The sequence below is a fragment of the Sus scrofa genome, unplaced genomic scaffold, assembly GCF_000003025.6.
Source record: "Sus scrofa isolate TJ Tabasco breed Duroc unplaced genomic scaffold, Sscrofa11.1 Contig2031, whole genome shotgun sequence".
Taxonomy (NCBI): domain Eukaryota; kingdom Metazoa; phylum Chordata; class Mammalia; order Artiodactyla; family Suidae; genus Sus; species Sus scrofa.
The window spans coordinates 28,217-99,685 of NW_018085005.1; the positions used below are offsets into that span (position 1 = coordinate 28,217).

At 51.1% G+C, this 71,469-nt stretch overlaps 1 protein-coding gene and 1 pseudogene across 2 annotated transcripts in view; both read left to right on the forward strand.

The window, feature by feature from the left end:
* Nucleotides 1-7,820: 7,820 nt before the first annotated feature.
* LOC110255234 lies at nt 7,821-37,839 on the forward strand (annotated as a pseudogene). The gene is made up of 14 exons (XR_002341147.1): nt 7,821-7,971; nt 12,441-12,648; nt 18,087-18,231; nt 20,791-20,924; nt 23,188-23,339; nt 24,814-24,915; nt 26,718-26,935; nt 29,049-29,085; nt 30,155-30,295; nt 30,953-31,033; nt 31,723-31,870; nt 35,730-35,861; nt 37,097-37,169; nt 37,451-37,839. The product of XR_002341147.1 is annotated as a liver carboxylesterase-like (transcript).
* A 22,497-nt stretch (nt 37,840-60,336) lies between these two features.
* Nucleotides 60,337-71,469, forward strand: part of LOC100736962 (liver carboxylesterase) — a gene marked incomplete at its 3' end in the record, with an annotated part of 27,209 nt that continues 16,076 nt past the window's right edge. Inside the window, 3 exon segments of the mRNA NM_001315766.1 lie at nt 60,337-60,393; nt 63,402-63,609; nt 69,021-69,165. Coding sequence (NP_001302695.1) covers nt 60,342-60,393; nt 63,402-63,609; nt 69,021-69,165 — 405 coding nt within the window.

Here is a 71,469-nt window from a genome sequence, read left to right on the forward strand (position 1 = left end):
TTTCATCCCTTAGGATGCAGGTCATGAGACACATGTACATTTGCGAAGCTGGCATCCAAAGTATCTGTACAGGCTGATGTGACATTGAGATTTATACTATGCGGTATATATCTGCACCGGGAAGAGGAACGGGGAGTGGAAGGTCATCCTGGAAAGAGACAGGGTCAGGTCCGGGAGGGTCTGCAAGCCAAGGAGTCAGGCTTGACTGAGGCTGGAAGTGAGCACGGCGAACTGTTCTGGAGCAAGAGAGAGACACAACCCGCCCGAGGAGGCTCCTGCTGGAGGCTCTGAGCAGGGTCCCCCAGAGGGAGAGAGGCTGCGGGCAGAGGCTGCGGGATCCCCTCCCGTGGAGCACACAGGTCTTTCTCCCTGAGTGCAAGCGCGTCCCCCGGCAGCTTCCACCCCAGGCCTGTCCCGCCTGCTCTGGGACCCCGTCCCGCACCCCCAGGGGGCAGGCGGCCTGAGGACCGTGTTCATGCCCAGCCCTCGACGCTTCTCTTGGCCGTCCTCAGTAGCCTCGGTTGGGTTAAGCAGCCTAACGGGAGGCCAGCTCTAGCCTCTCAGCCTCCCAGCTGCTCCCCTGTGCATACAGACAGAAGGTCAACGTCTCCCTCAAAAGATCTGGTCTCACAGAAGAATATGCGACGACGAGCTGCAAGAGAGATGAAGTGGACAGAAGCCCCACTGGCCAGGGTGAAGAAGTGGCGTGCTGGGCTGAGAGGCAAAGGCCAGATGGTGACAGCAGCAGTGGCCACTTATGCTCTGGGTGATGTTCATATCTTGAGCGTTTATGATGTGCCACGTGCTTGTGCCAGTTCCTTGGACGAATCTCTACAAAAGCCTTGCTAGGTAGGTGTCAGTATGCCCATGTGATAGATGAGGAAGCTGAGCAAATGGAGGCAGCCAGTATAAACCTTCTGAAGGTGGAAATGATATGGCCGTGCCAGGATGTAACCGGGTAAGGGACGAATCCACTCCTCCTTGGGAGGAGTTCTTAGCCTGCTCTTACCCTCGGTTCCTGGCCTCAGCACCAGGAAGAAGATAAAACCCAGATGGAGCCTGGGCTGTCAGGGCTTGGCCGTCAGAGCAGTGTCTCTGGATTCAGGGGCTGGAGATAATATCCGGAGTGGGATTTACCAGTTGACCTTGGGCAAAAACATTTCCCTCTAGAGTCAATTTCCCCATCCAGAAAGTGGCAGGGATGCATTCTGAGTTTCCTGCTGCATCCTGTATTGACCACATCTTTTCTATCCTGTGTTCTGGTGCCCTGACACCTGGGGCCTTGCTGACTCTGGAAGGACTGCCCTTCTCAGCATGAGGCAGTCCTGGAGCTGCCTTCCCAGCGGGCCAGAGCCTGTACCCCATCTGGCTTCTTTATGGGGCTCTCACACACCTGCCCACTGTCATCCTGCCCTTATCACTCCAGGGCCAAGTACCTGAAAACCGTGGGTGGTTTCTAAGCCACAGAGCTTGTTAAAATTGGCTAGTGTGTGCAGCCCCCAAGCAACCAAGGTAAAGTTTCTTGTCCCCAGTTCCTCCCTCCTCCCTCTGCCTCCCAACCCACCTGGTGCTTCACCTCGTGGCCCACCATCTGGTACTGGGCTCCCTCCTCTGGTGAAATGTGAGCAACAAACTATCTCCTAAGTAGGAGTTTCCTCCTGACTTATGGGCCTTAGCACACCTCAATTTGTCTAGATTTTAAAACAACCTCTTTATTTATGCATTCCTTCTTTGCACCCTCTCTCATCCCGGACACTCTTCAGAAGCAACAATGCATTTCAGCCTCACAAGAGCCCCATGAGGTAGAGAGAGCTGTCACCTCCATTAGAGAAGCACAACAGAGGCACAGAAAAGGAAAGCTTCTTGCCTAAGGACACACAGCCAGTGAGTGCTGAGCTGGGATGGGAACCCACGTCCTCTGGCCCCAGAGGACTTCTTCACAGTCTGGGAGGTCAAGCTCCACAGCTTGGCCTCCTCCATGCTAATAATCAAGAGGAAGATACTAGGTGCAGTGAGGCAGGAGGTTGGCTGATTTCCTGCCTGCACAGGGCCCCTGCAGGTGTGTCTCTGGGCACTTACCCTCCCCTGTGTCTCCTGCCACCAGATTGGCTGGGCTCAAAGCTCCAAGTCCAGAGGGCATGAGCTGCTGGGAAACTTTTGCCCTGTATGCTTCTCTGGCACCTCCTCCCCACAAGGATTTCCAAATGTCCCCTGGTGATTTGCATTTCAGGAGGACTCACCCCAAGCTGTGGGAGAGGGGAGAGAGGTCATGACCTGAGCAAAGAGTCCCATCTTGGAAGGTGAGCAGCACCCCCATACCCGCTGGTCTCAGTGGGTCTGGTCTGGAGGGGCTGTGTGAATCCCACCCACCCCCAGCTCTGCCTTCCTCCAGCTCCAGCCCCTCCTGCCCAGTGGCCCAGTCAGGAGGCAGCAGCCAAAAAGCTCTCCCGAGCTTCCAAAGTTCTCTGGGCTTCAGCTGGGAACTCTCAGTCACACCCCACCCCCTCGGAGTCTGCCACTTTATATTAACAGCCCAGAGATAACGACCAATAACAGATAGCCATAGACTCCTGGACAATTTGTTTTATAAGGTTTCTCCTTTCAAGGACACTAATCTCAGGGCGTTGGGAGCTTCCCAAAGGCAGCCACAAGCAGACAGATGCCTTTGGGCACAAGGAGGCTTTAGTCTGGGGTCCTCAGAACAACCTGAAAACTCTCAGAGGCACCCGCAGCCACACAGCTTCCAAGCTGGGGAATTTAGGGCAAATCTCTTCATTTCTCCAGGCTTCTGTTTCATAGAGTTCCATGCTCTTATCTTGGAAGCATATTAAATCCAACCAGCCTCTCTTCTGATGCTTAAACTACCTTTACATATTCCTGCCAGGAATATGACTTGGCCTCCTGTTGCTCACCCCCCAGAGGTCAGGGAGCTCACTGCCCATCCAGGCTGGGATCTTTGGATGGAATGTCCTCATAGTAAAGGAACTTATCTGTGCAGAGTCTCCTGCTGTAATTATTCACGCCTTCGTCCATCCTCCATTCTTCCTTTGATGTTTTTTCATTATTCCATTTACACATTCATCCTCCAAACATTGACCAGATGCCTGGCGCAATGCTAGGTGTTGTGGACACAAAGATGAGTTCAAGACATGTTCCCTCTCCTGGAGGAGCTCACGTGTAATAGGTGAGACAGATGCGGGGAGAGGTGATAGGGCGATTGCAGCGCCACGAGAAAGCACCAATGGGGAGGGACACAGGGGGCTCTGGGAACCCCTGGGAGGGTGTCCTTTACCTGCTGGGGCCGCAAGGAAGACAGATGCTCAAAGCCTGTTTCAGAGAATCTTTAAGTGTCCAACTATAGGGAATTCTTCAAACACACTCTGGTACTGATTCTTAGCTGACAAAGGCAGACTATGCATTCATGCAAAGTAGTGATTTACAGTTCCATGAATGTGCACGGGAGGACAGTCACAATCTATTGTGACAAGGAAAAAAATACGTTATAAAATATTTATGACTGCTGTAGGACACGGATTGGCAGTTCCTCCAAAATTAAACACAGAGTTACCGTATTTCCCAGCAATTTCACTCCTAGGTATATACCCAAGATTATCGAAAACATATCCTTTCAAAAACCTGTGCAAAAATAGCAGCGTTATTCATAATTGCCCAAAGGGGAAGAACCCAACTGTTCCCCCAACTGACGAATGGCCAAATAAAAATCAGATCTTTTCATGCAATGGAATAGAATTCAGCCGTAAAAAGGAATGAGGCACCGACAGATGCTGCATGTGAATGCACTTTGAAAATACTATGCTAACGAAAGAATCCAGAAAGGGAAGCATATATATTGTGTGATATGGATGAAATTCCAGATGAAGCAAATCCACAGAGAGGGAAAGTAGGTTAGTGGTTGCCACAGCTGGCGGAGGGGGGAATATTGAATGACTGCTAAAGGGTAAGAGGAGTCTCTTTGACGTGATAAAGACGTTCTGGGATTAGATGGTAGCGATGGCTGCACAACTCTGCGACTATACCGAAAACCACTGAATTGTACACTTTAAAAAGGTGACACTTATGGCACGTGGACTATCTTCCTGCAGAGAAATACTTTTAAAAATCTGGTCATGTATAATATCCCATTGCAGTGAAAATACATATCTTTCTTTGGGTAGGAAAAATTCAAAGGTTATACGTCTGATTTGTATTGCAACGGCCCTTTCCTGGCTACGGTAGTGTGGGTGCTTTTATCACGTTAGTATTTTCCACTTACATCCATGGACACGTTCACTTAACGAGTATTTCCTGAGAGTTCACCATGTGGGAACCGCTGCGCTGAGGGTTTTGCATGCAGGATCTCGTTGGTTCTCAAGATAAACCTGTGACTTGAAACCATTGTCTCCCAGTGCTCAGCCAGGACAAGGAAGTGGCCCACAGCCACATATCAAGTAAGAGGAAGAGCCAAGGACTGAACAAAAGCAGCACAATGTTGCAGCCCTTACGGTAGACACCGCGGGGACCTGGGGTCATGAGCTTCGTTCTTGCTGATGGAGAGGACACAGATGTGAGGGGTGTCTCCAGGGCAGCGGAGTGAAGAGGCAGCTGTGCCTTCTCCATGCTTGCACTGTTTTCCCTCCGTCATTGGTCAAAGCTGACTTGTGCAGGACAGACCCATATGGACATCAATGAAAACTGGGCGACCAACAGCCATCAAGCACGTGACAACCTTGGAAAAACTCATGGGGTCTTGGCCAAAGTCATACGTTACAGCTGAAAGGAAGCTGCCGGAGACCCAAGCCCTGAAACAGACGTTCTTTTGCACCCATTCTCGCCACTGTGGCAGCCCGGCGCAGGGGGAGGGTTTGTGACAGCAGGACAGTCTGTCCCAGACGTGACTGCTGCCATGAAGACGGCCCAGGGCTGGGGTTCCTCCCACTTTCAGGAAAGAAACATGGGTCATAAGGAGCATCCCAGAGAGCTCCCTGCTGGTGCGAAAGGTTAAGGATCTGGTGTTGTCACTGCTATGTCTCAGGTTGCTGCTGTGACGTGGCTTGGCTCCCTGGCCCAAGAAATTCTGCATGCTATAAGGGCAGCCTGGATAAATAAACGAAAGAGCACCCTGACAAAGAACACCCCTATCTCCATCCACGTGGAACAATCGAGGCTGTCTCCTTAAGCGGACAGCAAGGCTCTTTCTAATCACTCGGCACTCATACACACGAGAGCCCTCCCTGACACATGCCCATAGCTCTTAAGGCGTAGCCATCCTGCCTTTTGCCTTGACCAGTGGCCTGTAGCAACTTGGGACACAGACCTGGCTCCTGGACAATGAAGACTGTAAGACCCTCCTAGCGAAATGCAAAAGGAAGGATGAATCATTCTCCCAGCCCTATTGGTCTATCCCACGCCCTCTTGTGACACCGACACCCAATATGCTGCAGAGGCAGCTACGCCCAGACCTGGAGGTTTTCCGGCTGCACTGCGCATGCCTACTTCTGGATCATGATGACTCTGCAGAAGCGCTGGATGTGGCACCAGGCCAGACCTCAGTGTGCTTATCCTCTGTCCTCTCCCTGGGTCACACTAGCTGTAAGTGATACGGCTCTTGTTTCAGTGGCAGTTGATAGAGATTTGGGCTCTTGGGAAATTGCCGAAGAGGGTTTCCCATGTGGCACTAGATAGTCTGAAGAGGAAAATCCTGGACTGGCCTCAATGCCTTAGTAGCCGGGCAAGTCTTAGGAGAGACCCCCCCCCTGCCCTCCAGCGGTTCACTCAACGGTGAAGCACAGGTGAAGCACATAGTAGATAGAGCAAGCTCTGGACAAATATGAGCCCATGTTCTACTGGGCCCTTCTGACTTTGTCCGTTCACCATGGGACTTAGCCAGGCAGAGCCTTCATGGTGCAGAGGACACTGCACTAGAAGAGCAGCGACCCTACACGGTGACCTCAAGGGTCCTTTTTGGAAAGCGAGTGGTGGGGCGGGCTATGGATGAAGTGATCTCTCATCCACTATCCACCTTGGATCAACATTCTCTGAACCCAGGATTCTACGACATTTTTCAGTGCAGCCTAGAAATGTGCAGGGTTTCTGGAACCTGCTGTCCTCCTGCTACTGTTACATTTTGAGTCACATCAGCACACCATCTGGACTATACGGGCAGTTTTCTTAAATGGGTCAGTTCTTTTTTTTGATGCAACTGTCAAAAAGAAAAGTCTACGCATTTCCCTAAAGGGAACATTATAAAATGCCTTGAAGTAAATGTGATAAAAGTAAAAAATCAACTGAGGGAATTTTGGTTTCTTTCAGTAGTGTAATGGTTTCACAGTTTATCCGTGTTTGTCATACATCAGTACTTCATTTTTTATAACTGAATAATATTCCATTTGTATGGGGATCACATTTTATTTCTCCATTCTTTAATTGATGGACATTTGAGTTGTTTCCATACAGGTCATTACAAACAATAATCCCATTGGTGGACAAGTTTTTTAAATGGACTTATTTTCTTTTTTTCGTTCTTCCTTCCTTCCTTTCTTTCTTTTTCTTGGGTGTGCCCACGGCATGCAGGAGGTTCCTGGCCAGGAATCGAACTGATGCCACAACAGTGACAACGCTGGATCTTCAATCCACTAGGCCACTAGGGAACCTCCTGAATGCACATATTTTCAATTTTCTTGGATCCATATCTAGGAATGAAATGGCTGGGACTTATGGTAAGCCTCTGTTTAATTTTTGAGGAACGGCCAAACTGTGTCTCAAAGCAGCCACAACTCTGTTAAGACCTGATTTTCTTTCTTCACAATAGATCATGGCTATATTTCCTTGTCAGTAAACACAGGTGTGCATCGCTAGTTTGAATGAAAGCATAGTATTTCCTCAGCCAGCAGTACGAGAGTATCCTCGTGTTGTTCACTTAAAGATTCTCTGAAACAGGCTTTGAGCATCTGTCTTCCTTGCGGCCCCAGCAGGTAAAGGACACCCTCCCAGGGGTTCCCAGAGCCCCCTGTGTCCCTCCCCATTGGTGCTTTCTCGTGGCGCTGCAATCGCCCTATCACCTCTCCCCGCATCTGTCTCACCTATTACACGTGAGCTCCTCCAGGAGAGGGAACATGTCTTGAACTCATCTTTGTGTCCACAACACCTAGCATTGCGCCAGGCATCTGGTCAATGTTTGGAGGATGAATGTGTAAATGGAATAATGAAAAAACATCAAAGGAAGAATGGAGGATGGACGAAGGCGTGAATAATTACAGCAGGAGACTCTGCACAGATAAGTTCCTTTACTATGAGGACATTCCATCCAAAGATCCCAGCCTGGATGGGCAGTGAGCTCCCTGACCTCTGGGGGGTGAGCAACAGGAGGCCAAGTCATATTCCTGGCAGGAATATGTAAAGGTAGTTTAAGCATCAGAAGAGAGGCTGGTTGGATTTAATATGCTTCCAAGATAAGAGCATGGAACTCTATGAAACAGAAGCCTGGAGAAATGAAGAGATTTGCCCTAAATTCCCCAGCTTGGAAGCTGTGTGGCTGCGGGTGCCTCTGAGAGTTTTCAGGTTGTTCTGAGGACCCCAGACTAAAGCCTCCTCGTGCCCAAAGGCATCTGTCTGCTTGTGGCTGCCTCTGGGAAGCGCACAGCACCTTGAGGTGAGAGTCCAGGAGGGGAGAAACCCTTCTGAGACAAGTTGTTTGAAGAGTGTGGCTCTCTGTAATTGGAGAGTTTATTCAGGTTCTCTTTTTAAAATTGGGTAAACTCTGGGAGGGCGTGCCTTACAGGCCACCCACAGGAAAGGGAGGAGAAATTTTCTGTTGTCTCCCATTACACTGGGAGGGACAGGGGCGGGGCTGGAGGAAGGTGGGGTGGGGCCTATTGAGGAGCACAGAGACCTGCAGGCATAGGAGCTGCCCTCCTTCCAAGATGTGGCTTCTCCCGCTGGTCCTGACCTCCCTCGCCTCTTCTGCAACTTGGGGTAAGTCCTCCTGAAATGCAGGTAGTGGGGGACCTTTGGAAATCCTTGTCAGGGACGAGCTGGCAGAGATCCGTACAGGGCAAAGGTGTGACAGGTCTGAGGCTGTGCAGGCTCCGGGGACTGGGACAGTCTAGCCCAGCCAATCCACCGCAGCAGGGGACACAGTGGACAGTAAACCCCTTAGACTCAGCTGCACACGCCCAAGGGGGACACCGAGCTAACCTCCTCGATCCCAGTGGAGACTCTGGAACCTCTTGGATTTTCCTCCTGATTATGAACATGGCTGTGGCCAAAGCAAGGAGCGTAGCTTACCGGAATATTAATACGGACTCTGAAGACATCCCCGTGTGTGGGTTCACATCCCAGCTGGGCATTTACTAGCACTGTGTCCTCAGGCAAGGGACTTCCTTTTTCAGTGCCTCGGTTTTTCCCTCTAAAAAATGGGGTGACAGCAAAGTTTACCTCATCGGCCTGTTGTGAGGCTGAAAGGGGCTGTTTCTAAAGAGTGTTTGGAATGGAGAATGCAAAAAACGGCAGAAAGGAGTTGTTTTAAAAGACAGCGTATTAATAGAAAATTTGGGGTATTCTAGGGGGCAAAGGTCAGGAGATCATTTCAACTGCTACTGAAAAGATGCTATGACATGCATTTGCCCAGAGGAGGAGGTACAGCCCCACCACGGTGGGCCGGGAGGTGAAGCACCCGGTGGGTCACTAGGTGGAAGGAGGAAGGCGAAACTGGGGGGGGCGGTAGGAACTTTTATCTTGGCAGATGGCAGGGAAGGAAGAGGTGAGGTGGGATAAGCAGGTTCTGGGTTGGCAGAGTAGCCAATGTCAACAGTTTCTGGGGCACCGGGACTGACCACAGTGTCCGGTAGTTGACCCTGGAGTGATAAGGGCAGGATGACAGTGGGCAGGTGTGTGAGAGCCCCATAAAGAAGCCGGATGGGGTACAAGCTCTGGCCCACTGGGAAGGCAGCTCCAGGACTGCCTCATGCTGAGAAGGGCAGTCCTTCCAGAGTCAGCAAGGCCCCAGGTGTCAGAGCACCAGAACACAGGATAGAAAGACAGGCTAGGAGTTCCCTGGTGGCCCTGCAGGTCAAATATCTGGTGTTGTCACTGCTGTGCCTTGGGTCACTTTTATGGCGCAGGTTCGAACCCGTCTGAGGCCAAGGTGGTTAGGCCTTCACCCCAAAAAACCAACATAGCTAATACAGCGATGCAGGAGGAAGCTCAAAATGCATCAGTGCCATCTTATAGATGGAGAGAGTGACTCTAGAGGGAAATGTTTTTGCCCAAGGTCAACTGGTAAATCCCACTCCGGATATTATCTCCAGCCCCTGAATCCAGAGACACTGCTCTGACGGCCAAGCCCTGACAGCCCAGGCTCCATCTGGGTTTTATCTTCTTCCTGGTGCTGAGGCCAGGAACCGAGGGTAAGAGCAGGCTAAGAACTCCTCCCAAGGAGGAGTGGATTCGTCCCTTACCCGGTTACATCCTGGCACGGCCATATCATTTCCACCTTCAGAAGGTTTATACTGGCTGCCTCCATTTGCTCAGCTTCCTCATCTATCACATGGGCATACTGACACCTACCTAGCAAAGCTTTTGTAGAGATTCGTCCAAGGAACTGGCACAAGCACGTGGCACATCATAAACGCTCAAGATATGAACATTACCCAGAGCATAAGTGGCCACTGCTGCTGTCACCATCTGGCCTTTGCCTCTCAGAAGGGCAGTCCTTCCAGAGTCAGCAAGGCCCCAGGTGTCAGAGCACCAGAACACAGGATAGAAAGACAGGCTAGGAGTTCCCTGGTGGCCCTGCAGGTCAAATATCTGGTGTTGTCACTGCTGTGCCTTGGGTCACTTTTATGGCGCAGGTTCGAACCCGTCTGAGGCCAAGGTGGTTAGGCCTTCACCCCAAAAAACCAACATAGCTAATACAGCGATGCAGGAGGAAGCTCAAAATGCATCAGTGCCATCTTATAGATGGAGAGAGTGACTCTAGAGGGAAATGTTTTTGCCCAAGGTCAACTGGTAAATCCCACTCCGGATATTATCTCCAGCCCCTGAATCCAGAGACACTGCTCTGACGGCCAAGCCCTGACAGCCCAGGCTCCATCTGGGTTTTATCTTCTTCCTGGTGCTGAGGCCAGGAACCGAGGGTAAGAGCAGGCTAAGAACTCCTCCCAAGGAGGAGTGGATTCGTCCCTTACCCGGTTACATCCTGGCACGGCCATATCATTTCCACCTTCAGAAGGTTTATACTGGCTGCCTCCATTTGCTCAGTTTCCTCATCTATCACATGGGCATACTGACACCTACCTAGCAAAGCTTTTGTAGAGATTCGTCCAAGGAACTGGCACAAGCACGTGGCACATCATAAACGCTCAAGATATGAACATTACCCAGAGCATAAGTGGCCACTGCTGCTGTCACCATCTGGCCTTTGCCTCTCAGAAGGGCAGTCCTTCCAGAGTCAGCAAGGCCCCAGGTGTCAGAGCACCAGAACACAGGATAGAAAGACAGGCTAGGAGTTCCCTGGTGGCCCTGCAGGTCAAATATCTGGTGTTGTCACTGCTGTGCCTTGGGTCACTTTTATGGCGCAGGTTCGAACCCGTCTGAGGCCAAGGTGGTTAGGCCTTCACCCCAAAAAACCAACATAGCTAATACAGCGATGCAGGAGGAAGCTCAAAATGCATCAGTGCCATCTTATAGATGGAGAGAGTGACTCTAGAGGGAAATGTTTTTGCCCAAGGTCAACTGGTAAATCCCACTCCGGATATTATCTCCAGCCCCTGAATCCAGAGACACTGCTCTGACGGCCAAGCCCTGACAGCCCAGGCTCCATCTGGGTTTTATCTTCTTCCTGGTGCTGAGGCCAGGAACCGAGGGTAAGAGCAGGCTAAGAACTCCTCCCAAGGAGGAGTGGATTCGTCCCTTACCCGGTTACATCCTGGCACGGCCATATCATTTCCACCTTCAGAAGGTTTATACTGGCTGCCTCCATTTGCTCAGTTTCCTCATCTATCAAATGGGCATACTGACACCTACCTAGCAAAGCTTTTGTAGAGATTCGTCCAAGGAACTGGCACAAGCACGTGGCACATCATAAACGCTCAAGATATGAACATTACCCAGAGCATAAGTGGCCACTGCTGCTGTCACCATCTGGCCTTTGCCTCTCAGCCCAGCACCCCACTTCTTCACCCTGGCCAGTGGGGCTTCTGTCCACTTCATCTCTCTTGCAGCTCGTCGTCGCATATTCTTCTGTGAGACCAGATCTTTTGAGGGAGACGTTGACCTTCTGTCTGTATGCACAGGGGAGCAGCTGGGAGGCTGAGAGGCTAGAGCTGGCCTCCCGTTAGGCTGCTTAACCCAACCGAGGCTACTGAGGACGGCCAAGAGAAGCGTCGAGGGCTGGGCATGAACATGGTCCTCAGGCCGCTTGCCCCCTGGGGGTGCGGGACGGGGTCCCAGAGCAGGCGGGACAGGCCTGGGGTGGAAGCTGCCGGGGGACGCGCTTGCGCTCAGGGAGAAAGACCTGTGTGCTCCACGGGAGGGGATCCCGCAGCCTCTGCCCTCAGCCTCTCCCTCTGGGGGACCCTGCTCAGAGCCTCCAGCAGGAGCCTCCTCGGGCGGGTTGTGTCTCTCTCTTGCTCCAGAACAGTTCGCCGTGCTCACTTCCAGCCTCAGTCAAGCCTGACTCCTTGGCTTGCAGACCCTCCCGGACCTGACCCTGTCTCTTTCCAGGATGACCTTCCACTCCCCGTTCCTCTTCCTGCTCCCGCTGGGCACTCTCTTCCTCCCCAGGCAGGCCTTGCCCTTTGCTGGCCCTGAGCCTCGCCTCTGCCCGTTCGCATCGCTGTTTGTACCTTTCCAACCCCTTTCCCACCCCGCCACCCCCGCCTTGCCACCCCTTGCCCTCCTGCAAGCCCAGCTCCAAGTCACTGCCTCCACGAGGCCACCAATCCGGGGACCTCCCTCCCTCTTCCCTCTCCTCTGGGGACTTACTTGGTTCCTGTGCCAGGACACCGACCGCTGTCTTCCCAGCTGTAGGGTCGGGCGTGTATGGGGCTCGTTCTCCCCATGAGGTCCGACTTCTGAGAAGAGCGGCCGCCTCTTGTTCCTCCTCTCACCCAGCGCCCAGCTCAGCGCCGCCGGGGTCCGATGGATGATTGTTGCCGGAGGCTCCTGGGTGTGGAAACTGAGCGCCTTCTTCCTTCCCAGCAGGAATCCTTCCTGCATTTCTTTTGCACCTGATGCTGGGATAGCTCCAGTTCCGCTCCCTCCTTCACCCAGCCCTGTGAGGAAGGAAGGACAGTCAGGGTCCCTCTCTTTTCTGGACGAAGACACTGAGGCTTGGAGCGTTGAGCCGACTCGTCCGGGACACACCGACAGCGGCAGGACCCACCTAGCATCCAGCTCAAACCTTCACCACTGACAGGTCCTCATTTCCTCCCAATGTCCAGCAGGGCAGCCAGCCTCGCCGCCTGTTGTGGACACTGCCCAGGGCCGAGTCCTGGGGAAGTACGTCAGCTTAGAAGGCCTGGCACAGCCGGTGGCCGTCTTCCTGGGAGTCCCTTTTGCCAAGCCCCCTCTCGGATCCTTGAGGTTTGCTCCGCCGCAGCCTGCAGAACCATGGAGCTTCGTGAAGAACACCACCTCCTACCCTCCCATGTAAGCCAGGGGCATCTCTCAGCGGGGATGGTGGCCTCAAAGGGATGCAGGAAGGAGCCAAGGCAGTCCTCTGACTGACTCCTACCTTGGTCTGGAAACCTCATAAGATTGTAGATCTTTACAAACATTCCAGAACTCTCACAGCGTTCTGGAGCCCCTCATTCAACTAGTACTTATTGAGCAACTTTGCCAGCCATGGTCTATTTTCCTGGCATCTACTCGTGAACAGAACAAACCTCCCAGCCTCTCTGAGCTGCACTGTAGCAGGGGCAGAGGGTTACTACACAATACGCAGGCTAACAAATCGATTGTGTCATGTGTTAGAAGACGGTAAGTCCTGTGGACGAAAACAGAAAGGAGAGCAGGCGAGGGGACTCAGAGGTAATGCTCTAGCAATCTAGAACAGTCACCCAGCCAGGTATGTTACAGGCAAACCCAGGGATGTATTGGGAGCAGCAAAGACTTGCAGTTTGGACGTGCAACTGGAGGGGGCACCACATGCAAGTTTGGTAAGACAAAGGAAAGTAAACCCTTCTGTAGAAAAGGAGAATTTGGGCGGGACCATTATACAGAAAAATCCTTTGGAGGAAACTGGGAGTTTGTCATTTCGTGGATGTTAATTGGCTGTGTTATGACAGTCCCGCATTGGCTGAGCCGTTGCCAGGCACGGAGGAATCTTTCCTGTAGTAAATAAACTGGGTCACTTCCAGCCAGAGGTGCAAAGTTCCTCTTCCTAGTCAGAGCCATGCTTAGGTGGAGTGGAATGTTCCTTGAGCGCCCCCTCCTGACCTCGGGATTCCATTTTTCAGTGATGGTTCCCCTGTATTCATTTTCACAATTCGCTGTATTCTCCTTGAACTTCGCCACAGTGGGGAGCGAGGTGGGCCAGGAGGCGGGCATGAGTGGGTAGGGCTTTGGGGTGTTGATTGGGCAAGTTCCCAAATCCCAGATGTGTCCACACCCCAGTCACAAGCAGAGTCGTGGTTGATGTGTTCCAGCTACCTGGCCAAGTTGGGCCAAGAGAACTCCCCGCTGTGCCCCAGGGCACCTGGGACAGCTGCCAAGCACTGATTCAGACCATATTTATCTCGGCACAAGTCTTCTGAAAATTTTCAGGGTCCTGCCTCTTGCTGCGCTTTTTTCCTTTCTCCTTACTCCCTTTCTTCCTTCCTCCCTTTCTGTTAAAATAACATTCACTGTTTATATTTCCTGGTTGCAAGCAAGAAGTTTCTTTCTTTTTTTTTTTTTTTGGTTTTTTGCCATTTCTGGGGCTGCTCCTGTGGCATATGGAGTTTGCCAGGCTATGGGTCCATTCGGAGCGGTAGCCACCAGCCTACGCCAGGACCACAGCAACTTGGGATCCGAGCCGCGTTTGCAACCTACACCACAGTTCACGGCAACGCCAGATCCCTAACCCACTGAGCAAGGGCAGGGACCGAACCCACAACCTCATGGTTCCTAGTCGGATTCGTTAACCACTGTGCCACGACAGGAACTCCAAGTTTCATTTTTTAATGCAAGTATATGTTTTATTTCCTGACTGCAAAAGCAATAAAAATACGTATTACCTACAAGTGAGGAGGTACCGGTAAGTAAAGCAGAGAAGGTGAAAATCATACACAATTCCACCACCTAGGGAGACCTGCCGTTCATTTTTTTGATTCTATGGTTCCAGTCGTTTATCTGTGGCAGATTTTCCCCCTCAAAATGGGATCACATAACTTTCTGACTCCAGGTCTCACGTGTGTGCTCTCTTCCACACCAGACAGCAGTTCTCCCGCTATGTGGGCGTGCGACATTTCAACTGATTGTGACCCTCTGTCCCCAGAGTCGGCGCCAGAGTCCACAGGTTCAGGGCACAGTCCCCCAATACTTCCCTCTGCCTTCGATGCCAGCTCCACGTCCAGGTTGTTACCCAGGCCTCTGACGGAGTGGTTTTGAATCAGAGGTGCCCGGGCCCCCCTCCTTGGGTTCTATTAATTTGCTAGAGCAGCTCCCAGCACTCGGAAAACTGGTTTACTCGCTAGAGGAGCCGCTTAGCAGGACGCATAGTAAAGGTACAGAGCACTAGCCAGCGGGAGACCCACAAGATGAGGCCCGTGACAAAGCGGCTGCCAGCCTCCTGGCGCTTGGGGCCCGGCACGGTCGCCCTGAGAAGAGTTTGGGGTCACCAGCCAGGCAGCTCTCCGAACCCTGTCCTTTTGGGGTTTCTGGAGGCTTTGTGACACGGGCAGGATGACTGAAACCACTGGCCATTGGGCACGAGTTCCCCCTCCAGCCCATCTCCCTTTTCCCGACCTTTTCCAGCGGTCAGGGGGCTGTGACGGCAAGTTCCAACCCTGGAATCACACGGTGGTTCTGGCACCCAACTTGCATCCTTAGGTGAGGTCCCCAATCACCTTGTTAACCTTTGGTGCTCTCATCGCTCAGGAAATCCCAAGGGTTTTAGAGCTCTTCAGCAGAAGCTGGACAAAGTTCAAACATACCGTTCTTTCTTTCTTTCTTTTTCTGTTTTTGGCTGTGCCCTCAGCATTGGGAGGTTTCCGGGCCAGGGATCAAACCCATACCACAGGAGTACCGAGAAGCACAGCAGTGGCCAAACCGGATTGATTCTTAACTGACTGAGCCACCGAGGAACTCCTATAGGTCTTCTGACATCACAATAGCCTATCACACTCTACAGACACTTTGCATGCCTGTTTTGCTCACTGAAGTACATCATGAGATCACTCTATGTCATTAAATATCACTACCTGACACTAACAGTCGCAGTACTTTATTCACGGCGTCTTAATTTATTTACCCAATTCCTTATCGACTGTTCCAGATTTTGCAATAATATATAATTAGTACTGTGAGGAACATTCTGTACCTAAATCGTCATGCAAATTCATGAATATTTTTGGAGAAGTTCCAAGAAATTACATTTCTTTTTTTTTTGCTTTTTTTTTTTGCTTTTCCTAGGGCCGCTCCTATGGCACATGGAGGTTCCCAGGCTAGGGGTCGAATCGGAGCTGCAACCACAGGCCTGCGCCAGAGCCACAGCAATGCTGGATCCGAGCTGCGTCTGTGACCTACACCACAGCTCACGGCAAATCCGGATCCTTAACCCAATAAGCAAGACCAGGGATCCACCCGCAACCTCATGGTTCCTAGTTGGATTCGTTAACCTCTGAGCCACGACAGGACCTCCAAGAAATTACATTTCTGAGTAAGAGTATGTTAACAGTTTGCTTCCAGGAGTTCCCGTCCTGGCTCAGCAGTTAACGAACCTGACTAGTATCCATGAGGATGAGGGTTCGATCCACAGCCCACTCAGTGGGTTAAGGATCCGGCGTTGCCGTGAACTGTGGTGTAAGTCGCAAACGTGGCTCAGATCTGGAGTTGCTGTGGCTGTGATGTAGGCCGGCAGCTACAGCTCCGAGTCAGTCCCTAGCCTGGGTACCTCCAGATGCCACAAGTGTGGCCCTGAACACAAAAGAAAAAAAATAAAAATAAATACAAAGTTCCTTCCAGAAATAGTCCAACTACACTCCATTAGCTGAATTTTTGGTATGCTTGGATTTACTAAAACTTTTTTGGCTACTGAATAGGCAAAATTATGATAATAATTATCATCATCATTAAATATATAATTATGCTTTCCATTCTGCATTTATCTGAACACTAGAGACGTTGAATCTTTTTTGTAGAATAATAAGACACTTATCTCTAGAATGTTTTTTTCTTTTGTTGCTTTTGGGGCCACACCTGGAGCACATGGCGGTTCCCAGGCTAGGGGGTCAAATTGGAGCTGTAGCTGCCTGCCTAGGCCACAGCCACAGCAATGCCAGATCCAAGCCCCGTCTGTGACACACCGCAGCTCACAGCACTACTGGATCCTTAACCCACTGAGCGAGGCCAGGGATCAAACTGGCATCCTCATGGATACTAGTCTGGCTCATCACCCTGAGCCACAACGGGAACTCCTGAGTCTTTAATTTTTGATTTTCTTCCTTTATAAATAATATGCCCAGCATTGACCTAGGGAAAGTTCCCCCCTGGGTGGAAATCAAGAGGCTCTCTTTGGGGTTCTGACTCTGCTACTTGACAGCTGTGTCATCCAAGCACCTTAGTGCCTCAGCTACCACATCTACATACTGGGACCAGTGATGCCTGCTTTCTGGGGACACTGAGATCAGAAATGTGGCTTGTAATGTTCTGGGAAACATAAGCACAGACAGTGTGCAGGACAGAGTGTGGTTCCTCCTGGCTGTGTGACCTTGGGCAGATTCCCTAATCTCTCTGCGCCTCAGCTTTCTCAACTGCAAAATGGGGATAATAATAGAACCTATATCATGGGGCTATCTGAAGATTAAATCAGTTAATATTTAAGGAGAATTTAGGAGTTCCCGTCGTGGCGCAGTGGTTAACGAATCCGACTAGGAACCATGAGGTTACGGGTTCGATCCCTGGCCTCGCTCAGTGGGTTAAGGATCGGGCATTGCCGTGAGCCGTGGTGGGGGTCGCAGACGCGGCTCAGATCTGGCGTTGCAGTGGCTGTGGCATAGGCTGGTGGCTACAGCTCTGATTAGACCCCTAGCCTGGGAACCTCCATATGCCGCGGGTGCGGCCCTAGAAAAGGCAGAAAGACCAAAAAAAAAAGAGAGAGAGAGAGAGAGAGTATTTAAAACAACCACTGGGATGCTGGGAGGGCTCAATAAGCAGCATTGATGATACCCTCTCCTGCCTCTTTAAGATCTGCTCTAGGGATATCGGGCTTGCCTGTGACGGGCTGATGATAGAATCTTCGCACGTTAGCGAGGCAAGTCCCTTACAGAAACCACTCCGTCCCCTTACACCTGGCAGACTGGGACCCAGAGCAGGCAAGGAAGTCACCCAAGGAAACCCAGCAAGTGAGTGGCTGGGGCAGGGCTAGAAGGCGGTTCTCCTAAGGCGGCCCCACAGTTATTTCATCCCTGCGCTGCTGCGTGCCCTAAACACCTGCCATTTAAGTGATAGCTCCCGGTTTCTGGAACTCTCCTGTGGACAAGAACACGCTTCCCTGTTGGCAGAATCCCGGTGGACCTAGAGCGGGCATCATGCAGCGCCCAGCAGAGAGCTGGTCTGGCCCCAGGGCAGGCAGGAAATGGTCCTTTCCAGGCCCAGCAGCATCCAGGCATCCTCCTTCCTTGCCCCAGGGCAGCCCGAGGCTCTGGGAAGGGAAGAGGGTCAGGGGTCACCACACAGGTGCCTGGGAGACCTTGGCGAGCCTGAGAAGCCTCCACTGGAAACCCCAGGTGGTCTCCGACCTAATCCAAGGTCTGAAGTTTGGTAAGTACAACTCACACTACTGGCTGAATCCTGTCAGTCCCAGGACCAACCTGACTGCAGGAGACAACACCTTGCTGAGCTCTGATTGAACCTCAGCACTTCTTCCATCTCCTTGCCCCTCCCAGGTGCTGCCAAGAGCCAATTGGGGGACAGATGCTCTCAGATCTATTTACCAACAGAAAGGAGAGGCTCATTCCGGAGTTTTCTGAAGACTGTCTCTACCTAAATATTTACACCCCTGCTGACCTGACAAAGAGGGGCAGACTGCCGGTAAGCAGTGGAACCGCGGGTCCAGGCTGGTGTAGACTGGCAGGGATGAGGGCAGTCCTGGGAGGGGGCATCTCGGGCCATGGCTGGTCCAGGGGCCTCGGGGATTCCTTTACCACCACAGCCTAACCGGACGTCAGGGGACACAAGGTTCCTCACCCCAGTTCCTCCCAGTGACCGACATAGGGCCTCTGGGGAGTCTGCTGTCCATCTGTAATGCACATTGTAATTTTTCCAACTTCTCTCATGCTAATAGATGGACAAGGAGGATGACTCATAATTGCTAGATTAGGAACCAGATTCCCAGAGAGGCTAACACACAATTTCCAAAAATGCTGGAGCAGGAAGGCACCTTGGAGACGAGCCAACTGCCCAAGCCCTCCTTCACAGATGGGGAAACTGAGGCCCAGAGGGGCGAAGGTGAGGTCACAGAGGCGGCTTGGCGGGACTAGAGCACGGTCTCCTGATGGTCACACTCCTGCTCTTTGACCCACACTAGCAAGTGGGGCCTGTGTGTGGCTTTTCCTCAGCACACAAAGACCCTCTCTGACAACTTCCAGTGTCCCACTGTCACAGGTTGGGGGACAGGGCCTGAAGCAACAAAGAGGCCCTTTCTTTTGCCTTTGACAACTGTCAAGAGTCTACTGTAGCTAATTTCCCTTCCTCATTATCTTTGGCCCAGGCTGAGGACCCCGTGAGTCAGGATTTCCCGAATAGACAGAAGCCCAGAGATGAGGCAGGTGTCCCGGCTCCGGCTAGCTGGGGGGACAGCTCAGCTGGAAAAGGAGGGGTCAGTGGGCTGGAGGCAGGAGGGTGAGAGCACCCATCCATCTCTAGGAACACGCTTCGCCTGGTGCCCAAGCGTGGGGGGTCTGTGAACTGGTGACTACACCCTGGCCCTGCACATGCTTGGCTCAAAGGGATGGGAACAGCAGTTAATGCATTCATTCATCCATTCATCCATTCATCCCTCTGTGAGCTCCTCAGTGCCCCCTACACGGAGCTAGAACTGGGCCTTAGGAGAAAGGAGGAACACGAGAGCTCGACCTCACAGCCTCTGCCTCCCGGGATCTTCCCATCTGGGCCCCCAGAGCTGGACACGCTTCCTCAGCAAACCACTGCTGACCCGGTTTGGCTCAGGCTGGACTCAGAGGTGACCGCACCCTCGGCCCCTCCCCCGGGGGCAGGCAGGGATTGAAGAGTAAGAGGTACGGGCTCCGGAAACCTGGAGGCAGGAGAACCTCCACTTGTAGACACAAGGGGCCCAGGGTCTGGCTTTAAATCCTGGTTCTGCCTTTACTACCAGGGAGCCCAGGCTCTGTTTCCCCCAAACCGCGATAACCCCACCCGGGGTTCAGTGATGAGTATCAAGATTTATGTCAGTGTCTGGCCCAGCACCCGAGGCAAGTCTTCCTGAGGCATTAGTTAGAGACGAAGGAAGGAAATCCCTCCTGTCCCAGCAGCCAGCCTACTGCCCGTGGCCATGGGCTGCTGTGTGCTGGGCGGCTCACATGTGGGCTCTGGAGCCAGACTGCCAGGGTTCAAGTCCTGGTCCCCCATCTATCAGCAGTGTGGCCTTGGGGTGGTTTATCGTTTAATGCTTAGAATAATACTTGGCACATAGTGTATTTTTCAAGCTACTTTTTAGAATCGGTTATTACAATATCATTATTATTTGCCACTCTCACTTCCTTGCTATATGTACTCTTTAAATTCAAGAGCCATGCAGTATGAATTGTGCCTCCGGTCTCAACCTCAATTCCTACCACATTCCCTGCCATCTAGTAGTTTTCAGATCATATTCATCGGAATGATTGAGGACTTTCTTTTTGCATTTTTATTTTATTTTTTTTTAGTGCCACACCTGTGGCATATGGAGGTCCCCAGGCTAGGGGGCTAATCAGAGCTACAGCTGCAGGCCTAGGCCACAGACACAGCAATGCCAGATCTGAGCCCACTGCACCTACGCCACAGCTCATGGCAACACCGGATTCTTAACCCACGGAGCAATGTCAGGGATCAAACCCGCAACTTCATGGTTCCTAGTCGGATTCATTTCTGCTGCACCACGACGGGAAATTCCTGATTGAGGACTTTTTGGAGGAGGCGGCTCTTAGGCTTCCTAGTGACGATGAGTGGGATTTAGGGAGCAGAAGAGGCAGCAGGAAGCTTGTTCAGAAGGGGTCCCACCCAGTGCATGTGCTTCTTAACACGGTATTTCACACACGAGAGAAGCTGATCTCACCCCACCAAGGAAACTAAGGTCAAGCTGAAATACAAGGGCCACTGCAGGCAGAACGTGCTGAGCTGCCTGAGGGTCCAGGAGTGAGGATGATGGGACTGCTGGGGAGAAGATGACACTCTCAGCCTTGGCTGCTCCCATGATGATGTTCTCAGCATGAAGAGCGCTGAGAGGAGGTGGCACTGGAGCTGGAGAGACAGGCAGGAGCAGTCCCTGAGAAGGAGGGTGGCCTGGGCCACGGCTGAGAGAATGGTTCAGTGACCACCCAGGGAGCCAGCTCTGCTTCCTATCACCAGTATGGTTGCTTCCTCCCCGTCCAGGTGATGGTGTGGATCCACGGAGGAGGTCTGGTGGTGGGCGGGGCTTCCACCTATGATGGACTGGCCCTCGCTGCGCATGAAAACGTGGTGGTGGTGGCCATCCAGTACCGCCTGGGCATCTGGGGATTCTTCAGGTAAGACCAGGGACTCTCCTCACGGCACACTGCCCTCCCCAGTGTGAGGGTGCTGGACTCAGCTCTGGTCATGCAAGCCCTCCAGGGGACCTCGGTTCCCTGGTCAGGCATCCAAGTCCCCTCACACTGGGCGCCACCTACCTTCTCATTCCTCAGCCACCCTGGTCCACTTACTTCTGAGCTTTTGCTTGTACAATGCCTAATCAACCTGACAAACTCCTATTATCCCTGCAAAGCCCAAGCCAAATGTCCCCTGATCTGAAGTCCTCGTCTTTTTCACTGCTGCTGCCCCAGCAGAGGCGTACTTCTAGGATGACGGTGAACCCTCACCACCCCTGCGAGGGGCTTACACATCTTCCCTCAGGGGGAAGGAGGGGAGGAGTGGACTCAAGGTGGGAGCCCCGTGAGTTCTTGTGGGTGAAGGAACAGATGGCAGGAACCGGGAGCTTGGGGAGCATCAGGCCCCAGGGGACACCACTCCTGGGGGGAATGTCGGGCTCACTCTCTCCATTTCCTTCTTGGAATTTGGCACACGCATCAGTGAAGCCTTGCGTCTCCTCCACGAGTCTCCTGGTGACGGGAGCCTGGTTTCCTGCAGGCACAGTTTCTGAGCCTTTTCTGAGTGCACTGGCGCGGGACCTCTAACCCTGAGATGGCCAATGGTGGCCTGGGGGAGGGGACCTCACCTCTCTGGAAAGTCCTCTGGGCTGGAGCAGGGGTGTCCAGGCGAGTCGGTCCAGCATGTCCACCTTCCCTGAGACTCGCATTCCCCCCAAGGCTGTGCACCTGCTCCCAGTTCCAGTATAACTGCGCACACTCCCCTGGCCTCTCCCCCAGCCTCTCTGCCACGTCAGTCAGGGTCTCACTCTGATCCGACACAGGGCCGCTCTGGTCCAGGTCACCAGGGACCCACAGCTCCTGCCCTCCCCCGCACCTGGCAGCATCCACGCATGGACCCTCAGTCTTTGGGAAAAGCTCCCTTCTCTGGGCTCCAGCCACCTCCTGCCTCATGGCTGCTCCTTCTCAGCCCCTCCCTGACCCTCCTCCTCCCCGTCTCAGGCTCTGTGTGTGTCTCCCAAGCCGGTCCCCTGGGTCCCTGAGTCACCACAGGGGGCACTTCCAAGATGCCTGGTTTTAGCTCCGTTTCTCCTCTGAAAGCCACGTGTCCATCACTAACTACCTCCTGCCGCCTCCACGGGACGTCCAACGGACACTCACCTTCCAGGGACAGACGTCACCCTTGACTCCCACCGCCCTGCCTGCCCCCCAAACACCCCCACTTGCCCCACAGGGGCTCCTGCTCAGCTGCTGGCAGCTCCACCCTTCTGGCGACTCAGCCTGAAAGCCCTGTATTTGCCCAGACTCTTCTCTTGTCCTCCCACCCCGCATCCCATCCCCAGCACGTGCTTTTGGCTCCACCTTTACAGCATATGCAGAATCCAGCCACTTCTCACCTCCTGCCTTGTACTCACCCTATTCACAGCCCCCTGGGTCTCTGCCCTGGTCTGTTAGAAGAACACCTACCTTTATAACCCTGCTATTTTAAACCCTGTCCGAGCCACAGCGTAGCCAGGGTCGTCACTGAAGACACCAACCGAAGCGAGCCACCATCCCCTGCAATGTCTTCCAACCTCGCTTACAATGACACTGACATCCTTACCAAGGCCTTCAGGGCCCTCCGTAGCTGCATGTCCTAACCTCACCCTTTTGCTCCCTGGGCCCAGGGCCTTTCCACTTGCTGTATCTTCTGCCTGGAATTCCCTTCTTAGAATATTTACAAAGCGCACATGCTTATTCACTCAAGTCTATACTCAGATATCACGGCCTCAAGGAGGCTGTCCTGGTCATGTGATCTGACATAGGACCCCACTGCCCTACTCCTGCTCTGTCCCCTCACCGGGTCTTACTTTTCCTGGATACACCTGCACCCCTGACATTGTACTCTAATTTCCTCTGTGCGTTTGTTTAGGATCTGAAGTGTGAGCTGGGTGTAGTCGGCGGTTTTGCCTGCTGTGCTCCACGTGTGCTTCTGCTCTTAGAACAGTGTTTGCCTCATAGCGGACGCTCAGTGACTGGAAGCAGGATGGATGTGCACAGCCCACAGCACACAGGCCACAGGATGGGGGGCAGGCCAAGACCCCAGGGTCAGGGCTGGGGAAGCCTGGTCTTTCCCAGTAGCCTCAGCCAGCCCCCCAGCCCCAGCTGTGGTCCTGAGAGCCCTGGCTGACCTCTCTGCTGTCACCCCCACCCTGTTCTCTTACAGCACAGGGGACGAACACAGCCGGGGCAACTGGGGTCACTTGGACCAGGTGGCCGCACTGCACTGGGTCCAGGAGAACATCGCCAACTTTGGAGGCGACCCAGGCTCTGTGACCATCTTTGGAGGTCAGCAGGAGGGGAAGTGTCTCTGTTCTGGTAAGTGTTCCCGGCCCTGATGTGGCTGCTGATGGGACCCCTTGCAGACCAGTCAGTGTAGTCATGCAACTTTTATTTATGGGCCTGACACTGGGCAGCACCAGATGATGGGAAGTTAATGTTCAACCAGGAAGCTCAGAGCTCAGCTTAGTGTCCTGGGGCCATAAGGAACACCAGTCACAGCTGTAGCAGTGACGTTATTTCTGTCCCATGCTGGCTGAGGTCTACCTCACCTTCCTAATCATTTTACCCTTAGGACTCACCTGCCTTCGCTTGGGAGGGGCGGTGGCTATAAATTCTAAATATAAGGAAAATCCATGAACATCTGTCAGAGTGTCATTGTTTTCTTGTTGCCAGACTTACATGTCCGTGGGTCGGGAGCACTGAGACCAGGTCAGGGGCCTCCTCTGAGATGGGGTGATGGCGTGCCCATGACTGAGAGGGATGGGGCCGTCTCTGGGAGTGAGGGATGGAGCTGGGCTGTAGGAACTGGGGGAGAGAGGACGGGTCAGAAGATGGATGGGGGATGGGACAGAGCGTGTGGGACACAGACAGCACCTGGGACCCGATTTGGGGCTGGCACTTGGGAGACCTGGAGGCAACCAAAGCTGGAAAACAGGATTAGAAGGTGCTGGGCGCTATAAACTAATCCTCCAGCTGCCTCACAGTTGAGCAGAGGCTCAGGGCTGTTACTGCGCTTTGAAAACATATGTCCGTTTCACAGTTAAACATAAAGAGTAAACTGCTCTAATATTTCATAGAGTGGACAAAAGTCCAGAGAACCCCAAAGAACAAAGGCCATTTACAATCCCATTATCCATGGATAGTCTCTGGGAGCACTGTAATCTGTGCTTTTCTAGTGTTTATTCTCCTGACTTCCCCAGATCACCTGTCTGTCTGTCTAGCTCTCCATTTATCTATTTACCTACCTAGCTATTTATTAATCTATTTGGAATTTTTAAGCAAAAACTTTCCTTAGCATTACAATACAACATAAACTTTTCCCCAACCATGAAGCAATCTTTCATATTAGTTTTGGGGGCAGGCGAAAACCATTGTAAGAATAAACAGAGCTCATTTACCCAAAGTCATAATATTGGAACCTTGAGTTACTTCCAGTTAGAAACACCACGAACATTCTTAACGATTGCTGAGTTTCTCCATGTTCTTTTTGCCTAGGAGGAATTCTGAGTAAAGGAATTGGGAATCAGAACCTTAACGTGTTGTGGGTTTAAAGTGTTCCCAGAAATTGCTCAGCTGTCTTTCAGACACTGCTGATCGTTATAAGCAGTGTACATGCCCACACGCCTGCTGTTCTGCCCCTCACTCTGCCCCTGGATGCCTCCAGCTGAGGGTTTCTAGCAGAACCTGGGCCCCAGGACCTCCAGGGGAGCAGCCCAGGGCAGATCCGTGGATGGGGTGGCTCTTGAAGACCCCTGAGCACTGACTCCCTTTCTCCCGACTCGGCTCCCAGGTGTTGTCTCCCTTGGCAAGAACCTCTTCCACCGGGCCATCTCTGAGAGTGCGTGGCCTTACTGCTGGCCTGGTCAGGAAGGACATGAAGGCTGCAGCTAAGGTAGGCCTCTCATGGCACTGTCCTCACACCCTTTGCCCTGCTCTCCTGCAGTTGTCAGGGGCCTCTCTCGCCCCGGGGTCCAGCTGACCTCCTCGAAGGGCCACACAAGTGGGGAACGGCAAGGCCACAGCTCCCCCAGCCTCCCACTTGAACTGCTGAGCAAACTGGGGCAGAGAACAGAAGCTCTTGCCAAGGTCAGAGAGTGATCAGGGCAGAGCTGGACTCAAGCAGGGGACTCCGGACTGCCGGCCCCACGCAGTCTCCACTGAGCACACTTCCCAAACTGCGCCCCGTCGGGGCTGGGCCAGACAGCGGACAGTGGGCCATCCTCCTGTCCTGTCTCTCTGGGCCTGGATCTGGTGCCAAGCCACTGGCACCATGTGGCCTGGAGTGGATTCTCCCGGGGCCATGTGACTGGGGCGGGGTCCTGGTATTCCTTCATTCCTTCACTCAACAAATAGTTTGGACATAGCCTGACAGCTAGCAACCTCATGAAGCTTCTGTCTAAGGGAGGAGACAGATTCATGATGACATAATCACATGGATTATAAAATGTCACCAATGACTAGAGCAATAGAGGAGAGGTTCGCGCTGTCACCACAATAGCCAAAAGGAGCACTGAGTCCAGTGTGTAGGGATGGCTATCAGGAAAGGCTTCCCGAAAGAAGGGATCCATGAGTTGGGATGCGAAGATGAGCGGTAACTTACATGGTGAGGAAAGAATATGCAGGCAGAGGGCACAGCCTGTGCAAACGTCCTGAGGCAGGAGCAAGTATGTCAAGCGACAGAGAGTGAGGATGGCTGGCCGTGGCCAGAGCAGAAAGAGCAGATGGAACGGGGCCTGAGCTGAGGATGGGGCCACTGGCAGGGGCCGTGCCGCCTAGGCCCCTGGTGAGGACGTGGCCTCTATTTGGAGAGTGTTATGAAGCCAAGGAAGGGAGAGCTCTGCTGAGGAGGGCCCTGGAGTCAGGATGAGGAGCATCTTGGTGGGGCTGAGAGAGCTGGTTGGGGGAGGGGCGGGGGCAGCAGCCAGACTTAAAGGGACTGGCCCGTAGCAGGGGAGGAGACAAAGACCCCAAGAATTTTTTTAAAAATTGCTGAGAATGTTTCCTATTCTCAGTTGTAAAGCACAGAAGCCCATTTTACCAAGTTGAGTCAAGAACGTGGAATCTATTGAAAGGAAACAAAGGCGGCAGAAACGGGGCTGGATTTCCCTATCCAACAGGACCAGAAATTGGCAGAAGAAAGAAGCTAACATGCTTATTCTTGCTTTTGCTTCCCCCCTTCTCGTCCTCCCTCTGTGCTCTTGAATTTATTTGGTTCACCAAATAGGTACTGAGCACTGATTGTAAGTCAGACACTGGATCGGGCTCTGGCAGCCCCCACACACTCTCCTGGTGCCGCCATCCTGCAGCCTGACTTCTCTCATCTGCACCTTCCCCTCTGGCTGCACTTTGCAAGTGTCTGGCCTGAGGCCAAATGGCTGCTAATCAGATGAGCGGAGACTTGAAATGAGACAGTGGGATTCTGGACTCCATGCTCTTAAACCCCGCTCATTGCGGCCTCTCTGCGGCTGTGGTGTTCAACTTTGAGACAATTATGCCCACTTTACAAGAGATAAGGTGACAGAGGCTGAGGAGTATAATTGTCATGACTGGGACCCAGGACCCATGCCTAAGGTCTGCAGTATTTCTGCCACCATGTGCCGCCTTTAGAAATTGAGGCTGGGATAGAACATGTCACTATTGGTGGAGGAAAGGGACATGGCTCTTGAATCCTGCTGTCGCCTATGATCTCTGCAGCAAATTGCTGTCCTTGCTGGGTGTAAAACCACCACCTCGGCTGTCTTTGTTCACTGCCTGCGCCAGAAGTCAGAGGACGAGCTCTTGGACTTAACGCTGAAGATGGTAGGTACACCTGCTCTCGTGGCCACACAAGTGCCCTACCCTGTGAACATGGCCCCAGACTTCAATTCAGCTGACCCCTTGCCCTGGAAAAACCATCTGAAACAGGGTTTCGCGTCTTAGGAACAGTGTCTGCCTCTGGCTCTCAAAGGGGAATTTCCTTTTTTCTTATGTGTTATGGAATATCTCAAACTTGAGCAAAGACAAAAGAAAAAAACAACAACAACATAACCAACAACTGTGTAAAAGCCATCACATCTATCAAAACTTACTTTTTCCAATCTTGTATTTTAAGAGATGAAACACTACATATTTTCAGAGTTAGTTCCCGTCCTGAATTTGGGAATGGCCTTCTTTAGAACCAAGACTTTGAGAAAAGCTGTCCTAATCTGTCTCATTTAATTCAGAAACCACCACAATTAGAACCCAAGTGGCTCAATTTCACGATTTCTGAGCACCTGCCTCAGTTGAGAGTCTAACATAACCCTTCATCCACTCATCCCTCCACCCACCCATTCATCCATCTACTCATCCACCCATCCATTCATCCTCTTCTTACACAACTCTCCATCCAGCAGTGAATCCAACTGTCCATATCTTTTCTTAAGTCTAATATCAATTCATCTATAACTTTCACGCATCTATATCAACCATCCATACATCCGGACTTCATCATCCATCCCTCTAAAATCAGTGATCCATCCATCACCTAATCTGACAGCTATCATCCACTTATCCATCCAATTTGCCCATATTCCATGTACGGACTAATTCCATCCATCGGTCACAGCGTGGATGGTAGGGACATAGTTGATACAGTTCCTGCTCACAAGGAACGCTTCAAGGAGGAACACAGCCACAAACCCAGTGGACTAAGTGTGGTGGGAATACAGAGAGAGAAGCACTCATTACACTGAGCAGGGATGCTTCACAGAGAAGGTGACGTCCAGAACTGATGGAGGCTATGGTCACGGGTCATCACAGGAAGCTGCTGCAAGACCGATGCCCAGAGAATACAGCATCAGGCAGAGCCAGCGGCAACTACTGGAGTAGCCTGGCTGCTGGACTCACTGTCCAGACCCTGGACTCCTGAGGATACTCCTGGACTCCCAGGGGCCAGCCACTACCCCTGGACGCTGCTCTGTTTCCATGGGTTAAGTCCCATGTAGCCCTGGATCCTGGTCTCTCAGGCTCAGATAAGGTGACCGATGTGCTCAGAGACAAAAACACAAGGTGTTCTGATGCCTGGGAAGAGGCACATGTATTTAGGCAACTCTCCATGTGGTGCAAGACATCCAGCTCCTAAAGGGACAGGTGGTGACTTTGGGAAAACTGAGAGAGCCTAAGAGCCCTTTGTTATCATTCTGAGAGTTTCTGAGATCATGTGATGCTGTGATGATCCGCTCTCCCCAGCACACACACACACACACACACACACACACAGACACACAGACACACTCCTAGATGGCAGGGCTACAATCTGTAATAGAGGGACCCTTACTGGTGACATCCTGCATGCTGGTCAGACGTGTTAGCTACAGTGTCACAACAAATCCAGTACACTCTTGGTGAACTCACAACGAAGAGAAACGTGAGGTAGAGTGGATTTCAGTGGCTTTGTATTAGTCAGGATTTTCTAATGCCAGATGAGAAAATGCACCTCAAAGTGTGGTAACAGAATCTTTAGGGAACTTACCGAAAAGTCCAGGAGTTCGGGGCTTCAGGCTTGTCCGGATCCAGATGCACCTGTGATATTATTAAGAAACTCTGTCCCTCGGATTTTTAACTTTTTGTGTTGGCTTCATTCTCAGGCAGGTTTGCTCCCTGAGGAGATTAAGGAAACAACAGCTCTTTAGACTTACATTCCATCTCAGTAACTTTCTCAATAACTCCAGCCAAAGTTTCGGGTAAACTCTATTGAACTGACAGGTATATGTGTGCATCGCTGAAATGATCCCTGTGGTCAGGGAGGTGGTGCACCCAGGTCACATATAGATGCCTGGATTCTTGGGGTGGAGGGGCTAAAAGGGGGACCCCTAAAGGAAATTAGGGTGTTGTTTTGTGGGGGAACAAGAAGGAATTCGGGTGGAGACACTCAGGCACAAACAACTGTCCTTCCTAGAGCTCCCCTCCCCCACCCCACACCTCACCCAGTGCTCATGCCCAGGGGAGCCAGTGTCCTGCTTTCCCGGGAGATTTCTCACCCTCCTTCTGCCTTTGTCTTCACAGAAATTTTCCTCTTGATTTGCATGGAGACCCCAGAGAGGTAAGGACTTTTGGTTTCTTAATTACACGTTTTAAGCCTTGATACCTTAATCTTCAGCTAATAAAAAGGAAAGAATGAAGGACTTCTTCATAGAATCATGGTACCTCCTTGCATTTACTTGTTGGAGTCAGAGAGGGACAGTGGCTTGTCTGGGTCACACAGCCAGGAGACCAGACACAGGACCAGAACCAGTCCTCTGACTGACTCCCAGTCCAGCACTCTCAGTTAGGAATCCTGTGTCCCTGTGTCCCCCACCCCCTCATCTTGTTTCCATCGCCAAACATGCCCCATTGGGAGAAGGCTGGACTAGAAACTCCCACTGTGGAGGGTGGGGGTGGGGACCACTGGATGAAGGGCTCTGTCCCAAGGAGCCCGGATCTTCTCCTGGGAGGGTGCAGGGTGACCGGGTGTGCAAGCTGCACTGTTGGCAGGGTCCCAAGGAAAGGAGCCACGAGTCTCAGGGCTGAGGACACCACCCTCTTCCCAGCCTCGTGGGAAGCTCCAGCAGCAGCCTCCCCAGGGCCGGGCAAACATTGCCCTTGTCAGCTGGTGTTTTGTGGTAACTCCATATTACACAAAACTAACTGTCCATACAAAACACATATTACATAAAGTATCTTCAAAGAGAAAAATAACAACACAAGGTGGGAAAATGAGTTCATATGCCCTCAGGAACCTGCCTCTGGGTTCCCCCTGGAGCTGTGGCTTTTGTATTCTCCAAATCCCAGAGTCGCAGTAACGTTGCAGAAGTGACAAGTAAGTACCACAGATAATGAGAACTGACTGTAGATGGAGAGATACACATATACTTCTAATCTTACACTCGTCATACTGTCTATTTTTATACCAACCGGAGTGGAGATCTGCCCCCATCACCTGACCCCTGCTGGCCCCTGGTCAGAGCTCTGCCCTCTGGGGTCCACAGACTTGGCCCTTTGTTATAGGACCCCGACTGTGTGGCCACGGATCATGGGCACACAGGTCTGTGATGCTGGCTGTGAGCTCAGACAGGTGGAGAGGGGGCCGTGGGTGAGACCTCAAGAGGGGACCACACTGCCCTCTTCCCCAGAGCCATCCCTTCCTGCCCACTGTGGTGGATGGAGTGCTGCTGCCCAAGATGCCTGAAGAGATTCTGGCTGAAAAGGATTTCAACACTGTCCCCTACATCGTGGGAATCAACAAGCAAGAGTTTGGCTGGCTTCTGCCAACGGTGAGAAAGCGCAGGCTTCTTACACTCGACAGAGGCCCCACCTGTCACATGACCTCTCCCGTCTCTGCTCACAGGACCCTCCTTCTACTGACCCCTCTCTGGGACCAGGGCAGCTGTGCCCTTCACGCAAGCTGACATTTCCATGGACACCTTCTCCACAGTGGCCCAGCTGTCACCTGGGTGGAGTGGCCCTGGAGACCCTTGTCCCCAAACACTGTCTGATTGTCTTCCCATCCAGGAACCCTGAAATGTCAGTGCCGGGAAGGCTGGTAGAGATAATCAGGGGGCAGATGAGTCCCCGAGGCCTGGAAAGGGGAAGGGGCTCGGGAGTTAAGGAGACCGAGGCCCGGGACCCTCAGCCCCTCCCCCTGGGCTTGGTGCTTTCCTAGTTTCTCCATAAAACCTCACACAACCTCCCATCATCTCACTGAGGTGTGAGTATCTCAAAGGACTGGGACGCTTAACAATGACACCCTCTTCTTTGCATGCTTTGATCTCTAGAAAGAAAGCCCACTTGACTTCTTGATTTTGCCAAAGATCCATGCCAGTCAAGATAACAAAGGGACCTTCAGCCTGCATTGGTTTGGTCCCCTGGTCACTTTGGTTCTTCCTGCCAGTTCCTGATGATTCACCATTGCTCACCCTTTGTTTTAACAGATGATGGGCTTCCCCCTCTCTGAAGGCAAGCTGGACCAGAAGACGGCCACGTCACTCCTGTGGAAGTCCTACCCCATCGCTGTAAGAGTCTAGGAATCTGGGAATTGGCTGAGCCCCAACGAGGGGCAGGAGATTTTCCCACTTTCAGAGTAACTGTTGGAAGAATGTGGACTGGGATCAGAGGGTTCTGCCTGATTCTTTTTCCTTTCCCCATCACTCCTCCTGTGTAGACAGAGGGGGGCAGTTTGCACAGGTCTCAGGAGGTTCACCATTAACATGAGGAGGGTCACTCACCAGGGGTGGTGAATCAAACTCCAGAAATGCCAAAACTAAAGCCACTAAGTCAACAAATAGGTTTAGTAAGAGTTTATTGTACATATAAAAATAGTTTGTGACCCAAGAGCTTCCAACTTCAAAGACTGATATGAAGCTGGGGGTCTGAAGTGGCAGGATGGCTTATAAAGTGGAAACGAGAACGTTGTTAAACTTTCCAGTGATCGCTTCTTAGAGTAGAGGTTTCCAGATGGCAAGGATTGGTTAAAAAAGAGATTATCTCATACCATTTTAGGGAGTTGACTTTATTTTGTGATTGTTAGAGGCATTTGCAAAAAATTACCTAAGCTGAGCTTTGCTCATGTGCATGAAACAAGCTTGAGTTTGTTTTGTTCACATGGCTGATATGGTTTTGTCTACACAGGTCGTTCTTCAGTCTGGTCTCCGCGTTGTATTTCATTTTAACAGTGGTCACTTTCCCTCTCGATTTATTTCAGAACATCCCTGAGGAACTGACTCCAGTGGCCACTGACAAGTATTTGGGGGGGACAGACGACCCCGTCAAAAAGAAAGACCTGTTCCTGGACTTGATGGGGGATGTGGTGTTTGGTGTCCCATCTGTGACGGTGGCCCGTCAACACAGAGGTGAGTCCCAGACACTGGACAGGAGAGGGACACGGCCTTGCCAGCTTCCCTGACTGTCCTGCCCAGCCCTCAGCATAAACACCTAGGTGGAAACTGCTGAGGTCATGCATCTGAGGCTGACCGAATTTGCCCTGGGTTGCGGGGGGGCGGGGCAAGGCACTCACCTATTTTGGTTTCCATCAGAAAAAGACTCCCAGAAGAGGATCCAAAGGCAAGGGGTTTATTTGAGAGGTGATCCTAGAAAACACCATTAGAAGAGTAGATTAGTGATGTAAAGGAGAGGAAGCCAACCCACACTGCACTGTCAAGCTGGCATCACTGCTGACACCTGGGGCTGGGGGGCTCTGGGAACCAGCAGAAGACAGGTCTCAGGGTTATCCCGAGGGAGAGGTGGGAGAGCTGGGCTAGTTCTCCTCCTCCTTGGACAAGTCACTGGTTGAAGGCAGTCCCCAAGGTGTTGCTAAGTGTCTGGGCAGAGCGGTCTCTGGTGGCCAAAGGCCTCAGACAAAGAGCTACAGATGCTGGAGGCAAGTCAGGCTGGCCTGCTCTGAAGAGGGGCTGTGGTCAGGCCCCAACAGCATCTGCCCCAGGCTCCTCACCTGAATTACCGTGATCTGCGGGGCCACCGGGAAGATACGGGAAGTTTTGTCTTGGAAGGTGTCCGAGGTCAGGGCTAGCTGCAAACTAGTCTGCTAATCAACGGACCTGGGGTGGAGTGTGGCCAAGGATAGGATCCGAAGTACTGTCTGGGACCAAAAAGGCTGAATTGAGTGAGCAGGGATTGTGTGGCGCCCATGGTCTGGAGAATGCTGGTGTCTGCAGCCGGCCTCCTTCCATCCCAGTGTGAGCTGGGTCTCCCAGCACCTTCCAACCTCACCCAGGGCTGTGGGGGTGGGAGGTCAGGGGCGGATGAGTCACCTGGAGAGGAGGTGTCCCTTTGGGGGGCCTTGCTGAGGTCCTCACAGGACCCTTCCTTTTCTAGGAGCCCTCCTTCACCTGGTCTGCAAGCCAGGAAACGGATCTCTGCTCCAGAACTCTCTCTCTAAACATACCGAAAGAGTTGTACAATTCAGATCCTTGGAAGCATAATTAAAACCTATCTACAGCTGACCTAGTATGTGCCCAAGCGTTCAGCACAGTCACGTACAGGTGCTGGTTACCACGTCCTGCTCCCAAGCTCCTCAGGAAGCTCTTCTGCCAGGGGCTGCCTGGGGTCAAATCTGTTCTTTCATAAACTTGATCTTGCTTCTTCCTACATGTCTGATTTGTGGTTCCCTCTTCTGCATTGCCTGCGGTTCCCACCATCCTGGGCTTGGGTTTTACTCATCTGCTCTCTCATGACACTGCGTTCAGAAACTAGATCTCACTCATAATTCCTCCTTTAGACGTACCTGCTCTAAATTTTGTCTTCTAATAGGCTTTCCAGGTCTTATGCGTAACGTAAAAATTAATTCCATGTTATGTTCTTGTTCAGAGAACACCATACAATGGGCATTTCCTTAAAAATCCGTAAAAATCATTGAACATATTTCTTATTTCATGGAATGAGCGATTAAAATGTATTTGGCATTCCTGCCCTCTTGAACATTTAATGTCGCTGCTCAAAGGTCGATGCTACGGAGAACATGCTGCTCAGCCTTATGTGCATAAACCTTTACCCACGTCTCTAAATATTTTCTCAAGACTGGTTTTCAGAAGTGAAAGTATTAGGCTACACTGTGGCAGTATTTTGAAATACTTCAAACATGTGCTGAAATTGCTTTCCAATGTTCTAAGAACGTGGATTTCTTAATTCGCTCAAGTGGGATATTAAGACTACAAAATAATAATAGTGGGAAAATTAAAAAAAAAAACAAAATAAAAATAGTGAGGCCAGTTTCTTCAGCACTTTCTCACCAAAAAAAAAAAAAAAAAAAAAGAGAGAGAGAGAGAGAGAATATCATACTATTTTAATTTGCATATTTTTGGTTACTAGCTCTCTCCTTCCCTCTGCTTCTGTTGTTGTTCCTAATTATTATCAAAATCTGTGACCTACATTCCTTCGAAAAAGTGTGATTGTAGGAGTTTAGAAATATCAGTGGTTTGGGAGTGCCCGTCGTGGCGCAGAGGAAACGAATCTGACTAGCACCCTGGAGGACGCAGGTTAGATCCCTGCCCTCTCTCGGTGGGTTAAGGATCCAGCACTGCCGTGCACTGTGGTGTAGGTTGCTGACGCGGCTCAGATCCTGTGTTGCCGTGGCGGTGGTGTAGGTCAGTGTCTACAGCTCCCATTTGCCCCCTAACCCGGTAGCCTCCATATGCTGAGGGTGCGGCCCTAAAGAGACACGCACACAAAACAATCAGTGGTGTAAGTCAGACAGAATACAGAGGAGGAGGAGGAGCAAAAGGAAGAGGAGCATGCTGCCAAAAATAAGTTCCCTCTGACACAGAAGGTCTGTCCTCTACCGTTGGGATCTGAGTTCCTTTCTAACACTGTGCGTGGCACGGGCAAAGTTCATCCACCACCACCACCCCCTTTCAGAGAGTCCTGCTTGACCTTGAAGCTGCTGTGGAACACGTAGATTATCTAGTCACAGAAGGACTGGTTCTTTCAAACAACATTTATCTTGAAAAACCAACAGGCAGTGAGGGAGGCAATTAAATAAGCTCTTCTCCATCCTCTTGTTGGGAAGGTGTACATTGTTAGAATATTAGTGAGCGGATATTTAATGATACGGAGAACTCGTGAGAGTCATACGAAGTAACTTACACAATATTTTCGTTCATTTTCCGTTTTCCGGCATTTTCCAAATTTGATAGGATGCCCAAGGCGGGGGGGACGTTGTAACATTTCCCCACCGGTCTGACTTGGGGCCTGCCCCTGCCCCTGTCAGTCACTCGCCGTGGGCATCGTGACCCATGCACAGTGTGGAGCTCCCCAGGCGGGTGGCCCACAAGGTAGGCCCGCAGGAGCAGGATGGGCACCTGTGCTGCAGCATCAGCAGTGACATCCTCTGGGGGCTTGGACATGGGGTGGTGAGAGCCAGGGCAGGGGAGAGGGGGAGAGAGCACCATCCCCCTTCTCGGCTCCTCTCCCATGTGTCACGGCCTTAACACTCCCTGGGCCAAGCGGAAGGAAAGACAGGACAGATGACAGAGAAAAAGGCAATGCTGAATTACGGTTTCCTGAGACACAAGAGACAGAGTGGCCCTTTCTGCACAGGTTTGTCTTTAAGTGTTGCACTTTCAGACCAGCAGCTTGCATTCAATCGAATTTGTTCCCCTTGTTAGAATAGGTGTGAACAACCATGGAAACGCTCCAAAACGGGGCAGAACAGAAGGTATCTTTGGGTGGCAGATATTCTCCGAGGGACCAAACGCTAGCCTGACATCAGTGCAATACAGTGAAGGGTGTGTGTATGTAGAAGTCCCTGTGTGTGAATCCATCGGAAGGAGCTTAAGTAAATTGACCCGGAGTCGCTATGATGACGGTTGTTTCGAACGGATCTACCCAAGGTTTCCACATGCATTCATCCATTCGATCCTCACTCACTTGTTTTTTCGCCAAATAAATAACCTGGCTCAAATCCAGGTGCAGCCTCCCAACCTACATGCCCTTAAGCAAGGCACAGAACTTTCCCAAAACTCTGCTTCTCTATTGGGCTGGTGGCCAGGGACTTGCTGCAGGGACACGCAGGGACACACAGGGTCCAGCTCACAGCTGCTACGCACAATGGGCAGCTGCTCTTAATACTGCTGTTGTTCACTCAGGACCAGGAACTCCCCCAATTTCCTGGCTGCTCACGGCCCCTGGGAGACCCTGACACCATCCAGGTGTGTGTCTGCTGACATGCACTGTGCGTGAATCCATGTCTTTCAGATGCAGGAGCCCCCACCTACATGTATGAGTTTCAGTATCGCCCAAGCTTCTCATCGGACAAGAAACCCAAGACGGTGATCGGGGACCACGGGGATGAGATCTTCTCCGTCTTTGGTTTTCCACTGTTAAAAGGTGATGGCCCTTTGGTGACCACAACCTTGGAGTTAGGAGATCTGGGTTCAAGTCTTGGTCTCGTGGCCTTGGGCAAGTTCCTCCTTCTTTCCAGGTCTTAGTTTCCTGAATCCATCTTAAAGGCATTGAACGACAAAGGCGCCCAACCTTTCTCTTGGTCTCATGTGCGTGATGGAGGAGGTGTATCCTTGTGCCCTCCCTCATTCATGGCCACTCCAAGAATCCAGCCTCAATAAGATAGGTAGGGGGCCACCTGCAGGGGGCGCTCAAGGGCTAGAAAGGCAGGACTCACTGCCCACTCACAAGAGCAAATCGGAATGTGAGTGAGAATAAGGTTAGAACTGCAGTTAACCCGGAATCAGGGCTAATGCGGGCCTGTGTATCCAATCATCCATCTAAAAATCACATCTTTTAAAATTAATAAATATTTAGCACTGTAATATTTTAAAGAATTCCCTTAACAAATGTTCTCAATGCCTTGACTCAGTAGTTACAGACAACTTGTGTGTGACACACCACTGGGATGTTCATGACACCCAGTGGCTCTGGGCATGTCCTGGTTGGGTGACCCTTTGGGGACCTTGCAGCTTGATTATTATTATTATTATTTTTGTCTTTTTTCTCTTTTTGTCATTCCTAGGGCCGCTCTCGCGACATGTGGAGGTTCCCAGGTAGGGGTCTAATCGGAGCTGTAGCTGCCGGCCTGCACCAGAGAGAGCCACAGCAACGTGGGATCCGAGCCGCATCTGCAACCTACACCACAGCTCACAGCAACACCGGGTCCCCAACCCACTCAGCAAGGCCAGGGATCGAACCCACAACCTCATGGTTCCTAGTCGGATTCGTTAACCACTGCACCACAACGGGAACTCCTTGATTATTTTCCAGATTCTATGAAAGTGTGTATGGATGAAGGAACTTGAAAAATGACTGAGGAGAGCATCTTGTTAGGTGGGGCTATGATAATGAAAATCCTGGGGTGTGGCCCTGTGACCTCAGGGGGAGGGCCGCACAGTGGGCACAAAAGACCAAGGCAGCCAGTTGCTGGCCTGAGCCCTGCCTTGGTCGGTAACTGTCGAGCTGAAAGTGCATGTGAAGGTCTTCTTATCAGGCAGGTTTTGACTCAGTAGGTCTGGGGTAAGGGCTCAGTTTCTGAACGTCTAACCCGCTCTCAAGTGCTGTGACGGCCCGCGAACCACACTTTGAGTAGCGAGGGCTGCGTCTCCTCCCCACAGGCGATGCCCCAGAAGAGGAGGTCAGTCTCAGCAAGATGGTGATGAAATTCTGGGCCAACTTTGCTCGCAGTGGGTGAGCCGGGGGCAAAAATGGGGCGGAGTTGGGAAGGGGCAGGGAAGAGCACGGTCGCGCGGAGGAACGTTCACCGTGTGATGGGCAAACTCCGGGCCCTGTGACCTCTGACACGAGAGCTCCCTCAAAGGACAGGCTGCCCAGGAGGTGGGGCGCCTTCTGTCTCTGCGGGCACTAGAGACTCTTGGCAGAGGCTGAAGCCACGGGGTCCCTGACAACCTCAGAGGGTTGCTGGGATGACACAGTCGCTTTGGGCAATTTCTGTTTGATTCTGCTCTCAGGAACCCCAATGGGGAGGGGCTGCCCCATTGGCCGATGTACGACCAGGAAGAAGGGTACCTTCAGATCGGCGTCAACACCCAGGCAGCCAAGAGGCTGAAAGGTGAAGAAGTGGCCTTCTGGAACGATCTCCTGTCCAAGGAGGCAGCAAAGAAGCCACCCAAGATAAAGCATGCTGAGCTGTGAAGGGGAGGCTCGGCTGACCTTGAGGGCTTGTGGGACCGCAGGCAGGAGCAGTCTACCGAAGGCGTTGATGGGCCAGGAGGTATCTTCTTGTGGAGGCTGGGGAATTAGCGGGTGGGAGTGGCGGAGATCAGGGAGGGGGAATTTCTGTAGCTGCGGCCTCAATTTTAGAAATAAATGTTCTTTTGGAGACCAAGTCGGTGTCTCAGACTCGGGCTGGAATTAAGTCATTCTCTCTAGGGGGAGGGAAGGATGAAGACTGAGGGCACCATTGACAGCAAGGCGACTCTGGACAGGCAGAGTCCAGCAGGCTGTCCCCTGGGAGCTGCCAAGCGGGGCTCTGTGTCTGCTCCATGGCCCTGGACCCTCAACAAGTCCAACAAGAGGGTGTGGGTGCTCAGAGTGCAGTGTCCCTCTCCTCCCGGGCAGCTTCCTGGAGAGACGGAGGTGGCACCGACTGAGGATGTCCCTGGAGCGGGAAAGAAGGGGCCTCGCCCCGGCGACACTGTGCTCAGTGCTGTGGCCCTTACTGACCCTTCCACAGGCCTAGAATTCTTTCTCCTTCAACCTACGCATTATCCTTCCAGGCCCTCCTCCGAGGCCTTGTACTCCAACAGCTCATCTGCACCCTTTCTGCAGCCTAGTCGACATCAGGTCCAGGCACTTGGACCCACCTTGGAGTGAGTCCCTAAGTGTCACTAGCAACTGCCTCTTTCAGAATGCATGGGGCGACTTGCGGCTTCTCCTGGGATTACTGAAAGCTCTGCGCGTGTTACTCCCACCCTTTCTGCAAGAAAAACCTGGATTATTCCCACTACCATGGCTTTTTCTCAATCATTCAAAGAAGGTGCAAGGCCAACACTTTCCCTGAAATCTCAGGGAAGACAGGCCCTTGGGAGGAGAGCGGGGGTGTGAACACTGGCTTCAGGCAGGAGATGGAATCACCCTGCGTGTGAGTAGGATTTCTTTGAAAATCGGAATCTCTGTGAGCAAGGCACACAGGGCCTGCCTAAGGTGGAGGCTGGACCAGGACCAGAGAAACCACCCCTGGATTCCAACACCGAGGACTGAGCATCAGAAACCCCCGCACTGGGGGAGGGAGAACGTGTGGACAGAGACCCTCCCTGAGGCACAGGTGCACAGGGCGGGCCTAAAGCTGAGAGTGAAACAGGGATTCTGAGCAAAGCTTTCAGCAAGCCCTAGTCCCCACAGCACAAGGTAATACTGAAGGATCTGAAGCAAGGGCTGAAGCCATGATAACCACAGCAGCAACAAAATTCAAGCTTTGCTTATCCCTCACACAATTAACTAAAACCCCCCAACACACACACACACAGACACAGACACAGACACATACTATCAGTCTAAGCAGAATGAAAGGCAGGCCCCTTTCCTGTCTCACTTGCCATTTACATCAGCTTCTACTCTCGTACCCATGATGCTGAGGGCGACCCTGTAGCCCTCGTCCAACATCACAAACATTCAAAAATGCAGGAAACCAAAAAAACCCTACGAAGAGACAACACAATCAACTGAACCAGTTTCAAAAATAGCCCAGGTGTGAGAACTCACAGACGAGGAATCGAAACACCTATGGGGAAAACTTTCGTGAACCCTTGGTTTAATTTCTGCACAAAGAGAGAGAAAAACTATAAGAAAGATGCAAATGGAAATGTTTGAAATTAAAAAAAAATATTATCAGAGAGGCAAAATAACTTCAAAGGGTCTAATCTCCAAAATATGCAAACAATACACACAACTCAACCACAAAATAACAAACAACCCAATCGGAAAGTGGGCACAAGACACAAACGGACACTTCTCCAAAGAAGACATAGGATAGCCAATAGGCATATGAGGAGATGCTCAATACCGCTGATTATTAGAGAGAAATGCAAATCAAAACTATTTTGAGGTCCCACCTCACCTTGGTCAGTATGGCTATCGCTCTTACGCCTATAAATAGCAAATGCTGGAGATGGTGTGGAGAAAAGGGAACCCTCCTACACTGTTGGTGGGAATGTAATTTGGTACAACCACCATGGAAAATGGTATGAAGGTTCCTCGGAAAACTAAATACAGAACCACCATAGGATCCTGCAGTCCCACTCCTGGGTACACATCCGGAGAAAACTTGCACTCAAAAGGACAGAAGCGCCCCTATGTTCATAGCAGCACTCTTCACAATAGCCAAAACAATCCATAGAACGCATTAGGAAGGGAGTTCCCGTCGTGGCTCAGTGGTTAACGAATCCGACTAGGAACCATGAGGTTGCGGGTTCCAGCCCTGGCCTTGCGCAGTGGGTGAAGGATCCGGCGTTGCCACGAGCTGTGGTGTAGGTGGCAGACGCGGCTCGGCTCCCGCGTTACTGCGGCTCTGGTGTAGGCCGGCGGCTACTGCTCCGATTCGACCCCTAGCCTGGGACCCTCCATATGCCGCAGAAGCGGCCCTAGAAATGGCAAAAAGACAAAACGACAAACAAACCAACAAACAAAAAGAACGGATTAGGAAGATCTGGTACATACATACAGTGGAATACTCCTCAGCCATAAAAAGGATGAATTCATGCCTTTTGCAGCAACATCGATGCAACTAGAGATTATCATACCAAGTGAAGTAAGTCAGAAAGAGGTCAAATACCACATGGTATTACTTACATGTGGAATCTAAACTATGTCACAAATGAACCTATCTACAAAATCAGAAACATAATCACAGACACAGAGGACAGACTGATGGTTGCCAAAGGCGGATGGACTGGGAGTTTGGGGTTAGTCGACGCGAACTATTACATTTATCCATTTAGAATGGATAAGCAACGAGGTCCTACTGCAGAGCACAGGGAACTATATCCAATCTCTTGGGATAGAACATGGAAGACAGTGTGAGAAAAAGAATGCATATATGCACACACACACACACACACACACACACACACACGCACACGCACACACACACACACACGACTGGGTCACTGTGCTGTAGGGCAGAGATGGACACACACTGTAAACCAACTATAAGCTAAAAAAAGAATAAATGCGTAGTAGCCTTTCAGAAAATACCAAGTGATGACAACAACACGGAGCTGCTGGAAATCTCTTTACTCTGCTGGTAGGAGGGAACATTTGTACAACTGCTTTGGGAGCCTTTTGGAGTGTTTACTGAAGTGATGTATGCTGGCACACGTGATCCGTGAAAGCCAATCTTAGTAAATATCCACGAGAAGTGACGCATGTGATCAGCAAAGCTCTAGAACATTCATGGCCACACTACTCATAATAACCTGAAACTGGAAACCACCCAAATGCCCGACAACCATAGAACGAACGCATTACGGCCAGGAGGGTGCAGCAAGATGAACAAACCACAGGCACACACGGCAGGGATGAGCATCGTTAACACGACGCTGAGAGAAAAAAGCCAAGTGCAAGAGGACACAGCGCTGTCGCTATGAAGTACAACAGCCAGAAAACTCAAAGATGCTGCAGAAGTTCAGAGAGTACTTACCACAGTGGGTGGGTGGGCAGGACAGGGTTGGGGCTGAGCTCCGCTAGTTTCTTGGATGCTGATCACCTTCTGCGTCCTGATCTGGATACGGAGTACACAGGTGGGGTCAGTTAGTGAATATGCATCAATACACACACACACACACACACACACACACACACACACACACACACTCACTACATATATATGTATACTTCCTTTGCACTATATTCACTTAACTCAAAAACTGGAGTATTTGAATATTCATCAAGACACTTCACATGTACTTTATACATGTATATATACGTTTACGTATTTGGATATCATATTCACTTTAAAAACTCAAAAGTTTCTACCAGGTCTTACGCACTTATTACCTATTAGAGAAGACAGAGTTTTACAGGAGAATGTTACTGAGGAGTATAATAAATTACAGAAATAGAATAGAAAGTAAATAGTCAAACGCAAAGTTATTTAATCAGGACTCTACTGCATGCGCTAGAGAAATCCTACTTAAGTTTACCTAAAGCAGCGATTGAATACATGGGCTCCTGTACATGAAAAGTCCAGGAGGCAAATATGCCTCAAGGGTAACTACATAAAGGTTCCCAGATAGACAGATAATAGGTAGGTATATAGGTAGACAGATAGATTAGATAGATGGAAAGACAGACGGACAGGCAGACAGACAGACAGACAGACAGACAGATAGATGCATATATAGATAGTAGGTGATAGACAACAGATGAATGGACGGATTGAAGGGTGGATGGGTGAATAAATTCACCTTTTACCAATCATCCCCCTGTTAGACAGAGTGAGAGAGAGAGATGTGTTTCCTACAGGTCAAGGTATAAAAGCTGTTCCCTAAGCCTCCAAGTTGGGCTCCAGCAACCCTGACAGTACCAGCCATGCTGCCCGGCGGCAGGGCCCCTCCCACCCCATCCTTAACATTCATGGCCCGGCTTTGCTGCCTTCATCCTGCTCTCCTACCCTTAGCTCCCGTTGGAACTCTAACCCACCCAGGGAGCACCGTAATTACTCTGCCCCAGAATTCCCTTGTATTTGAACACAGTCAAGTGACAAGGCAGGTTTTTCTCTCTCCGCTTACGAATCCCTAGCAGAGCACAAGGGCCACGACGGGCTGGGTCTGGCTCAGCTGTGGGGAGGGAGGTGCATCTTGTCCACCTGTCACCTGGGGCAGCGCCAGGCAGGCCAGCTTCCCAGGGGCAGAGCCTGAGCCCCCCCTGCCCCACCTTGTCCCAGCTCTGCCAGGAGGGGAAGCCTGTGACTTGCAGCCGAGGCCAGAGGCTGAGAGGCAAGGAGAACTGGACTTCCGGGGTCAGGCAGAAAGGTCCAGAGTCCCAAGGGCCACTGAGGGAAGAGCAGAAAGAACAGGGACCCACAGGGGAAGGAACTACTCTCTGTCCCGCTGAGGTGGGCTCCTAGGGACCTGATGGGAAAGTGGGAAAAACAGGAAAGAAAAAACCTGCTGGCCCCAAATTCTGTTCTGCCGGTGAGTTTAGTCATTTCAGTCAGATTTTTGGAGTAATGGATTGTATGGTTCCCTTTCCAAATGATACAGGGAAAGGGACAATGATTACTGGTGTTGGTTTGTAATTCAACGCTTTTGATCGCTTTTCTTTTCTTTCTAAGTTCTGCAGTGTCACATCGCTAACACCTCTGAGGACTCAGAGAGAGGCACTGGCCCCTCTTTTACAATGCTGCCTTCTGCTGGATGCAAGGAAACTCACAGGCAGCTACTGATTTGGTGTAGTGTTTTGCTTGGGTTTATCTAGTGATTCAAGTTCAAGTCTGCAGAACACTGTAAACCAGCTATAATGGAAAAAATAAAAATCATTAAAAAAAACCTTTGAGCCTGTGTGTGTGTGTGTGTTTTCAGATTTTCTGAAAAAAAGGAAATTGCTTGTGTACAATAGAAAATAATGTTTTTTTTTTTTTTTTTACAATGCTGGAAAAGAGGGATGATTGTGAAGTATAGGTACATGTGCTGACGACTATGAGGTGACGACTCTGTAGAGAAGTACACTTGCAGAACATAAGGAGAACAGTTTAAAAGGGGCCTGGTGTTTGGCCAAACCCATTTTTCCTGCAAAACTAGACTCTGGAAGTAACTGTAAAATGTAAAACTGGTGTTACCATTGTGGCTCTGCAAGTTTAGAACCGGATTAGTATCCATGAGGATGCAGTTCGATCCCTGGCCTCGCTCAGTAGGTTAAGGATCCAGCGTTGCCATGAACCACGGCATAGCTCACAGAGGTGGCTCGGATCCCGTGTTGCTCTAGCTGTGGTGTAGGCCGGCAGCTTCAGCTCTGATTCCACCCCTAGCCCTGGAAATTCTGTATTCCGCAGCTGCGGCCATAAAAAGGAAAAAAAAAAAAAAAGGAAAAGTCCTGATTCCCAATAGTGCTCATCAAATTATGCCTGTAAGTGTCCAGAAGCAGGCTCTTGGCTAAAGAGATGGGGATGTATTCACATCAGGAAGATGAAAGTAGATTTTTTTTTTTTTTTTTATGGACTTACCCAAGGGATAGGGAAGTTCCCGGGCCAGGGATCAAACCCACCTGTGCTTCCTCAGCAACCTGGGCTGGTGCAGTAGGAGTCTTAACCCAGTGTGGCCCTATGGGAACTCCGAGAGTTGATTTTTGAAAAATAATCTCTAGCTACTGGGGAAATACCTATGCCTCACTGTTACCACTAAGCAATTTTAATAGTTGTGTCCATGATGTGCCTAATAATTGAAAATACAGACTTTCAGGTCCCATTAAGCTGATTCTGCTTGGGCATTGGAATTTTGGAAAAGGCCTCCAAGTGAGTCTTCTACCTACAGGTGTTTTAGAAAAGCCCTGATTTAAATGAAAGAGGCAAGCTTCTATATGACACTTCTACTTCAACGTTAACAGGTTCAAGTAGCTGCTTTTGTGTGGACAGCAACAAGGAGGGAAGAGGGCCCTGTATCTGGATGACTCGGAAGATAAAGGAAGAAAGAGGAGCGAGGATCGCCCTGGACGAGGACCTCACCAGGGGGAGGGTGCCCGTCCAGAACTCCAGCTCTAGCTCTTTCTGTCTCTGTCCCGCGCTCAAGTCCAAATTCAGCTGCACGTATTCCTCGGTCTGACCATAGGCGGGCCACAGAGGCAGGCCTTCCCCGTTAGGATCCCTGGAAGGGAGAGCAGAAACAGGGGTGAGGTTTTCATCCTCCAACACCTGGTTATGGGGGAAGCTGGCGTGTTCCCTTTCCTGCTCTGAGCAAAGTCAGCCCCGGTATCTCACCATCTTCCTGCTCAGCCATTTCAGTGTTGATGGACGCAACAGTCAGGGGCCATTTCAGGCTCTCTGTCCACGCCCCAGGGCGGAATGTACGTGCTGACCCTGCTGGACACGCGTGGGGCGGGAAGGCCATCCTATTTGCTGTGCTCATGGAAGCCGTCGGAGTCTCCTGGTTTTATGGTGTGTGCTGGGCCCTGAGTGTTGAGTGGAAAAGCCTCAGCTCCTCTTGGTTCTTCCGGAACCTTTGCCTCCGGAGATGCAAAGGGGCTTCCCATTTCCAGGGGCAGCCTCTGGCTGATCCCAGAGTGGAGCCAGTGGCTTCTCAGACACAGCTCTTCCACCCTGGCTCATCTTTGCGTGAGCTCCCTTCAACAGGAGGCTGGCTGCAAAGGCCCCAGAGGCATCAGTGTCAGCCTTAGAGAGGAACTCAGAGGAAACTGCTGCTCCCCAGGCCACATGACTCATCCCAGAGTAGGGGGGACAATTCAGGAAAACGAATATCAGCCCCCATTTAAACCCGAATCCAAGCAAACAATGAATCACTGCTTTGGTCTAAGCAGGTCCCAAATACTGCACGGATGTTACTTAAGCCAAGTTTTTTTCCCTGTTCTATCTGAAATTCAAATGCAACTGGGTATCTGTGGTTTCTCTGGTAAATTTATCCTGGAGCTGAATGGAGAGAACATGGTACAGAGAGTGATAGGTGCGGCGATTGCTCCTGTTCCCTCACGTGTCACAGCACAGTTTAGTTCTGTTCCCAGTCCTTTCTACTAAGCAGAAAGTGATTGCGATGTGAGTCTGGGCTCTTCTACCAGACTGAAGTTGGGGAAAGAACCATATACACAGTCGTCATTGTTTGAAGAAACAGGGAAGAAGGGAAGAGCCAGACTTCGGAATCAGGCCACCATGGCTGCTGGTGGGGGAGCTGCTCCCCAAAGCGGGCCAGGGTTCAGGGAGGCCCTGACCTCAGCTCTGACACAGAGGAAGAGGAGACAGAAGTGTGGTGACCAGAGACTCCTGGAAGTGCTTGCAACTAATTGGCGTCTGATGTGCTGCCTGTCGGCTACTGGCTCTGCGGGCCTCAGGCTGGAGGGGCTGAGCTGGGCCAGCCTAACGTGAAGGTAAGGGATTGGACTGCAGGAAATCAAGGAAGACCGTCTTTGTCCCCGGAGAAGGCCCAGCAAGGCCCGTGGCCTGGACACACCCAGGAGCCCTAGATCCACTGTTTCTAGTGCAGAGAATGGCCTTATACGGGGGGCAGCATCCAGACTTCCTGCAGCTTCAGGGCCCGGTGAAGAGTCAGAAGAGGAGAGGCCTGGAGCAGGCCCCGCCCCTGGCCACAGCGAGCCCAGGGCAGACTTGAAGGCCACGGTCCGCATCTGCCTCCTGCCCCCCCAGGCCCGTTCCCAGCTTCCTGCTACATTTCTGCTCTTGCCCCAGAGCCCCCAAACTCCCCTGGGAGTTGCTACTGAAACCTGACCCCCGTCTTCGGTCACTTGACAGACAGTAACAATTCCCCTATCAATGGACAGGAAAGAGAGAGCAGGGCCGGTTTTTGAGACGAGGAAGGATACTGCAACTCTGACCTTTGAGGTGAGCTGCAGAGTCAGATCAGGGCGTGTCAGAGCCAACATTAGTGCTATCAGCTAAGCACGTAAGTGTTCAGAGTTTCCCAGCAGAGATTTGGAATTGGAAGGGAGCATGGCTCAGGAGCACCTGCCTTTGTTCAAAGAAGGAATGAGGCCATTGCAGTCTCATAAGCCAGGGATTCCCAGGAGGACTGAGGCCTTTGGATCATCGGCACCTTGGACCAGGCCAACGCCCTGCGCTGATGTTCAATCAGCAAACACACTAGCTAATCCTATGCCTGCTACTACTTCTGGGGCATTGCCGATTGCACCTCAGTGGATCTTCCTAATGAGTCCATGAGGTAGTATTACATCCCGCTTACAAGTGGGGGAAACTGAGACACAAGGAGATGAAAGAACTTACTAGTTGGTAAGATGGAATGGACCTTGGCAGTCTGGCTCCGCTCTGTGTTTGTTTTAACCGCTCTGATGTGCTACGTCCTTTGGTCCCCAGCGCTCCAGTCCTAACGTGGTCCAGCTGGTAAGGGCGTGGGTCCTCATCTAGCTCGGACACCGTCTTCAATACAAACACATAATACATATGCAAATAAATTTATTTATCTACATATGCACATGTACAACTTGTACAAATATATATAACGGATATGTGATTTTCTTATGTACACATACACACACTTTACTATAGAATTTATATATAAATATAAAGTGCTTACAATGTGCTGGGAAGGAACGGACTTGCACTAGATCACCAAGTTGGAGAGCTCATCTTGAACAGACCTCTCCTGAACCTCAGTTAAAATGCCTTTGCTGGCTTTTTCCAAACACACCCCAACCCCATGCTCTCTGGTTCTTTGTGTAGGTTCCATCTGGGCTCGCTACTGAAAGGCAAGAAGATTAACCATAGATGTTTTAGGAGGACAGGCGACTGCCAATCCCTGAATCCGTGTAACCTTGCGTCTTGGAGAGTCTGGGGTAGGAGTAAGAATTTGTCACTGGGTACATCGCTGCCCTGCACAGAATCAGGGAGAGGATGCGAAAGATACTGGGAGGACACTGGTCCTTATCTCCCTGCCCGGGGATGCCCAGTCTGGACTCCATCATCTGTTGGCAGTGGCAGGAGCCCTTGTGGAAAGCACCAGGGTCTGAGCGGCCACAGAGAAAGGACTTCTCTGTAATGGAGGGTGAGCTGCATTTTTCTCTTGGGCGCAGGTTATACATAGGGAGCCCGGACGCAGGTCTTGCAGGTGAGGACAGACTGACCTGCGGTTGGCATTTATGGAGGCACCTCTAGCTGGCTGAGCAGGCGGGTGTGTTTTTACCCAGCAGACACATACAGACACTCTAGGCTCCTGCTCCCCTTGTCTGGCCTGGCAGGGCACCTTGGCAATGGAGGCAGCTGATCAAACGGGAACGTGTGCACCGTGGCCACCAGGGGGCGCCGGCGTGCACTCCTGCTGCCAAGCAGAGGCTGAGGGAAGACAGGAGGACCAGGGGTCTTTTCTCTGGACCTGACTCAGAGCCTCTTTGAACCCTCGACCCCTCCCCGAGCGGGGCAGCGAAAAGTCGGTCTTGTGTGGAGGAAAAGGCCCATCTGGTTTTGTGTTGCATTATCTGGGATGGATGTATTCACTCAGGCATGCCTTCATTCTTTCACCAGCCCCATTGTTCTTCCAGCAAGGAGCAATAGCCCTGGCCTCAGGAACTCCCAGTCTGATGGAGGAGACAGATGGTGTGGGTTGATCAGGAAGTGTACTGAGCACCTACTGCATGCTTCTTTAAAGGCCTCTAGTGGTTCCCACTGCCTTCAAGGTAAATCCAAAGTCCCCCTCCTCATCCACCCCCATCTCTGCTCCAATCATCCTGTACTACCTGCAGGCATGCCCCCTACCCCACCCCCCAGTGTGAGACCTTTGCTGTCACACAGGACTGTACTCAGAAGCCTCCAGGCTCCATGGTGGCTTTAGTATCTGCTGTTGCCATCTTGAGCTTCTCAATGATTTTGAAAATAAAGGGGTATTTTTATTTTGGAGGGTAGGTTATTTAGTGGTCCTGTCTGTCACTTACTAGCTGCGTTTTCTAGGGCCTCGTGGTGACTTTTATGGGGCTGATACAGCCGGCCCTCCCTCTCCACAGGCCCTGCATCTGGGGAATCAACAAACCGCGACTCAAAAATGTTGAAAGAAATTCCAGAAAATTTCAGAAAACAAAACTTGGATTTGCCCCACCAGGAACTCTGTACATAGCATTACCTTGTGCTAGGGGTGATAAGTAATCTAGGGACAATTTAAAGGAAACAGGAGGGGAGTTCCCTGGTGGCTCAGCAGGACCCAGGGTTGTCACTGCTGTGATCTGGTCGCTACTGTGGTATGGCTTCGATCCCTGGCCCAGCAACTTGCGCAAGCTGTGGGGACAGTCGAAAAATTAAAAGGTAAACAAAACAGACAAACCTCTGGCTAGACTCACCAAGAAGACGGGAGGAAAAAACCAAATAAACAAAATAAGAAATGAAAAAGAGAACTCACAACGGATACTACACAAATACAAAGAAAAAAAAAAAACCATAAGAGAATACTATCAACAAGTATATGCCAACAAATTCGACAACCTAGAAGAAATGGACATCTTTCTAGAGACCCACAGCCTGCCAAAACTGAATCAAGAAGAATTAGATCAACTGAACAGACCGATCACCAGAAATGAAATTGAATATGTCAGTAAAAACACTCCCTACAAATAAAGGTCCAGGACCAGATGGCTTCACAGGAGAATTCTACCAAACATACAAAGAGGAACTCATACCCATCCTCCTTTAACTTTTGCAAAAGGTTGAAGAAGAAGGAACACTCCTCCCAAAGACATTCTATGACGCCACCATCACCCTAATTCCAAAACCAGACAAAGATACCACCAAAAAAGAAAACTATCGACCAACATCTTCGATGAATTTAGTCGCAAGAATTCTCAACAAAATTTTAGCCAACCGAATCCAACAACATGCGAAAAAGACCGTACACCACGACCAGGTGGGATTCATCCCAGGCTCAGAAGGGTGGTTCAACATACGTAAATCAGTCAATGTCATACACCACATTAACAAAAGGAAAGACAAAAACCACAGGATCATCTCAATAGATGCAGAAAAAGCATTTGACAAAGTCCAACATCCCTCATGATAAAAACTCTTAGCAAAGTGGGCATAGAGGGAACATCCCTTAACAGAATCAAAGCCATTTATGACAAACCCACAGCAAATATAATACTCAATGGAGAAAAGCTGAAAGCCTTCCCACTAAAATCTGGAACAAGACGAGGATGCCCACTCTCACCACTGCTATTCCACATAGTACTGGAAGTCCTAGCCACAGCAATCTGACAAACAAAAGAAATAAAAGGCATCCAAAGAGGAAGAGAAGAGGTAAAACTGTCACCGTATGCAGATGACATGATACTCTACAGAGAAAACCCTAAGGACGCAACCCAAAAACCTGCTTGAACCGATCAACACATTCAGCAAAGTAGCAGGATATAAGATTAACATTCAGAAATCAGTCACATTTCTGTATTACGAACAATGAGCTATTAGAAAAGGAATACGGAAATACAATACCTTTTAAAATGGCACCCCCACAAATCAAACACCTGGGAATACACCTGACCAAGGAGGTAAAGGGCTTACATGCCGAGAACCATGAAACATTAATCGAGGAAATTAAAGAAGATGTAAAGAAATGGGAAGACATTCCATGCTCCTGGGTTGCGAAAATTAATATTGTAAAAATGGCCACCCTACCCAAAGCAATCTGCAGATTCAATGCAATCCCTACCAAATTACCCATGACATTTTTCACAGAACTAGAACAAACAATCCAAAACTTTACATGGAACCACAAAAGACCCAGAAGTGCCAAAGAAATTCTGAAGAACGAAAACCAAGGAGGAGGCATCTCTCTCCCAGACTTCAGGCGACATTACAAAGCCACAGTAATCAGGCCAGTGTGGAACTGAACAGACAGACCAACGGAACAGAATCGAGAACCCAGAAATAAACCCAGACACCTATGGCCAATTAATCTTTGACAAAAGAGGCAAGAATATAGAATGGGAAAAAGACAGTCTTCTCAGCAAGTATCGCTGGGAAACGTGGACAGCTGAACGAACGCAAATCAGCGAAACTAGAACACACCCTCACACCATGCACCAAAACAAACTCAAAATGGCTGCAAGACTGAAGCAGAAGCCAAGACACCATCAAACTCCTGGAAGAGAACATAGGCAGAACATTCTCTGACATCAGCCCCACAAATGTTTTCTCAGGTCAGTCTCCCAAAGCAACAGAAATAAAAGCCAAAATAAACCCATGGGACCTAATCGAACTGACAAGCTTTTGCACAGCAAAGGAAACCAAAGAGAAAACAAAAAGACAACTTACAGAATGGGAGAAAACAGTTTCAAACGATGCGACGGACAAGGGCTTTATCCCTAGGATGTACAAGCAACTTATACAACTCAACAGCAAAAAAGCCAACAGCCCAATTGAAAGATGGGCAAAGGACCCGAAGAGATATACGGATGGCCTACAAGCACTTGAAACAGTGCTCAACATCACTGATTTTTAGAGCAATGCAAGTCAAAACCACCATGAGATACCACCTCACACCCGTCGGAATGGCCATCGTTACTAAGCCCACAAATAACAAATGCTGGAGGGGGTGTGGAGGAAGGGGAACCCTCCTGCACTGTTGGTGGGAATGTAAGCTGTACAACCACTGTGGAGAACAGTATGGAGGTATCTTAGGAAACTATACACAGAACACCATATGACCCCGCAATCCCACTCTTGGGCATATATCCGGACAAAACTCTACTTGAAAAAGACACGTGCATCTGCATGTTCATTGCAGCACTATTCGCAATAGCCAAGACATGGAGTCAACCCAGATGTCCACTGATAGATGACTGGATCAGGAATACACCATGGAATACTACTCGGCCACAAAAAAGAACAAAATAATGCCATTTGCCACAACGTGGATGGAACTAGAGACTCTCATCCTGAGTGAGGTAAGTCAGAACGAGAAAGACAAATACCACAGGTTATCACCTATATCTGGAATCTAATATACGGCACAAAGGAACCTTTCCACAGAAAAGAAATCATGGACTTGGAGAATAGACTTGTGGTTGCTAAGGGGGAAGCGGAGGGACTGGGAGGGACTGGGAGCTTGGGGGAAATAGATGCAGAATGTTGCCTTCAGGATGGATCAGCAATGGGGTCCTGCTGTGTCGCACTGGGAACTCTGACTAGTCCCTTATGATGGAACACGTAATGTGAGGAAAAAGAATGCATATGTGTGTGTGTAACTGGGTCGCCATGCTGTACAGTAGAAAAAATACATATATAAAGAAATGATTAAAAATGTTCAAAGAAAAGAAAATGAAGTATACAGGAGGATGTGTGTATGTTATATGCAAATTCTAGGCCATTTTATATAAGGGACATGAGCATTCACGGGTTGTGGTATCTGCAGGGGCCCTCGAGTCAGTCCCCACGGACACCCAGAGGTGACTAGTATCCCACGTCCCATGAAGTGTAAGGACCTTACAACAGCGTAGTTTCAATAGCTCTCTACCCATCTTTTTTGCCATGTGCTATTTCTGCCACGTGTTTTACTTCTGCTCCCAACACACACTTTATTGACACTCCTTGCTTTAGACAGTGACTGAAAAGAAGAAAAACAAATTTTACATTTATGTCAAGACTTCTGTAGCTCTTCACTTCTTTTATGTGCACCCGTGTTTCTCACAAGGTTCTGTCTTGTATCATATCCCTTCCGTGTAAAGAACTTTACCGTCTCCGATAACACAGGTGTGGTACCAACAACTTCTCTGTTTTCCTGTCTGCAAACGCTGTTCTTTATTTTTTTAATGCCTCAAAAGCTTTTGAAAAAAGTACTGAAAAGGGAACTAACAGAGCACTCAACACAGTATGAGTTAATGATAGGACATCTGGCAAAAGCCTGGGGTAACGAAACATTTGCTTCCTAACCCGTCAGGTAGCCAACAACACAGAAGTGATTATGAAAACATTGCTGCCATGTGGCAGGGTTACTGGTCTCCACCGGAATCTGGGTGAAGGCGTGCATTTCTTTCTCCAAACTGGGCCCTTACTTACAACGTGCAAACATCGCTTTTCCAGACCCTTTCTAAAAAGGTGCATATGCTTTCGTTCAGAAATGTCATCGCTTGGAGCTTATCCAAAGCTAGTCACGAGTGTGTGTAAAGATGTAGCTACAGGATGTTCATCACAGTGCTAAGTATATCATTAAAAACATCAAAACACTTAATAACCCCTGATGAGGAGTGGGGTAAATGACAATCTACAATGTAATTCAGGGATTACATGTCAGGCTGTGATATTTCATCCCTTAGGATGAAGGTCATGAGACACATGTACATTTGCGAAGCTGGCATCCAAAGTATCTGTACAGGCTGATGTGACATTGAGATTTATACTATGCGGTATATATCTGCACCGGGAAGAGGAACGGGGAGTGGAAGGTCATCCTGGAAAGAGACAGGGTCAGGTCCGGGAGGGTCTGCAAGCCAAGGAGTCAGGCTTGACTGAGGCTGGAAGTGAGCACGGCGAACTGTTCTGGAGCAAGAGAGAGACACAACCCGCCCGAGGAGGCTCCTGCTGGAGGCTCTGAGCAGGGTCCCCCAGAGGGAGAGAGGCTGCGGGCAGAGGCTGCGGGATCCCCTCCCGTGGAGCACACAGGTCTTTCTCCCTGAGTGCAAGCGCGTCCCCCGGCAGCTTCCACCCCAGGCCTGTCCCGCCTGCTCTGGGACCCCGTCCCGCACCCCCAGGGGGCAGGCGGCCTGAGGACCGTGTTCATGCCCAGCCCTCGACGCTTCTCTTGGCCGTCCTCAGTAGCCTCGGTTGGGTTAAGCAGCCTAACGGGAGGCCAGCTCTAGCCTCTCAGCCTCCCAGCTGCTCCCCTGTGCATACAGACAGAAGGTCAACGTCTCCCTCAAAAGATCTGGTCTCACAGAAGAATATGCGACGACGAGCTGCAAGAGAGATGAAGTGGACAGAAGCCCCACTGGCCAGGGTGAAGAAGTGGGTGCTGGGCTGAGAGGCAAAGGCCAGATGGTGACAGCAGCAGTGGCCACTTATGCTCTGGGTAATGTTCATATCTTGAGCGTTTATGATGTGCCACGTGCTTGTGCCAGTTCCTTGGACGAATCTCTACAAAAGCCTTGCTAGGTAGGTGTCAGTATGCCCATGTGATAGATGAGGAAGCTGAGCAAATGGAGGCAGCCAGTATAAACCTTCTGAAGGTGGAAATGATATGGCCGTGCCAGGATGTAACCGGGTAAGGGACGAATCCACTCCTCCTTGGGAGGAGTTCTTAGCCTGCTCTTACCCTCGGTTCCTGGTCTCAGCACCAGGAAGAAGATAAAACCCAGATGGAGCCTGGGCTGTCAGGGCTTGGCCGTCAGAGCAGTGTCTCTGGATTCAGGAGCTGGAGGTAGAATCCGGAGTGGGATTTACCAGTTGACCTTGGGCAAAAACATTTCCCTCTAGAATCACTCTCTCCATCTATAAGATGGCACTGATGCATTCTGAGTTTCCTGCTGCACACTTGTGTTCATCGTGTCTTTTGTTTTTTATGTATTTATTTTTTAGGGGCACCCATGGCATGTGAAAGTTCCCAGGCCAGGGATGGAATTTATCCAAAGCAGTGACAGGGCTGGATCCTTAACTGCTTAGCCACCAGGGAACTCCTAGCCTGTCTTTCTATCCTGTGTTCTGGTGCTCTGACCCCTGGGGCCTTGCTGACTCTGGAAGGACTGCCCTTCCCAGAGTGAGACAATCCTGGAGATGCCTTTCCAGCGGGCCAGAGCCTGTACCCCATCTGGCTTCTTTATGGGGCTCTCACACACCTGCCCACTGTCATCCTGCCCTTATCACTCCAGGGCCAAGTACCTGAAAACCGTGGGTGGTTTCTAAGCCCCAGAGCTTGTTAAAATTGGCTAGTTTGTGCAGCTCCCAAGCAACCAAGGTAACGTTTCTTGTCCCCAGTTCCTCCCTCCTCCCTCTGCCTCCCAACCCGCCTGGTGCTTCACCTCGTGGCCCACCATCTGGTGCTGGGCCCCCTCCTCTGGTGAAATGTGAGCAACAAACTATCTCCTAAGTAGGAGTTTCCTCCTGACTTATGGGCCTTAGCACACCTCAATTTGTCTAGATTTTAAAACAACCTCTTTATTTATGCATTCCTTCTTTGCACCCTCTCTCATCCCGGACACTCTTCAGAAACAACAATGCCTTTCAGCCTCACAAGAGCCCCATGAGGTAGAAAGAGCTGTCACCCCCATTAGAAAAGCACAACAGAGGCACAGAAAAGGAAAGCTTCTTGCCTAAGGACATACAGCCAGTGAGTGCTGAGCTGGGATGGGAACCCACGTCCTCTGGCCCCAGAGGACTTCTTCACAGTCTGGGAGGTCACGCTCCACGGCTTGGCCTCCTCCATGCTAATAATCAAGAGGAAGATACTAGGTGCAGTGAGGCAGGAGGTTGGCTGATTTCCTGCCTGCACAGGGCCCCTGCAGGTGTGTCTCTGGGCACTTACCCTCCCCTGTGTCTCCTGCCACCAGATTGGCTGGGCTCAGGGCCACCAGATTGGCTGGGCTCAAAGCTCCAAGTCCAGAGGGCATGAGCTGCTGGGAAACTTTTGCCCTGTATGCTTCTCTGGCACCTCCTCCCCACAAGGATTTCCAAATGTCCCCTGGTGATTTGCATTTCAGGAGGACTCACCCCAAGCTGTGGGAGAGGGGAGAGAGGTCATGACCTGAGCAAAGAGCCCCATCTTGGAAGGTGAGCAGCACCCCCATACCCGCTGGTCTCAGTGGGTCTGGTCTGGAGGGGCTGTGTGAGTCCCCCCCCACCACCACCCCAGCTCTGCCTTCCTCCAGCTCCAGTCCCTCCTGCCCAGTGGCCCAGTCAGGAGGCAGCAGCCAAAAAGCTCTCCCGAGCTTCCAAAGTTCTCTGGGCTTCAGCTGGGAACTCTCAGTCACACCCCACCCCCTCGGAGTTTGCCACTTTATATTAACAGCCCAGAGATAACGACCAATAACAGATAGCCATAGACTCCTGGACAATTTGTTTTAAGAGGTTTCTCCCTTCAAGGACGCTAATCTTAGGGCGTTGCGAGCTTCCCAAAGGCAGCCACAAGCAGACAGATGCCTTTGGGCACGAGGAGGCTTTAGTCTGGGGTCCTCAGAACAACCTGAAAACTCTCAGAGGCACCCGCAGCCACACAGCTTCCAAGCTGGGGAATTTAGGGCAAATCTCTTCATTTCTCCAGGCTTCTGTTTCATAGAGTTCCATGCTCTTATCTTGGAAGCATATTAAATCCAACCAGCCTCTCTTCTGATGCTTAAACTACCTTTACATATTCCTGCCAGGAATATGACTTGGCCTCCTGTTGCTCACCCCCCAGAGGTCAGGGAGCTCACTGCCCATCCAGGCTGGGATCTTTGGATGGAATGTCCTCATAGTAAAGGAACTTATCTGTGCAGAGTCTCCTGCTGTAATTATTCACGCCTTCGTCCATCCTCCATTCTTCCTTTGATGTTTTTTCATTATTCCATTTACACATTCATCCTCCAAACATTGACCAGATGCCTGGCGCAATGCTAGGTGTTGTGGACACAAAGATGAGTTCAAGACATGTTCCCTCTCCTGGAGGAGCTCACGTGTAATAGGTGAGACAGATGCGGGGAGAGGTGATAGGGCGATTGCAGCGCCACGAGAAAGCACCAATGGGGAGGGACACAGGGGGCTCTGGGAACCCCTGGGAGGGTGTCCTTTACCTGCTGGGGCCGCAAGGAAGACAGATGCTCAAAGCCTGTTTCAGAGAATCTTTAAGTGAACAACACGAGGATACTCTCGTACTGCTGGCTGAGGAAATACTATGCTTTCATTCAAACTAGCGATGCACACCTGTGTTTACTGACAAGGAAATATAGCCATGATCTATTGTGAAGAAAGAAAATCAGGTCTTAACAGAGTTGTGGCTGCTTTGAGACACAGTTTGGCCGTTCCTCAAAAATTAAACAGAGGCTTACCATAAGTCCCAGCCATTTCATTCCTAGATATGGATCCAAGAAAATTGAAAATATGTGCATTCAGGAGGTTCCCTAGTGGCCTAGTGGATTGAAGATCCAGCGTTGTCACTGTTGTGGCATCAGTTCGATTCCTGGCCAGGAACCTCCTGCATGCCGTGGGCACACCCAAGAAAAAGAAAGAAAGGAAGGAAGGAAGAACGAAAAAAAGAAAATAAGTCCATTTAAAAAACTTGTCCACCAATGGGATTATTGTTTGTAATGACCTGTATGGAAACAACTCAAATGTCCATCAATTAAAGAATGGAGAAATAAAATGTGATCCCCATACAAATGGAATATTATTCAGTTATAAAAAATGAAGTACTGATGTATGACAAACACGGATAAACTGTGAAACCATTACACTACTGAAAGAAACCAAAATTCCCTCAAAATGTAATAGTAGCAGGAGGACAGCAGGTTCCAGAAACCCTGCACATTTCTAGGCTGCACTGAAAAATGTCGTAGTATACTGGGTTCAGAGAATGTTGATCCAAGGTGGATAGTGGATGAGAGATCACTTCATCCATAGCCCGCCCCACCACTCGCTTTCCAAAAAGGACCCTTGAGGTCACCCTGTAGGGTTGCTGCTCTTCTAGCGCAGTGTCCTCTGCACCATGAAGGCTCTGCCTGGCTAAGTCCCATGGTGAACGGACAAAGTCAGTGAAGGGCCCAGTAGAACATGGGCTCATATTTGTCCAGAGCTTGCTCTATCTACTATGTGCTTCACCTGTGCTTCACCGTTGAGTGAACTGCTGGGGGGTGGGGGTGGGGTCTCTCCTAAGACCTGCCCGGTTACTAAGGCATTGAGGCCAGTCCAGGATTTTCCTCTTCAGACTATCTAGTGCCACATGGGAAACCCTCTTCGGCAATTTCCCAAGAGCCCAAATCTCTATCAACTGCCACTGAAACAAGAGCCGTTATCACTTACAGCTAGTGTGACCCAGGGAGAGGACAGAGGATAAGCACACTGAGGTCTGGCCTGGTGCCACATCCAGCGCTTCTGCAGAGTCATCATGATCCAGAAGTAGGCATGCGCAGTGTAGCCGGACAACCTCCAGGTCTGGGCGTAGCTGCCTCTGCAGCATATTGGGTGTCGGTGTCACAAGAGGGCGTGGGATAGACCAATAGGGCTGGGAGAATGATTCATCCTTCCTTTTGCATTTCGCTAGGAGGGTCTTACAGTCTTCATTGTCCAGGAGCCAGGTCTGTGTCCCAAGTTGCTACAGGCCACTGGTCAAGGCAAAAGGCAGGATGGCTACGCCTTAAGAGCTATGGGCATGTGTCAGGGAGGGCTCTCGTGTGTATGAGTGCCGAGTGATTAGAAAGAGCCTTGCTGTCCGCTTAAGGAGACAGCCTCGATTGTTCCACGTGGATGGAGATAGGGGTGTTCTTTGTCAGGGTGCTCTTTCGTTTATTTATCCAGGCTGCCCTTATAGCATGCAGAATTTCTTGGGCCAGGGAGCCAAGCCACGTCACAGCAGCAACCTGAGACATAGCAGTGACAACACCAGATCCTTAACCTTTCGCACCAGCAGGGAGCTCTCTGGGATGCTCCTTATGACCCATGTTTCTTTCCTGAAAGTGGGAGGAACCCCAGCCCTGGGCCGTCTTCATGGCAGCAGTCACGTCTGGGACAGACTGTCCTGCTGTCACAAACCCTCCCCCTGCGCCGGGCTGCCACAGTGGCGAGAATGGGTGCAAAAGAACGTCTGTTTCAGGGCTTGGGTCTCCGGCAGCTTCCTTTCAGCTGTAACGTATGACTTTGGCCAAGACCCCATGAGTTTTTCCAAGGTTGTCACGTGCTTGATGGCTGTTGGTCGCCCAGTTTTCATTGATGTCCATATGGGTCTGTCCTGCACAAGTCAGCTTTGACCAATGACGGAGGGAAAACAGTGCAAGCATGGAGAAGGCACAGCTGCCTCTTCACTCCGCTGCCCTGGAGACACCCCTCACATCTGTGTCCTCTCCATCAGCAAGAACGAAGCTCATGACCCCAGGTCCCCGCGGTGTCTACCGTAAGGGCTGCAACATTGTGCTGCTTTTGTTCAGTCCTTGGCTCTTCCTCTTACTTGATATGTGGCTGTGGGCCACTTCCTTGTCCTGGCTGAGCACTGGGAGACAATGGTTTCAAGTCACAGGTTTATCTTGAGAACCAACGAGATCCTGCATGCAAAACCCTCAGCGCAGCGGTTCCCACATGGTGAACTCTCAGGAAATACTCGTTAAGTGAACGTGTCCATGGATGTAAGTGGAAAATACTAACGTGATAAAAGCACCCACACTACCGTAGCCAGGAAAGGGCCGTTGCAATACAAATCAGACGTATAACCTTTGAATTTTTCCTACCCAAAGAAAGATATGTATTTTCACTGCAATGGGATATTATACATGACCAGATTTTTAAAAGTATTTCTCTGCAGGAAGATAGTCCACGTGCCATAAGTGTCACCTTTTTAAAGTGTACAATTCAGTGGTTTTCGGTATAGTCGCAGAGTTGTGCAGCCATCGCTACCATCTAATCCCAGAACGTCTTTATCACGTCAAAGAGACTCCTCTTACCCTTTAGCAGTCATTCAATATTCCCCCCTCCGCCAGCTGTGGCAACCACTAACCTACTTTCCCTCTCTGTGGATTTGCTTCATCTGGAATTTCATCCATATCACACAATATATATGCTTCCCTTTCTGGATTCTTTCGTTAGCATAGTATTTTCAAAGTGCATTCACATGCAGCATCTGTCGGTGCCTCATTCCTTTTTACGGCTGAATTCTATTCCATTGCATGAAAAGATCTGATTTTTATTTGGCCATTCGTCAGTTGGGGGAACAGTTGGGTTCTTCCCCTTTGGGCAATTATGAATAACGCTGCTATTTTTGTACAGGTTTTTGAAAGGATATGTTTTCGATAATCTTGGGTACATACCTAGGAGTGAAATTGCTGGGAAATACGGTAACTCTGTGTTTAATTTTGGAGGAACTGCCAATCCGTGTCCTACAGCAGTCATAAATATTTTATAACGTATTTTTTTCCTTGTCACAATAGATTGTGACTGTCCTCCCGTGCACATTCATGGAACTGTAAATCACTACTTTGCATGAATGCATAGTCTGCCTTTGTCAGCTAAGAATCAGTACCAGAGTGTGTTTGAAGAAATCCCTATAGTTGGACACTTAAAGATTCTCTGAAACAGGCTTTGAGCATCTGTCTTCCTTGCGGCCCCAGCAGGTAAAGGACACCCTCCCAGGGGTTCCCAGAGCCCCCTGTGTCCCTCCCCATTGGTGCTTTCTCGTGGCGCTGCAATCGCCCTATCACCTCTCCCCGCATCTGTCTCACCTATTACACGTGAGCTCCTCCAGGAGAGGGAACATGTCTTGAACTCATCTTTGTGTCCACAACACCTAGCATTGCGCCAGGCATCTGGTCAATGTTTGGAGGATGAATGTGTAAATGGAATAATGAAAAAACATCAAAGGAAGAATGGAGGATGGACGAAGGCGTGAATAATTACAGCAGGAGACTCTGCACAGATAAGTTCCTTTACTATGAGGACATTCCATCCAAAGATCCCAGCCTGGATGGGCAGTGAGCTCCCTGACCTCTGGGGGGTGAGCAACAGGAGGCCAAGTCATATTCCTGGCAGGAATATGTAAAGGTAGTTTAAGCATCAGAAGAGAGGCTGGTTGGATTTAATATGCTTCCAAGATAAGAGCATGGAACTCTATGAAACAGAAGCCTGGAGAAATGAAGAGATTTGCCCTAAATTCCCCAGCTTGGAAGCTGTGTGGCTGCGGGTGCCTCTGAGAGTTTTCAGGTTGTTCTGAGGACCCCAGACTAAAGCCTCCTCGTGCCCAAAGGCATCTGTCTGCTTGTGGCTGCCTCTGGGAAGCGCACAGCACCTTGAGGTGAGAGTCCAGGAGGGGAGAAACCCTTCTGAGACAAGTTGTTTGAAGAGTGTGGCTCTCTGTAATTGGAGAGTTTATTCAGGTTCTCTTTTTAAAATTGGGTAAACTCTGGGAGGGCGTGCCTTACAGGCCACCCACAGGAAAGGGAGGAGAAATTTTCTGTTGTCTCCCATTACACTGGGAGGGACAGGGGCGGGGCTGGAGGAAGGTGGGGTGGGGCCTATTGAGGAGCACAGAGACCTGCAGGCATAGGAGCTGCCCTCCTTCCAAGATGTGGCTTCTCCCGCTGGTCCTGACCTCCCTCGCCTCTTCTGCAACTTGGGGTAAGTCCTCCTGAAATGCAGGTAGTGGGGGACCTTTGGAAATCCTTGTCAGGGACGAGCTGGCAGAGATCCGTACAGGGCAAAGGTGTGACAGGTCTGAGGCTGTGCAGGCTCCGGGGACTGGGACAGTCTAGCCCAGCCAATCCACCGCAGCAGGGGACACAGTGGACAGTAAACCCCTTAGACTCAGCTGCACACGCCCAAGGGGGACACCGAGCTAACCTCCTCGATCCCAGTGGAGACTCTGGAACCTCTTGGATTTTCCTCCTGATTATGAACATGGCTGTGGCCAAAGCAAGGAGCGTAGCTTACCGGAATATTAATACGGACTCTGAAGACATCCCCGTGTGTGGGTTCACATCCCAGCTGGGCATTTACTAGCACTGTGTCCTCAGGCAAGGGACTTCCTTTTTCAGTGCCTCGGTTTTTCCCTCTAAAAAATGGGGTGACAGCAAAGTTTACCTCATCGGCCTGTTGTGAGGCTGAAAGGGGCTGTTTCTAAAGAGTGTTTGGAATGGAGAATGCAAAAAACGGCAGAAAGGAGTTGTTTTAAAAGACAGCGTATTAATAGAAAATTTGGGGTATTCTAGGGGGCAAAGGTCAGGAGATCATTTCAACTGCTACTGAAAAGATGCTATGACATGCATTTGCCCAGAGGAGGAGGTACAGCCCCACCACGGTGGGCCGGGAGGTGAAGCACCCGGTGGGTCACTAGGTGGAAGGAGGAAGGCGAAACTGGGGGGGGCGGTAGGAACTTTTATCTTGGCAGATGGCAGGGAAGGAAGAGGTGAGGTGGGATAAGCAGGTTCTGGGTTGGCAGAGTAGCCAATGTCAACAGTTTCTGGGGCACCGGGACTGACCACAGTGTCCGGTAGTTGACCCTGGAGTGATAAGGGCAGGATGACAGTGGGCAGGTGTGTGAGAGCCCCATAAAGAAGCCGGATGGGGTACAAGCTCTGGCCCACTGGGAAGGCAGCTCCAGGACTGCCTCATGCTGAGAAGGGCAGTCCTTCCAGAGTCAGCAAGGCCCCAGGTGTCAGAGCACCAGAACACAGGATAGAAAGACAGGCTAGGAGTTCCCTGGTGGCCCTGCAGGTCAAATATCTGGTGTTGTCACTGCTGTGCCTTGGGTCACTTTTATGGCGCAGGTTCGAACCCGTCTGAGGCCAAGGTGGTTAGGCCTTCACCCCAAAAAACCAACATAGCTAATACAGCGATGCAGGAGGAAGCTCAAAATGCATCAGTGCCATCTTATAGATGGAGAGAGTGACTCTAGAGGGAAATGTTTTTGCCCAAGGTCAACTGGTAAATCCCACTCCGGATTTACTCCAGCCCTGAATCCAGAGACACTGCTCTGACGGCCAAGCCCTGACAGCCCAGGCTCCATCTGGGTTTTATCTTCTTCCTGGTGCTGAGACCAGGAACCGAGGGTAAGAGCAGGCTAAGAACTCCTCCCAAGGAGGAGTGGATTCGTCCCTTACCCGGTTACATCCTGGCACGGCCATATCATTTCCACCTTCAGAAGGTTTATACTGGCTGCCTCCATTTGCTCAGCTTCCTCATCTATCACATGGGCATACTGACACCTACCTAGCAAGGCTTTTGTAGAGATTCGTCCAAGGAACTGGCACAAGCACGTGGCACATCATAAACGCTCAAGATATGAACATTACCCAGAGCATAAGTGGCCACTGCTGCTGTCACCATCTGGCCTTTGCCTCTCAGCCCAGCACCCCACTTCTTCACCCTGGCCAGTGGGGCTTCTGTCCACTTCATCTCTCTTGCAGCTCGTCGTCGCATATTCTTCTGTGAGACCAGATCTTTTGAGGGAGACGTTGACCTTCTGTCTGTATGCACAGGGGAGCAGCTGGGAGGCTGAGAGGCTAGAGCTGGCCTCCCGTTAGGCTGCTTAACCCAACCGAGGCTACTGAGGACGGCCAAGAGAAGCGTCGAGGGCTGGGCATGAACATGGTCCTCAGGCCGCTTGCCCCCTGGGGGTGCGGGACGGGGTCCCAGAGCAGGCGGGACAGGCCTGGGGTGGAAGCTGCCGGGGGACGCGCTTGCGCTCAGGGAGAAAGACCTGTGTGCTCCACGGGAGGGGATCCCGCAGCCTCTGCCCTCAGCCTCTCCCTCTGGGGGACCCTGCTCAGAGCCTCCAGCAGGAGCCTCCTCGGGCGGGTTGTGTCTCTCTCTTGCTCCAGAACAGTTCGCCGTGCTCACTTCCAGCCTCAGTCAAGCCTGACTCCTTGGCTTGCAGACCCTCCCGGACCTGACCCTGTCTCTTTCCAGGATGACCTTCCACTCCCCGTTCCTCTTCCTGCTCCCGCTGGGCACTCTCTTCCTCCCCAGGCAGGCCTTGCCCTTTGCTGGCCCTGAGCCTCGCCTCTGCCCGTTCGCATCGCTGTTTGTACCTTTCCAACCCCTTTCCCACCCCGCCACCCCCGCCTTGCCACCCCTTGCCCTCCTGCAAGCCCAGCTCCAAGTCACTGCCTCCACGAGGCCACCAATCCGGGGACCTCCCTCCCTCTTCCCTCTCCTCTGGGGACTTACTTGGTTCCTGTGCCAGGACACCGACCGCTGTCTTCCCAGCTGTAGGGTCGGGCGTGTATGGGGCTCGTTCTCCCCATGAGGTCCGACTTCTGAGAAGAGCGGCCGCCTCTTGTTCCTCCTCTCACCCAGCGCCCAGCTCAGCGCCGCCGGGGTCCGATGGATGATTGTTGCCGGAGGCTCCTGGGTGTGGAAACTGAGCGCCTTCTTCCTTCCCAGCAGGAATCCTTCCTGCATTTCTTTTGCACCTGATGCTGGGATAGCTCCAGTTCCGCTCCCTCCTTCACCCAGCCCTGTGAGGAAGGAAGGACAGTCAGGGTCCCTCTCTTTTCTGGACGAAGACACTGAGGCTTGGAGCGTTGAGCCGACTCGTCCGGGACACACCGACAGCGGCAGGACCCACCTAGCATCCAGCTCAAACCTTCACCACTGACAGGTCCTCATTTCCTCCCAATGTCCAGCAGGGCAGCCAGCCTCGCCGCCTGTTGTGGACACTGCCCAGGGCCGAGTCCTGGGGAAGTACGTCAGCTTAGAAGGCCTGGCACAGCCGGTGGCCGTCTTCCTGGGAGTCCCTTTTGCCAAGCCCCCTCTCGGATCCTTGAGGTTTGCTCCGCCGCAGCCTGCAGAACCATGGAGCTTCGTGAAGAACACCACCTCCTACCCTCCCATGTAAGCCAGGGGCATCTCTCAGCGGGGATGGTGGCCTCAAAGGGATGCAGGAAGGAGCCAAGGCAGTCCTCTGACTGACTCCTACCTTGGTCTGGAAACCTCATAAGATTGTAGATCTTTACAAACATTCCAGAACTCTCACAGCGTTCTGGAGCCCCTCATTCAACTAGTACTTATTGAGCAACTTTGCCAGCCATGGTCTATTTTCCTGGCATCTACTCGTGAACAGAACAAACCTCCCAGCCTCTCTGAGCTGCACTGTAGCAGGGGCAGAGGGTTACTACACAATACGCAGGCTAACAAATCGATTGTGTCATGTGTTAGAAGACGGTAAGTCCTGTGGACGAAAACAGAAAGGAGAGCAGGCGAGGGGACTCAGAGGTAATGCTCTAGCAATCTAGAACAGTCACCCAGCCAGGTATGTTACAGGCAAACCCAGGGATGTATTGGGAGCAGCAAAGACTTGCAGTTTGGACGTGCAACTGGAGGGGGCACCACATGCAAGTTTGGTAAGACAAAGGAAAGTAAACCCTTCTGTAGAAAAGGAGAATTTGGGCGGGACCATTATACAGAAAAATCCTTTGGAGGAAACTGGGAGTTTGTCATTTCGTGGATGTTAATTGGCTGTGTTATGACAGTCCCGCATTGGCTGAGCCGTTGCCAGGCACGGAGGAATCTTTCCTGTAGTAAATAAACTGGGTCACTTCCAGCCAGAGGTGCAAAGTTCCTCTTCCTAGTCAGAGCCATGCTTAGGTGGAGTGGAATGTTCCTTGAGCGCCCCCTCCTGACCTCGGGATTCCATTTTTCAGTGATGGTTCCCCTGTATTCATTTTCACAATTCGCTGTATTCTCCTTGAACTTGGCCACAGTGGGGAGCGAGGTGGGCCAGGAGGTGGGCATGAGTGGGTAGGGCTTTGGGGTGTTGATTGGGCAAGTTCCCAAATCCCAGATGTGTCCACACCCCAGTCACAAGCAGAGTCGTGGTTGATGTGTTCCAGCTACCTGGCCAAGTTGGGCCAAGAGAACTCCCCGCTGTGCCCCAGGGCACCTGGGACAGCTGCCAAGCACTGATTCAGACCATATTTATCTCGGCACAAGTCTTCTGAAAATTTTCAGGGTCCTGCCTCTTGCTGCGCTTTTTTCCTTTCTCCTTACTCCCTTTCTTCCTTCCTCTCTTTCTGCTAAAATAACATTCACTGTTTATATTTCCTGGTTGCAAGCAAGAAGTTTCTTTTTTTTTTTTTTTTGGTTTTTGCCATTTCTGGGGCTGCTCCTGTGGCATATGGAGTTTGCCAGGCTATGGGTCTATTCGGAGCGGTAGCCACCAGCCTACGCCAGGACCACAGCAACTTGGGATCCGAGCCGCGTTTGCAACCTACACCACAGTTCACGGCAACGCCAGATCCCTAACCCACTGAGCAAGGGCAGGGACCGAACCCACAACCTCATGGTTCCTAGTCAGATTCGTTAACCACTGTGCCACGACAGGAACTCCAAGTTTCATTTTTTAATGCAAGTATATGTTTTATTTCCTGACTGCAAAAGCAATAAAAATACGTATTACCTACAAGTGAGGAGGTACCGGTAAGTAAAGCAGAGAAGGTGAAAATCATACACAATTCCACCACCTAGGGAGACCTGCCGTTCATTTTTTTGATTCTATGGTTCCAGTCGTTTATCTGTGGCAGATTTTCCCCCTCAAAATGGGATCACATAACTTTCTGACTCCAGGTCTCACGTGTGTGCTCTCTTCCACACCAGACAGCAGTTCTCCCGCTATGTGGGCGTGCGACATTTCAACTGATTGTGACCCTCTGTCCCCAGAGTCGGCGCCAGAGTCCACAGGTTCAGGGCACAGTCCCCCAATACTTCCCTCTGCCTTCGATGCCAGCTCCACGTCCAGGTTGTTACCCAGGCCTCTGACGGAGTGGTTTTGAATCAGAGGTGCCCGGGCCCCCCTCCTTGGGTTCTATTAATTTGCTAGAGCAGCTCCCAGCACTCGGAAAACTGGTTTACTCGCTAGAGGAGCCGCTTAGCAGGACGCATAGTAAAGGTACAGAGCACTAGCCAGCGGGAGACCCACAAGATGAGGCCCGTGACAAAGCGGCTGCCAGCCTCCTGGCGCTTGGGGCCCGGCACGGTCGCCCTGAGAAGAGTTTGGGGTCACCAGCCAGGCAGCTCTCCGAACCCTGTCCTTTTGGGGTTTCTGGAGGCTTTGTGACACGGGCAGGATGACTGAAACCACTGGCCATTGGGCACGAGTTCCCCCTCCAGCCCATCTCCCTTTTCCCGACCTTTTCCAGCGGTCAGGGGGCTGTGACGGCAAGTTCCAACCCTGGAATCACACGGTGGTTCTGGCACCCAACTTGCATCCTTAGGTGAGGTCCCCAATCACCTTGTTAACCTTTGGTGCTCTCATCGCTCAGGAAATCCCAAGGGTTTTAGAGCTCTTCAGCAGAAGCTGGACAAAGTTCAAACATACCGTTCTTTCTTTCTTTCTTTTTCTGTTTTTGGCTGTGCCCTCAGCATTGGGAGGTTTCCGGGCCAGGGATCAAACCCATACCACAGGAGTACCGAGAAGCACAGCAGTGGCCAAACCGGATTGATTCTTAACTGACTGAGCCACCGAGGAACTCCTATAGGTCTTCTGACATCACAATAGCCTATCACACTCTACAGACACTTTGCATGCCTGTTTTGCTCACTGAAGTACATCATGAGATCACTCTATGTCATTAAATATCACTACCTGACACTAACAGTCGCAGTACTTTATTCACGGCGTCTTAATTTATTTACCCAATTCCTTATCGACTGTTCCAGATTTTTGCAATAATATATAATTAGTACTGTGAGGAACATTCTGTACCTAAATCGTCATGCAAATTCATGAATATTTTTGGAGAAGTTCCAAGAAATTACATTTCTTTTTTTTATTGCTTTTCCTAGGGCCGCTCCTGTGGCACATGGAGGTTCCCAGGCTAGGGGTCGAATCGGAGCTGCAACCACAGGCCTGCGCCAGAGCCACAGCAATGCTGGATCCGAGCCACGTCTGTGACCTACACCACAGCTCACGACAAATCTGGATCCTTAACCCCATGAGCAAGACCAGGGATCCACCCGCAACCTCATGGTTCCTAGTTGGATTCGTTAACCTCTGAGCCACGACAGGACCTCCAAGAAGTTACATTTCTGAGTAAGAGTATGTTAACAGTTTGCTTCCAGGAGTTCCCGAACTGGCTCAGCAGTTAACGAACCTGACTAGTATCCATGAGGATGAGGGTTCGATCCACAGCCCGCTCAGTGGGTTAAGGATCCGGCGTTGCCGTGAACTGTGGTGTAAGTCGCAAACGTGGCTCAGATCTGGAGTTGCTGTGGCTGTGATGTAGGCCGGCAGCTACAGCTCCGAGTCAGTCCCTAGCCTGGGAACCTCCAGATGCCACAAGTGTGGCCCTGAACACAAAAGAAAAAAAATAAAAATAAATACAAAGTTCCTTCCAGAAATAGTCCAACTACACTCCATTAGCTGAATTTTTGGTATGCTTGGATTTACTAAAACTTTTTTTGGCTACTGAGTAAGCAAAATTATGATAATAATTATCATCATCATTAAATATATAATTATGCTTTCCATTCTGCATTTATCTGAACACTAGAGACGTTGAATCTTTTTTGTAGAATAATAAGACACTTATCTCTAGAATGTTTTTTTCTTTTTTTGCTTTTGGGGCCACACCTGGAGCACATGGCGGTTCCCAGGCTAGGGGTCAAATTGGAGCTGTAGCTGCCTGCCTAGGCCACAGCCACAGCAATGCCAGATCCAAGCCCCGTCTGTGACGACACCGCAGCTCACAGCACCACTGGATCCTTAACCCACTGAGCGAGGCCAGGGATCACACTGGCATCCTCATGGGTACTAGTCTGGCTCATCACCACTGAGCCACAATGGGAACTCCTGAGTCTTTAATTTTTGATTTTCTTCCTTTATAAATAATATGCCCAGCATTGACCTAGGGAACGTTCCCCCCTGGGTGGAAATCAAGAGGCTCTCTTTGGGGTTCTGACTCTGCTACTTGACAGCTGTGTCATCCAAGCACCTTAGTGCCTCAGCTACCACATCTACATACTGGGACCAGTGATGCCTGCTTTCTGGGGACACTGAGATCAGAAATGTTGCTTGTAATGTTCTGGGAAACATAAGCACAGACAGTGTGCAGGACAGAGTGTGGTTCCTCCTGGCTGTGTGACCTTGGGCAGATTCCCTAATCTCTCTGCGCCTCAGCTTTCTCAACTGCAAAATGGGGATAATAATAGAACCTATATCATGGGGCTGATCTGAAGATTAAATGAGTTAATATTTAAGGAGAATTTAGGAGTTCCCGTCGTGGCGCAGTGGTTAACGAATCCGACTAGGAACCATGAGGTTACGGGTTCGATCCCTGGCCTCGCTCAGTGGGTTAAGGATCCGGCATTGCCGTGAGCCGTGGTGGGGGTCGCAGACGCGGCTCAGATCTGGCGTTGCAGTGGCTGTGGCATAGGCTGGTGGCTACAGCTCTGATTAGACCCTAGCCTGGGAACCTCCATATGCCGCGGGTGCGGCCCTAGAAAAGGCAGAGAGACCCAAAAAAAAAAGAGAGAGAGAGAGAGAGAGTATTTAAAACAACCACTGGGATGCTGGGAGGGCTCAATAAGCAGCATTGATGATACCCTCTCCTGCCTCTTTAAGATCTGCTCTAGGGATATCCGGCTTGCCTGTGACGGGCTGATGATAGAATCTTCTCATGTTAGCGAGGCAAGTCCCTTACAGAAACCACTCCGTCCCCTTACACCTGGCAGTGGGACCCAGAGCAGGCAAGGAAACCCAGCAAGTGAGTGGCTGGGGCAGGGCTAGAAGGCGGTTCTCCTAAGGCGGCCCCACAGATATTTCATCCCTGCGCTGCTGCGTGCCCTAAACACCTGCCATTTAAGTGATAGCTCCCGGTTTCTGGAACTCTCCTGTGGACAAGAACATGCTTCCCTGTTGGCAGAATCCCGGTGGACCTAGAGCAGGCATCATGCAGCGCCCAGCAGAGAGCTGGTCTGGCCCCAGGGCAGGCAGGAAATGGTCCTTTCCGGGCCCAGCAGCATCCAGGCATCCTCCTTCCTTGCCCCAGGGCAGCCCGAGGCTCTGGGAAGGGAAGAGGGTCAGGGGTCACCACACAGGGGCCTGGGAAACCTTGGGGAGCCTGAGAAGCCCCCACTGGAAACCCCAGGTGGTCTCCGACCTAATCCAAGGTCTGAAGTTTGGTGTGTACAACTCACACTACTGGCCGAATCCTGTCAGTCCCAGGACGAACCTGACTGCAGGAGACCACACCTTGCTGAGCTCTGATTGAACCTCAGCACTTCTTCCATCTCCTTGCCCCTCCCAGGTGCTGCCAGGACCCAGTAGTGGAGCAGATGACCTCAGATCTATTTACCAACGGAAAGGAGAGGCTCACTCTGGAGTTTTCTGAAGACTGTCTCTACCTAAATATTTACACCCCTGCTGACCTGACAAAGAGGGGCAGACTGCCGGTAAGCAGTGGGAACCGCGGGTCCAGGCTGGTGTAGACTGGCAGGGATGAGGGCAGTCCTGGGAGGGGGCATCTCGGGCCATGGCTGGTCCAGGGGCCTCGGGGATTCCTTTACCACCACAGCCTAACCGGACGTCAGGGGACACGAGGTTCCTCACCCCAGTTCCTCCCAGTGACCGACATAGGGCCTCTGGGGAGTCTGCTGTCCATCTGTAATGCACATTGTAATTTTTCCAACTTCTCTCATGCTAATAGATGGACAAGGAGGATGACTCATAATTGCTAGATTAGGAACCAGATTCCCAGAGAGGCTAACACACAATTTCCAAGAATGCTGGAGCAGGAAGGCACCTTGGAGACGAGCCAACTGCCCAAGCCCTCCTTCACAGATGGGGAAACTGAGGCCCAGAGGGGCGAAGGCGAGGTCACAGAGGCGGCTTGGCAGGACTAGAGCACGGTCTCCTGATGGTCACACTCCTGCTCTTTGACCCACACTAGCAAGTGGGGCCTGTGTGTGGCTTTTCCTCAGCACACAAAGACCCTCTCTGACAACTTCCAGTGTCCCACTGTCACAGGTTGGGGGACAGGGCCTGAAGCAACAAAGAGGCCCTTTCTTTTGCCTTTGACAACTGTCAAGAGTCTACTGTAGCTAATTTCCCTTCCTCATTATCTTTGGCCCAGGCTGAGGACCCCGTGAGTCAGGATTTCCCGAATAGACAGAAGCCCAGAGATGAGGCAGGTGTCCCGGCTCCGGCTAGCTGGGGGGACAGCTCAGCTGGAAAAGGAGGGGTCAGTGGGCTGGAGGCAGGAGGGTGAGAGCACCCATCCATCTCTAGGAACACGCTTCGCCTGGTGCCCAAGCGTGGGGGGTCTGTGAACTGGTGACTACACCCTGGCCCTGCACATGCTTGGCTCAAAGGGATGGGAACAGCAGTTAATGCATTCATTCATCCATGCATCCATTCATCCCTCTGTGAGCTCCTCAGTGCCCCCTACACGGAGCTGGAACTGGGCCTTAGGAGAAAGGAGGAACATGAGAGCTCGACCTCACAGCCTCTGCCTCCCGGGATCTTCCCATCTGGGCCGCCCAGAGCTGGACACGCTTCCTCAGCAAACCACTGCTGACCCGGTTTGGCTCAGGCTGGACTCAGAGGTGACCGCACCCTCGGCCCCTCCCCCGGGGGCAGGCAGGGATTGAGGAGTAAGAGGTACGGGCTCCGGAAACCTGGAGGCAGGAGAACCTCCACTTACAGACACAGGCTCTGGGGCCCAGGGTCTGGCTTTAAATCCTGGTTCTGCCTTTACTACCAGGGAGCCCAGGCTCTGTTTCCCCCAAACCGCGATAACCCCACCCGGGGTTCAGTGATGAGTATCAAGATTTATGTCAGTGTCTGGCCCAGCACCCGAGGCAAGTCTTCCTGAGGCATTAGTTAGAGACGAAGGAAGGAAATCCCTCCTGTCCCAGCAGCCAGCCTACTGCCCGTGGCCATGGGCTGCTGTGTGCTGGGCGGCTCACATGTGGGCTCTGGAGCCAGACTGCCAGGGTTCAAGTCCTGGTCCCCCATCTATCAGCAGTGTGACCTCCGGGTGGTGCCTCAATTTTCTGTCTGCGACAGAGGACAATGTTGTCCTCACCTCATTTATTTCTTTATTCATTTGCTTCCTTGCTTATTTGCTTTTTAGTGCCATATCCGTGGCACAGGGAAGCTCCAGGCTAGGGCTGGAATCGGAGCTGTAGCTGCCGGCCTACACCATAGCCATAGCAACATGGGATCCAAGCCAAGTCTGCCACCTACACCACAGCTCATGGCAACGATGGATCCCTGACCTGCTGATCGAGGCCAGGGATTTAAACCGCATCTTCATGGGTACTAGTTGGATTTGTTGCAGCTGCCCCCAAATGGAAACTCCCTGGGCGGTTTATTTTTAAATGCTTAGAATTAACACTTGGCACATAGTTTATTTTTCAAGTTACTTTTTAAAAAATTAACAAAATTATTGCAATATTATTATTTTAGCAATTCAAACTTCCTTGTAATGCAAACTCTTTAAATTCAGGAGCCATGTATTATGAATTGTGCATCTGGTCTCATCCTCAATTCCTACCACATTCCCTGCCACCTAGTCGTTTTCAGACCATATTTATCAAAGGATTGAGGACTTTTTGGAGGAGGCGGCTCTTAGGCTTCCTAGTGAGAATGAGTGGGATTTAGAGAGCAGAAGAGGCAACAGGAAGCTATGTTCAGAAGGGGTCCCACCCAGTGCATGTGCTTCTTAACACGGTATTTCACACATGAGAGAAGCT